Below are 72,089 nucleotides of genomic sequence, written 5' to 3' on the forward strand. Positions count from 1 at the left end.
CCGATAGTTCCTTGGGGTCTTCCTCTTCCCTCCCCCCAACTCCCACCCACCTCCGTCAATTCCTCAGCCCCAGGAGGAGGCCACCACCACTTTCCTCCTAGACCCGAAGGCCACTTCTAGAAGTGTGTGTGTGGCGGGTGGAGCGAGGTGTGGCAAATGTAGGAGCAAGTATCCAGGTTTTTCGGGCGGGTGGTGGGGCTTTTTCTCCTTTCACCCCGGTCAGAGGCTTAGGACACTTCCCCTCTGATCTCGGAGCCTTACTTCTCTCTTCCCTTCACATTAACCCTATTCATCAGCAGTGAGGTGCTGAAGGAAGGGTGACACCTCGCCCGAGCTTCTGGGTTTGGCCCCCAACATCTCCCTTCTCCCCCGCTGCCATCCTCCACTATTCATTTCTCCCTCCCCCACCAAAGATCCCTTCCAGATGGTCGGGTAGTAGCCGGGAAGGGAAGAGGAAAGAGTAGTCTAAGAGCTTTCCGACTTCCCCCAGATGGGAGAGCCGACCTCCCAGCTTTTCCTAAGCCTTGGGGGATTCCCTCAGCTAACACCTATTTTTCCTAGTCTTTCGGAAGAGATCTCATTCTAGGTGGCCTAGAGCTGGACCCTTGGGAAGAAGACTTTTTTTTGTCTTCCCCTTCCGAGTTCCCACCTCTTTTTCTGACCCCAACATGGCCAGGAGATCTGTTCTCTAGGGAGGAAAACTAGAAGATACTTATAGGAGATAATTCAGAAGAATGGGGGGTGCTTTGAACAGATTGGGGGTTGTGGTGGTAGTGTTAATGCATTTATTTGCTCCAAGCCTGGCTGCTGTAAGACTAGAACAAGAAAGTATCTATCAGCTGTCCAGCTCTGAAGCCTGCCAAGATGGGGAGCTCAGAGAATTTTATCTCCCCATTTCTCCCAACTGCCACAATTCTCCCTCACCCCACTCACTTTCTCTTCAGTTTTTCAAAAAAAAAGGTTAGTGAAGGTCAAATGGCCTTTCAGACTCACTCTCCCAAGGGCATCCCCCAAAGCTTCACTTGCAATTTGTGTGATATATATTCTTCTATACCATTTGTATCCAGCTTGTGTTAGAATCAGAGATGAGGGGTGTGTGTGTGTGTGTGTGTGTGTGTGTGTGTGTGTGGTCACAAGCAGCTAGGAGATTTTTTTTCCCCATAGAAATAGGCCTTAAAAATATCAACTTCCACCCATAACACTCTCCACTTTGAGTTTCTACTCCCCCTAAGAAGCTGGGAGTATTCTCCCATATATATATATATATTTTTTTTGCCTTTTCCTCCTCCTTCCTAATGGGGGTCTGATTTTTCATCCTTCCAATCTGTGAACAGTTACCCTTTGGCATGAATTTGAGTGCAAAGTGTGTGTGTGTGGGGGGGGAGAGTTAATACATAAAAATAAAACCGTCTCAGGGGAGGAGGATTTGGCTCCCTCATCTAGGCCCACACTTTCTCTGCCCCCTTTCCCTTCCCTGAGACAGGGATTTATTAATGAACCAGCGTCTGCCTAGTGGTATGTGAGCTGGGAGTGCAGGCAGGGAGTTAATGAGAGGTGTGTGACAGTCAGAGGATTTCACTCAGACCATTCAACCGAAACTATAAACCTCCCTTTATAATAAACTTTCCCACCACTAATCACTCTCCATTTTTTGATCAGGGACAATCCTTGAGCCCACCCCCATAGCTCTAGGAGTATTTTTCCTGCAAGCAGCCCTGGAAATCTATTCCTTATGGGGCCCCTGTGCATTGTTTATTTATTTTTTTGTCTTTAGCACATCTAAAATTTTACACTTCAATCCTTTTAATAACTGAGGATTTCATTACTTGTAGATTAATTAAAGTGATTTCTCCTCTCTTATTACTGAACCACTGACATTTTATCCAAAGAGAGGGAACAGAAATTGGGTATTTCAGTTTATTTCCTGACTTCTTTTCTTAGAAATAAACACAAGAAGCAAAGTACAACCACCACCATATCCCAGAATTGGGGGCGAAGGGCGAGCAAGGGAAATCCAGGACCTGGGATCTCGTTTCCTAAAGCGTGAAACTAACGTCTGCCTTAAAGGTTAAATGTTAATTCTTCAGTCAAAAAGCTAAGTGCTCTGTTCCTCCCGGCTCTCCTAAGGGCTTAGAACGCAGAAATTCCCGACTTTGTGTTACAGTTAAACTTGAAAGTCTCACAAAAGGACCTGCCTTTTCCGAGTAAAGTGTGTGCTTTCAACTGCATTGAAGAGCCGCTTTCTTTCTTTACAGGGGAAAAGCCATATTCGATCCCTTGTTGAAAATACAAAACAAAACAACCCCCAAAATATCTCCCAAACAGTCTCCATAAATAGCTGGGGAGTTTGGGCTTCCACTAGCCAGCTGAGCTGCTGGATATATATGTCAAAAGATATTTTCGCTCAATGCCCAGATCTGAAGGTAGTTTCGTTTTGTCTTGTCTCTTTCATGATTTTTACAACTATTTGCCCCTGCTTTGGTCAAGAACACCAGCGATCAAAGCCATCCTGATGTCTCCTCCACCCAGATCTGGATAAGCTGCTACTTTTAATTTTACAGTTGAAGTGAAGAATTATGGAAGGGGGGGGGGGGATGTCCTGACAACTTCAGTGGCAAGGGGACCAGTCCTCTCTCACCAGCCTACTTTACAGGAATTTCCAGTTATGTCTAGCAGTTTTTAAAACTTCGTTCTGTGTCTGTCAACAAGTGAAATGTTTACTTATTAATTGAAATTTCAGTGAAGCTTTCGCAACATTTGAGTAAACCCCTCTCTCCAACCACAGCAAATATTTCAACAAAACAAAGCAAAAATAAAAAAGCTAAAGTGACTAAAGGTGACTTGATGAGGAGTTTGTGTACGCTAGGATCGATAATCTTAGGCATGATATGCACGCAGCCCCCATCCTTCCCTAAAACGGCTGCATTTCCATCCGAAGGTGAAATTCAGCCTAACAGGGTTTCCCATAAATCAGCTGGCTGTTGTCGAATTGCACCTGATGCGGTTGTTTTGTTTGAAATTAAAAACAGCCAGAGCAGACTCTATGAAAAACAGAAGAAATCAGATGAAAGTTTGATTTTTGTTTTTAAAGTCGCCTCCTCCGAAGCAGGTGGGAATCACCGCCAGCCACGCTGTAGCTCCTTTGCCACTCCTAACCGCCTCTCCTTTCCCGAGGAGTTAATTAAATTAAGATGCTTTCCGCATACTCCGTGTTCTGTTACTCTTTGCTCTCACTCGCTGGCCCTGTTCCTGAGCGAGAAGAGTGATTTTCTTGTTCCTGTACGGGTGGCAGTTACTTAGTGGGGTTGGGGGTGGGGGGCGGGCGGGAAGAGAGCTAGCTAGCTGCCTGCGATCTTTCACATGGGGAAGTGCCAGGAGTCTTCTGTTCTCCGAGGAACAGGTAGGCAGACTCATCCTACCTCGGACTCCCTGCTCTGGCACTCCCCCCACCTCAAAACCTTCTTCTGGAAACCCACTTCACATCCTTAGCGGTAGCGCTTTATTGCTTATCCAGACACTTACAACACTTTGGATTTCTTTCCTTCTTTTCCCCCACCCCCACCACGGGCACTGCAGGCATCAAGCACATGGTTGTAGGTTTAACCAAGGTTTGGCTAACATCATTATTTCATCCTTAAAACATTCCCTTCCTGTAGTCAGAAAGAGTGGGAGAATACCCAGAATAGGATCAAAATCTCTACTCCGAGCTCTATTACGGGCTCTGGAACTGTTACGGGATTTAGGATTTCTAACCCTGGGGCAAAAAGCATTTAGGGATTTAAGAGAAAGAGAGGGAAACCGACAGAGGGAGGTACAGAACAAGAAAGAGAGAGAGATAGAGGAAGAGAGAAAAAGGAAGGAAGAAAGAAAATAAGGAAGAGGGAAAGAGGGTGGGAGACAAAAAGAGAGAAAGGAGAGAGCCAGAGAGCATCAGGGAGAGGGAAAGAGAAGAAGGAGGACAGAGAAGAAAAGGAAGAAGAAAAAAGAGGTAAGAGAAACGGAAAGAGGGAGAAAAAAAAAGAGGGAGAGAGAAAACAGAGAGGAAGGGAAACATTGAAGAGCGTAAGAGAACCTTTTATCTCTGCTCAAGTTACTGGCCAGTTTAAGAAACTACAATGCTGAGATCTTGGTTACCTCGTGGTTGAGTTAAAATGCCCAGAAACAAATTGCAAACACATTCCAAAGTGTGTATGAGTGTGCGTGTGTGCGTGTGTGTGTGTGTGTGTGTGTGTGTGTGTGGTGTGTGTTAGCTAGGGGATTGGGATGGGGGTGTCCTGGAGAGCAGAGCATGTAAGAAACACACCATCCGGTCACTGAGTATACCCTACAATTCAACTATTTTCACTTCTTTTCAAAGGGGTAACGCTCCTGGGACAATACAACGCGTGAAACAGTGGCACGCTGGACAGAGAATCGGTACTTTTGTCACCACCTCCGCCGACCCTCTGTAATCGAGACTGTATTTTATGAAGGCGGCGGCTGCAGCCTATTCCCAGGCTAGAGACTTACTTACCTCAGCAGAAAGGGTCTCCCGCAGAAAGGGCCTCCCCTCCTAATGCAAAGTTCTAGCCGCGAGCCGCGCGTTTCTTTGCGTTGTCATTAGATCCACACTGGACTGGCGGAGCAGTCCATCCGTCAGAAGCTCAGCAAAGTCTTTCCCAGCTGAGTCCCAGAAGCCTTGGACATGATATAGAGGAAGAAGAGCCGTTCATGGGATGGCGGGGCCAGGGGGATCCTAGTCTTTGGGTTTCCCGAAGCGAAATCGTTAAAAAAAAGGGGGGGGGAAGTGCTGGTTGGCTTTGGTCACTCGGAGGAGATCTTGCTTCACTCACGCTCCTCTTTGGAGCCTCTGAGCCTTCAACTCTAGCGAAGTTGGATGAAGTCTGAGCCTTCCCCTCCCAGGTCCATCACATTTCAGCAGTTAAGTGGCGTAGAACTCGCAGTCCCCGCCCGCTGTCCCACCCAGAGCTGCACACATTCGAATGTTCGCTGCCTGAGCGTTCCGCCCCGCCTACCCCCCGAACGTTCTGGGGTTGTCAAGTTCGGAGTCCGCCTCCAGCTCCTCCTCCTCCTCCCTTTTCTCGCTAATGGTCCGCTCTGTTTACTTGTGTTTGGATAGCAACTGCATCTTAAAGGCACAGGTCTTCTTGACGTTTTCCTTGTTACATTACCTAAGGTGACTCGGTTAAAAAAAATAAACACAACCTTCCTTCCTTCCTTCCCACCCCCCACCCTCCTCTTTTGTGCCACTGACTCCTTTGATTGTAAGAAATTCAGTAACTGCTTCCGTACCACGCCAATGACCCTACACAGCACTAAAAAGGGCACCGGGCAGTAGTTCCAATGTAGGGCTTAAGTCTGCTTTATTTTCAGTTCTTAGCACAATCAACAGAAGCCTTTCCTTTGTATGGCTGTGATATACAGATGGTGTAAACTACAGATTCTAGTCATTTAAATGATATATGATCAGACCTACCCACAATGACATTCTCGTCTTCCACTACTCCTCCCCCACCTCCCCAATTTAAAATACAACATTGTTCATTAGTGTTGCCAATTCTATAAATGGCCGCAGCTAAAGGTGTGTTCTGTTTTCGGCTACTGTTTCCCCCCAAACGTTACTTGCTTATGGATGTTTGGTACAGTGGTGATATTGTGGACAGTTCTATTATGTTTAGAACGTGGCATTAAATACTTTCTTTCCCACGTTTACAGCTGCACTTTCCACCTTCAGAGGGGATTTCTCAGTCACCAGAGTCACTTGGTCAAAGGTATGGGAATCTGCAGTCGCCTCACAAACTACAAACCACCCCACAGTAGTATCCCCATAATTTCGGAAGAAGCACTACTTAGAAAGTTTTATTTTGCAAACGCCTTCACCTCCCTACCGGGCCAAGCATGGATTTCATTTGCCCGCCGCAGTCGTCAGTAACTGAATCGAATTCAAGATGTAGTGATAAATTTGAAAAGTTTTTCCCCCCTCCCCAGAGGTTTTTTGGCTATTTTAGTGTAATTACTGGATATAATTTCGAAGGTTTTGATGCCGGATTTGATAACGAAGAAGCTAGTGACAATGTTTTTGTGCCAATCTTTCTGCACTGACAGCATCAGTGAGAAAATAATGGAGCAAAAGCATTCAGTCTGAAACGACCCCAATGAGGAGGAGTCGCTTTTTGGCTGATTCTATTCCTCCAGCTAAAGGTTGAATGGTTCCCCCAACCCACTTACCCCTAAAAAGTTGCTTTTAAATGAACTATGCAAAGCAACACTGAAAATAATCTGAACTGTGCTACTGGCCGTGGAAATGCAAGCAGGACAGGCAGGAGTAGAAGCTCGGAAAGGTCAAGGCTCTGGTAGAGGGTCAGGCAAAAGCTTTTTCTTTCTTTCTAGATTTGTATAAGATAAACCATCTCTCACTTTGGCCGAAGGGGAGAGAAGTTTTCGTTTCTTTTGGAAAGGTTAGCAGATCATTTTCCCTTTTCCATGTTATATTCGGAATGATAATAAATGATCTTGGAACAGAGAATAGAACTTTTGCTAATTCTGTATTTAGTGCTGCATATAAAAGACGTATTGAATTGCTACCATACATTTTTGATGAAGCAACTTGGGAGAGGAAGGATGCTTGTAGGCTGAGAGTTTTCGGGGGAAAAAATACTTCCAAATGTTGAGTAAAATAAGATGGTTTCTTTTTAGTGCTGGGAGGAGTGCTCGGAGATCACTATGCCCCACTTCATTTGCCTCCTTTTTACGGCAACTTCTTTCAGATGCTCTTCCTCCCAATCCCCACTGCTTCTGCCCAACGACTGACCCGCAATTATCCACCCTTAAGGATACGGCTAGATCATCTAGTAATTTTTCTCCGTAGTAGGGTAAATTTCTTCATCGTGTTATTTGAGATTTTTTTCCGGGGGTGTATGGGTGTAGGTGTTTGTCCTTTCGTGTGTTTTTCCCACTGTAGTGACAGGACTGAGAACCTTCTCAGGAGATGAGCCTTCTCTCCGCAAGCAAACAACACAGGATGCCTTATTTAACCGAATTGAACTTTGCCAGAAATTAAGCGCCCCCTCCCTCGCATCGTGCTCCTGCATCACTGATTGCTGAGGCCGGAAAGGTAGGAAGAAAAGGGTTCATCTGAACAAGTTTCGTGCTTTAGGGGAGGCGGGAGGCCGGGGGTCGTTTGTCCATCACCCCTCCCTCGGAGACTTTAGGAATCGAAGTGTGCAGGTGTTTGAGATCGGCTAGAGGGTGTGGGAAGAGCTGAGGAGCGTTCTGAACCAATAATTACTGTGCTGAGGTCTCTGCTCTTTCCCAGCCCTCGCTCTGCCTCGAATCTACACTACAGCCCAACCTCACAGTCTGAGTTGCTGCGGAAGAGGGATTTTGGGTGCTTGGTGGGGGGAGGGCACACAGACAAGCATGCTCACACACTCCAACATACCGACACAAATACACACATATACACACGCACCCAGCAGGCCAATTCCACCCAGTATCTCCCTCACCCCTCATACAAATTAAGGGATGTATGGTGCATGAGATTGTCAGCATGGTGCAGAAAAGCAAGTGGAACCTCTGGGTGGGTGGCAGGGAGCCCTGGGAGTGCAGAAAGAGGGAGGTCTGGCAGGGCTCAGAGACCCTTAATGGTCCTCTAGCTCAGGCAGCTGGGAACTGAACCCCTTCCTTCCCTCGTTTCCTTTTCACTACTCCTGGTCTTTGGGGAACATCGAAGTTCAATTCAGCCTACACTTCCGCCGAGGGGGTTTATCTGCTGTCCTCGCCAGCTTTAGGTTTTCGACACCAAGGACACTTCCAACGAAATTACGAACAGGGGAAAAAAAGGAAAGGACGGTTGCGGCTTTAAGCACTCAAAGCTCCATCAAGGTGAGGGAGGAAGGAAATGGGGAAAGGGGAAGAGGGGGGAGCGGCCTCGGTGGAAGGGACCATTTGCAGGCCCCCTTTCCCAGGGGCCCACCCAGGCTGCTGCTTCTGCAGGTCTAAGCACAGATCGGGTGTCAGGCTGCTGGGCCTCCCTCTCCCACCCCCATCTCACAGTGTAGAAATTGTTTTTTGTCTTGAAAATTACCATCCAAATAAATCATGAAAATTCCACCTGTCTCCAGGGATTCGGGGATTTCTCCCCCTCGCCTTTCAACCTTGGCCCTCTTGTCTCCAGTCCCTTTCCCACCCTAGCTCCAGCTTTGAGTTTTCTTGGAAACATCATGCTTGTGATCACGGCTTTACTTTTTAGCTCCTAGCTTGGCTGTGGGGGGCTACCCTTCACCCCTCTCTCCCCATTTGAGCTAACCCAGTTTGGGGAGACGTAGAGGACGAGGGAAAGGTGGGAGGATTTGATATACGGAGTGGAAGGCACCGAAGTGCGGGATGAGACTCCAGGATTTCAAATAGGGGAGCGCGGGGGATGAAGGTGGGAGGGAAAGAAAGAGCGTTCTGTCAGGGGATGGAGCGAGGGAGTAGACCCTAGGGTTAGGGAAAAGCGGAACGGTTCGACCCCAAGACTCAGCGGGCGGGCTGGCGGGTGGAAGAGCTGCAGCTCCCCCTGGAGGCCCAGACCCAGCACGGCATGCGGCTTGGCGCACATCCCTGGCTCTCCGCTCCAGGACGCGAAACCACCCGCAAACGAGCTTCTTTTGGTTTGGCGTTCGCGAGTTCGTGGAGTAGTGTACACAGGCGCTCCGTGTATGGTCGTATGCAGGGGTGGTGGAAAAGATGCATTTGTGAAGTGCGGGCGTTTTCATCACCTCCCTGCCCACTTACGCTTCTCCAACCCATTCCGGCTAGATAGGACTTGGGGGTAGCCCAAGGTGCACCTTTCCCTGTCAGTGTGTCCTGCTTTTCAAACTCTCTCTGCGGCCGGAGACCCTTGTCTACAAAACTCTGGGATAGCAGGTTTTTCCCTTCCTCCACTCTGGGGCTGATTTCCCGGGGGAAAGACGAGTCTCCTGCTAGGCTCTCTGGACGGACCTCAGGTGCCTTTGAACTGTTGGAACTCATTCGGCGCGGAGCTCGGGGAGCCAAGTGGTAGTCACAGTCCTGCGGAATGTGAGGGTCTCCGGCACCACCTGACACATGCGCAGCAGGACCCGAGGAGGTCAAGTTTTAACAGGACCAGCCCAGACCCTACGCGCCGCATTGCCCTTTCCCGCTCTCCACTCCATCTGAAGACTGACAGCAGCATTTAGGTAGTGGGGTTTGCACGCAATTGCGGCAGCCTGGGAGCCGACGAATCAGAGCTAGCATTCCGGCCTTATACCTATCCAGGATCTAGGGTACAGGGTAGATGGCGACACTAGCTTCGAGTAGGCGTGAGAGTACACCGACCACTGGCCGTCGAAAGACTACTCCCCTTCGGGCCTCAGGACCTCTTGGTGTTTTCCATCCCCTAGCTTAGGCCCCCATAGGAACAGAAACTAAAATACCCTTCCCTCCAAACTTCCGTCCAACCTCGGCCGTCTCAATCTTCCCTTATTCCTGTAGAGTAATTCGTTTTTACCTCTCTCAAGCCCAGATACTTCTCTTCCATGTTCAATTTTTCTGGGAGGGAGAAGGATGGTAAAAGGAATGTTTGGAACATTTCTTACCCCTTCCCTCAAGCTCATCTCTCTTTTCATCACCTCGGTTACTTCTTCCCCTCTTTCCTAATCCCCTTAACCCACCTTGTCTCTTTCCCACCTAGGAGGCTTCGCTGCAAGAATCATAGGGAGACCACTGTTACTGGGAAGTACTACTTGGGGAGTTGTTGGGGAAAGGGTTAAAGGTGGGAAGTCAAGACGTGGGCCCTATGTGGGCATTAGCTGCCACGAGAAAAGGGTCGTGAATAGTGGATTCCTTCGCCGGGTCGGGGGGTGGGGCTAACCCTATGAAAAGCAGGTTCCGCGAGCCAGGTTCAGATTTTCCGGAGGTAGCCCAAAGCGACCTAAAAGCAACCTCCAGACTAAGAGCTTCGGCCTTTGGGAGCTGCTGGAAATCGGTTGGAGCGAGCGTCCTGATCAGCACGCTCAGGGGCCTCCCTGTTTACTTGTCATAAAACTTCGGGAGGCTTAGCGGTCACCCAGGCCACTGCTTGTGTCCTCTTAGTTTGGGAGTAACCCTGTGACCTCGGCACTGCGGGTCAACAACTGCTGCAGCTGCCCGACAGCGAATGAACGAATGAACGGGCCCCAAGGGTAGAGAGAGGTGGCAAGTGCGCTGAGGGTGGGGTGCTGAGCTGAGGACAGGCCCCAAGAAGCTCCTCGGGCTTATTTCAACTGCTCAGTGCCCGGCAGCCCGTGTGAGAGTGTGGGGTGCGTGCATACATAGGCAGCAAGCCTCTGTCCTCAGATACACCCAGACACAAATCAATACACCAACACACATGTGCACAGTTTGTACACACGTGCCCCCACACAAGCCCTGAGGGAAACTTTCTGGCTCTCAGTCAAGTCCAGGAGGAGGAGAGCTGTCTCAGATGTTCACCAAGAGAGAAACAGCATCGATTTCTTGGTGACTTCCTTCTTTTTTCCTTTCTGAAGCCTGATTCCGTGAAGAGAGAAAGCCCCAGATAGGGACAAAAAGGAACGAAGACCTCAGGCTAAAACAATTGGGAAAAGAAATTAGGAACTCCACCTCCCCCACCCCCACCCCCATACACACACTCGGTGCCAGGTGTGGAGAGAGACTGTGAAGATCCTTTCCCTGTGTACATAATCACACACACACACACACACACACACACACACACACACACACACACTCTACTGATAATACTTTAAAGCAGTTGCACCAACCAAGGTCTCCCAAATGAGGGAGGAAATACTGGTGGTAAGAAAGTTTTTACTCATCACCCTGTGGGCAAGATTTTGGGCTAGGTGCTGGAGTGGGGTGGGGCGTGTTAAAAGAAAAAGATAAATAAGACATGATGTCTGCACTCGAAGGACTTTTACAGGGGAGATAAGACATGCACATTGATAGGACATGGATAAGACAAAGCAGAATGTGCTAAGAACCGTAGCAGGGGCACAAGTAAAGATCTTGGGTTATGAACGTCACCTCCTCATCCATTAGATTTATGAGGTTGTGTGTACCGCGCACACACACACACACACACATACACACACACCACCGCCACCACTACGACCTCCTACCTTATTTTTTCTCCCCCTACTCCTCCAAAGTGTAGTTGGATTTAGGTCTCCCAATTCCTGGTGAATCCCCTTAAAGCCCTCATTAGTCTCCTGACTTGCTCTTCCTTCCCTATGTGATCCTGGAAGCCTGCCTGGGTGTGAACATCCCCTTTCCCACTTCCACCTAAGCCCAAGTAATATAACTCGGTGTTCTCCAGAATGGACTTGGAGGCTCTCTCTTCCACACCTCCATTCTGCCCCTCTCCTCCTTCTGCTCCACCCCCCCCCTCCATTAACCCTTATTGCTCAACTCCTCTGGCAATGGGAGTGGGGGGGGGGGGGAAGATAGGGAGGAAGAAGGATACTCCCTCCGGGTAGAAGAGCGGTGGAAACCGCTTGCCTTTCCTCCCTCACTCTCTCCAGAGCCACGTCTGGAGAAACCTTTTGTCAGTTTGGAACAGCGGGATTTTGTTTTAAAATTATTTCAATTCTGGATTTGATTTAGCGAAATTCCCGTGTTAGGAACTGATACTTCCCCTCTCTCCTCCTCCCTGTCTCCCCTCTCTCCAGTCTCATTCGCTTCACCCCTAGTCTCCTGGGTGCATACGTGGCTGTGGGTGTCCTCAGCAGGGACTGACTGACCTGGCTAAGCCAACCTTGAAAATGGCAACCTTGGCTCTGCCCCTTCCAAGTCTCCAAGCCTAGTAAAGTAGTAGCTCACTAAGCTCGAGGACTTGGGGTCCGCTATGTTGTCGACCTTGATTGTGGAGACTGCTGCTGCACTAAGCGGCCCCGGTTGGAATCGTTGCCTTCCGGGCTCCAGGTGGCAAGTACACATCCCCCTTCTAGATCCCCCGGATTCTCTGAGCCGCAGCTCCCCTTAACCCTCCCCTGCCTTGAGGCTTCATTCGCGCCGCGTTTCCATCCTTCAAATTACTTCTGTTTCCTGGAAAATAAGCTTGAGACATTGTCTTCTGCTTAGACTTTAGCCCAGAGGCTAAAAGACTATCGGCATCTAATCGCTCCCACCAAGGGGATTTCAGCTTCCGTTTTACACGTGTTTTAGCTTTAAGACCTTAGACAGAACTGTAAGTTGGGAGTTGGGGGGCTTTGGGCAGAAGGTCTCTGGGGAGGGGGGCAGGGGAGTTGATGTGTTCGCAGTTCCTGTCGGATGTACGCACCTCAGGGTCATTGGGGCAGTTGAGCTAGCTGGAGGTGAGGAACGTGAAGCGTCTGCAATAGGCCGGCGGTTCTGCCGAATTCCACCTTAGTTCAGATTTGTAGGTAAAGTATTTCAGAGGAACTAAACCGAGCAATTGGGGTTCACGTGTTAACAGGGCCTTGCAGATAGTAGACCCTTAATAAATATTTGTTCTTGGTAAGACATATTTGACATTGGTAAGGAATGAAATGAGCATAACAACGACCACAATCACGTTAAAAGAAAACAGTAAAAGACGCCGGAACTCAGATCGATGAAATAATCAATCTTGACTACGGAACTCTGAGATTGAAACATAGTCTTCTGAGTGGAGAGGTGTTCTACCGGTGTAGAATGAGGCATATCAATCAATCAATAAACATTTATTAAGCACCTACTATGTGCCAGGCATATACTGTCAGACATAGCCAATGTATCATATCCTTTTGCTTAACTGTTATTTGTTGATTAGAAGTGAGGGTTTTTGGGAGTAGGAATCAGCAACTGGGAAGTGACAGCTATGGTTTGTTTTTTTTTAAACATCAACAGAACATTTTAAAATGTTTAATTTATCTGAAATTGAATTAATTCTATTTAGAATACCCTTAATATAAGGAAAACCACTGAAGGTGGGTGTTACATACTCACCTAAATTCTTCGGAAGACTCATTCATTCATTCTTCAGAAAACTTTTTTAAAAAATGCAAAATCCACCATTTGAGGTTTACAAAATGCTTTTCCTATGTTGTCTCCTTTGATCCTTATAACAACCCTGTGGTGGAGTTGCTGTTCTTATTCCCATTTTACACATGAAGAAACTGAGGATGAGATAGGTAAAGTGAATTGCCCTGGGCCACACAGCGAAGTGGCTAGGTATATATCTGAACTCAGCTCTTCCTGATTCCAAGCCCAACACCATATCCACTGTACCACCTATATGCCGATTTGTGCAGGGCACTGTGTGCTAGGCTGTAGAGGATATATAGTGTTTGGAAAATACTATCACTGCCTTCATAACACTGAAAATCTAGTAGTTGACTACTATCACCACCAATGGGCTTGGCAAGTCAGCCAAGCTGAAGTTTCGAGGTACCCTGAGGGAGTGACTGGAAGCAAGGGGTGCTAAGTAGATCAAACTAGCACTGTGACTTCCACCCTTTATACCTTGATGGAGATGGCCCAGGACCCTGAACCCAAAAGTCTTGGGAATAGCAGCGTCCCTTAGACCATGGGCCTTTCTTCCAGCCAGCACTGAGGGAACCAAATAGCTTCCAGTGCTGCTTCCAGCTTTTTTTTTTCCAGCTTTGCACAAAGGTGAAAACTTTATCTATTTTCAGAGGACCTGTTCTTACAGAGATGTTCAAAATATGCAACACTTGATAGACTCTAGTTCTTTGTGAACAATGATTATACTTCTGAACAGGTTGGCCAGGCTGGTGTAGTGGAAAAGGCATTGGATGAGGCTCAAGATGAGTGGGTTCTGCTCCTGACTACGACACTTGCTGTGTGTCTTTAGCCAAGCTGCTTCACTTTTCTAGGGCTCATTGTCTTCATCTATAAAAGGAGGAAGTTGGTCAGAATGATCAAGGTCCCTTCCAGTTCTGGCATTTTATTATCTGTGATGTAAATATTTGTCTTTCCAGTACAGCTAATTAATCTGATATAGTAGTATTCAAGATAGGCTGTGGATTATTTAAAAGACAGGCTCCAACTTTTGGAGTCACAGGTTTCAACAAGGGAAAATATGCCTCCCTGTTTACCTGTGAACATACTATAGAAGGGGAATGCTCTATCCCTGAACCTAATCCAAATAAGTGAGTCTCTAAAAATGTCATTCATTCACTCGTTTAACAAATATTTATTGATCACCTACTATGTATAAGTAAATCTTGTTGAGTCCAACTCTTCATGACCCTATTTTGGGGTTTTCTTGGCAAAACTACTGGAATAGCTCGCCATTTCCTTCTCCAGTCCATTTTACAGATGAGAAACTGAGGCAAACAGGGTTAAGTGATTTGCCCAGCGTCACATAACTATTAAGTGTCTGAGGCCAGAATTGAACTCAGAAAGGTAAGTCTTCCTGGTTCCAGGCCTAGTGCACCACCTAGCTGCCCATATAAGCAACTGTTAGTATTATTTTAATATCTTTCAAAGGATACTCTTTCTTTTGAAAGATGTTAAAACATCTGTACATATTTACTTTTTACTCTTGCAGGGGATACAGAATTCCCATTGATAAAAGAACTGGGCACAAGAAGACTCCAAGTTTGACCTAATGCCTTTAGTATAACAACAGATCAGAGCAGGAAGACTTGGGCTCAAAAGCCATTTCAGATGCTATGTGTGACTCTAGGCAAGTCATTTAACCTTTCTGAGCCTCAGATTCTTACCCTGTAAGAATCAAATCTAGATAATACATATATACTGCTTTGCAAACCTTAAAGCACGATATGAATGTGTTGTTGCAGTGCCCTCCCTTTTCTGCCTTGATTAATTACTTTATATTTATTTGTAATTACTTATTTGCATGTACATACAAATATATTATCTTCACCTATATAAGTTCTTTGAAGGTAGAAAATGTCTCATTTTTATTTTTGTTTCCCCAATGCCTAGTGTAGTGCCTGGTAGATAGTTGGTACTTAATAAATGCTTGTTGAATGAGAGCTATTAATAATAATAATAATCATGGTAAAGAAAACCTGAGCTTCTTTAAAATTACAAATGGATTTGCACCTATGGTAATTCTTTTTTTTTGGAGGGGGGAGGGCCAGGCAATTGGGGTTAAGTGACTTGCCCAAAGTCACACAGCAAGTACATGTCAAGTATCTGAGGCTGGATTTGAACTCAGGTCCTCCTGACTCCAGGACCAGTGCTCTATTCACTGTGCCATTTAGCTGCCTTTAATGGTAATTCTTTATGGAAGTCTCTAACATTTTTAAAGAATTTTTTTTTTTACTAGTAGAGGAGAGAAAATTGGTGTTTGAGCCAGTTCATTTATTAGAAAGTAAATGCAAGGATGGAGCTTACATTTTCACTTTTTGTTTGGAATGTACTATGATCATGACAACATTTTACACAAACGCTTCTCCTATCAAGTCAAGCAATAATTTGCATATGGAGTCTCACTGCCTAGAGACATGTAGTATTGGTGCCATCATGAGATTATCCTTCACTCAAGTCAGTTCTCATGTTTTGGCTGTAGGAAGCAGGGGAGAGGGACAGGGAAAGAGGGGGGAGGAAGAAAGAGAAGGAGGGAGGGAGGGAGGGAGGAAGGGAGGGAGGGAGAGAGAGAGAGAGAGAGAGAGAGAGAGAGAGAGAGAGGGAGGGAGGGAGGGAGGGAGAGAGAGAGAGAGAGAGAGAGAGAGAGAGAGAGAGAGAGAGAGAGAGAGAGAGAGAGAGAGAAGATACTTCTTGGAGTCAGGAAGAAAAGGCATTTCTCCTGGCATTCTGTCAGAGGGGAAAGAGCCAAGGGAGTGAATGGAAGATGATAGGATTTAACCAGTCTGAAATAAAGGCCCTTAAAGGACTTCCCAGTTTGGTTTATAGCAATCCCCTCTAGAATTTAAGGTCAGAGGATTAGACTCAGGGGCATGCTGGAGCCAGCTCCTCCCAGCTCCTCAGAATCCACAAATCCTAAGAATCAAGGCTTAATTTATTGTTTTGTTGATTCCTAGTCTTAAAAACAGGGATAAAGAAAAAGTTACTAATGCAGATTAAACTTAACAGCCTAACCTTTTTTTTTTTTTTTTTTTTGCGGGAGAGATCTGGTTGTTAAATATTCACCAGCATTTTCTTGAATAGCCTGCATCATTTCACAAAGAACCAATTAATTCTAAGGAGGCCTCATGGTCTATATTCTCACTGCACAGAGGTGACCCCTCTCTATTCTCCAATGTGACTGAACTGATTCTGGCTATGTCAGAAGATGGCTCAACTACTTTCAGCCATGTTCCCTATCTTATAGTTTTCAGTTCAGTCATTTTTCAGTCATGTCTGACTCTTCCTGATCCCATTTGGGGTTTTCTTGGCAGAAATACTGGAGTGAACTCAGGAAGATGAGTCTTCCTAACTCCAGTCTTGGCACTCTATCCATTGTGCCACCTGGCTGACCCATCTTATAGCTTATATATACACATAAACACACATATCCCTGAAAAGTGTCAGCTTGTCTGGTGGGTAAGAATACAACTATAAAGCAGTTTGGGAAAACTGCTAGGATAATAGAATGATAGACTCTGTTCCTTTCACTCCTTAGAAAAGTTTTAACAATACAGGACACCAGAGAAATCTCTGAATGTCCAATGGTGGGGGGTGACCAGAGATGCATAAGTAAGGGATACAGTGTCATGGCATCAATATATATCATGTCGCCATGAGCTGACTGTGTAGTTATGAAACTCTATTCCTCAATTCCTATTTTGTGGGACTCTTGGCGTCAGACGGAGTTGGTGGAAGAGGAAATTGGGCTCAGTGACAAACATTTAATTATGTGATGAGCCTCAGTTGCAACTTTAATAGACTAAATAACATCTATAAGTATTTATATGGGAAAAGACATAGTGCCCCCCTCACTTCTCACTAGGGTATTGCCTTAATAGTTAGATCTCTTCCCATACCAAATTGCCAAAAAATTATTTCGTAGAGCTAGAAAAAATAATAACAAAATTCATCTGGAAGAACAAAAGATTCAAAATATCAAGGAAATTAATGAAAAGATATGCAAGGGAAGGTGGTCTAGCCATAGCAGATCTTAAATTGTATTATAAAGCAGCAATCATCAAAACTACTTGGTACTGGCTAAGAAATAGAGGGGTAGATCAGTGGAATAGGTTAGGAACCAAGACACAGTAGTCAATGACTGTTTGATAAACCCAAAGACCCCAGTTTCTGGGATAAGAACTCACTATTTGACAAAAACTGCTGGGAAAACTAGAAAATAGTATGGCAGAAACTGGGCAAAGACTGTCTGACATCATATACCAAAATAAAGTCCAAATGCGTACATGATTTAGATATAAAGGCAGATACTATAAACAAATTAGGGGAACAAGGGGGAGAATGGAGGAAATTATAATCAAATAAGAGATAGAGAACATTATGAAATGCAAAATGGATAGCTTTGATTACATTAAATTGAAAAGTTTTTGCACAAACAAAGCCAATACAACAAAGATTAGGAGGGAGGCAGAAAACTGGGAAAGAATTTTTACAATCAATGTCTCTGATAAAGGCCTCATTTCTAAAATATATAGAGAACCGAATCAAATTTGTAAGAATACAAGTCATTCCCCAATTGATAAATGGTCAAAGGATATGAACAGGCAGTTTTCAGAGGAAGAAATTAAAACTGTCCACAGTCATATGAAAAAAAAAATGTTCTAAATCACTATTGATTAGAGAAATGCAAATCAAAACAACTCTGAAGTATCACATCCCACCTATGAGATTGGCTAACATGACAAAACAGGAAAATGATAAATGCTGAAGAAGATGTGGGAAAATTGGAACACTAATGCATTCTTTGTAGAGCTGGGAGTTGATCCACCATTCTGGAGAGCAAATTGGAATTATGCCCGAAGGGCTATAAAACTGTGCATACCCTTTGACCCAGCAACATCTGTATCCCAAAGAGATCATAAAAATGGGAAAAGGACCCACATGTACAAAAATATTTATAGCAGCTCTTTTTGTGGTGGCAAAGAATTGGAAATTGAGGGGATGTCCATCAGTTGGGGAATGGCTAAACAAATTGTTGTATATAAATGTAATGGAATATTATTGTGCTATAAAAAATGACAAGCAGGCAGACTTCAGAAAAACCTGTAAAGACTTATATGAACTGATGCTGAACAAAGTGAGCAGACCAGGAGAACAGTGTACACAGTAACAGCCACATTGTGTGATGACTAACTTTGATAGACTTATCTCTTTTTAACAATGCAAGGACCTAAGACAACTTCAAAACACTCATGATGGAAATTGCTGTCCACATCCAGAAAAAGAAATATGGATTCTGAATGCAGATTGAAGCATATTTGCTTTCTCTTTTTTTGTTTGTTTGTTTCTTCTTTCTAGCAGTTTCTCCCATTGGCTCTAATTCTTCTTTACAACATGAATAATGTGAAATTAGGTTTAATATGAATGTATATGTAGAGCCTACATAAAATCACATTCTCTCTTGGGGTGGGGGGAGGGGAAGAAATGTGGAGAAAATTTGGAACTTAAAATCTTATGGAAGTGAATGTTGAAAACTAAAAAATAAATTAATTTAATTAAAAAAAGACCTCTACTCTCCCCTCCCCTCCCTTCTCCTCCCCTCCTCTCCTCTTCTCTCCTCTCCTCTTCTCTCCTCTCCTCTCCTCTCTTCTCCTCTCCTCTCCTCTCCCCTCCTCTCCTCTCCTCTCCTACCCTCTCCTTTCCTCTACTCTTTTCTCTTCTCCTCTCCTCTTCTCCCCTCCCCTCCTCTCCTTTCCCATCCTCTCCCCTCTTCTCTCTTCTTCTTTCCTCCCCTCTCCCCTCACCTCCCCTTTTCTCTTCCCTCTTCTCCCCTGCTTTCCTCTCCTGTCTTTTTCTCTTCTCTGCTTCCCTTTCCCCTCTCTCCTCTTGTTTCTTTTTTTGGTGGGGGGAGGGAAGGAAGAGGGAAAAGATAAAGCATTGTTTCCACTGTCATCGTCTGCTGAAAAGTGGGGAACTTGTGTTGTGCATTGTACTCAATAAAAAAGAAAGCTTCTTTCCTCTCCCATTTTATGAGAATCAGGGAAAGGCCTACAATGATCCTGTAATGCATGGATGTTGTAACAGCCAATTACTCTCCCAAGTGTTTACTTTGGGTGTTACTCTCTCACAAAGATGATGAATGGTGTCCATATGTCAACTGCTCAGTTAATTTTCACGAGACGACTATGGCTGGTGGAGGAAGCTTCAGGGTGGGCAGTGTCTCTCCTCACAGGGGTTGGGCTCCTGCAGGTTTCAAGTGTCCCCACTGCACTTCTCAGTGGGAGTTAAATATCACACAGGGTGGCAGGATTGGGCTTGCAACTTGGAACCTGGCTGCTACTAAGAAAGGGAACTATTTTTAAAATAAAGGGATAATAAGCCCTTTGCTTCTGGGAAAAATGGGTTCTTCCAGGCACACAGTGGGAAATCCTTTTTTCCACCCTCTATTCTCATTCCTCATGAAGCTATCATCCTTAGTGGCTACTGTTTTTGCAGCTTCCTGACATAGTGTCTGAAAGAGGGTAAGGCAATGTCTGATTGTAAAGAGAGATGTGGAAGTGGGGATGTGGAGGGAAGTAGAAGAGGAAATTCTGGGCATGGTCAATTTCAATGACATATGAGGAGAGGGGGAAAGGAGGAGAAGAAAGAAGGCATGGTTCAATGATAAGAGCCCCTGGGGCTCAGGGGAAGGGAACAAGCATTTATTAAGTGTCTAGTATATGCCAGACACTGTGCTAAGCACTTCACAAATATGATCTTATTTGATCCTGGGAAGTAAGCACTATTATGATCCTCATTTTGCTATCGAGGAGACTGAGGCAGATGGAGTTTAAGTGACTTGTCCAGGGTCACACAGCTAGTAAATGTCTGAGACTGGATTTGAACTCAGGTCTTCTTTACTCCAGGTGCAGCGCTCTATCTACTTTACCACATAGCTGCCTACTCTTAGGTGTAAGGAGATACAGTTTCTAGCTCTCCATCTACTGGGTGACCTTGGTAAAGTCATTTTACCTTTATAAGCCCCCATTCCTATAACTGTAAACTAGGGATGATAATCCCTACCCTTCCTACCTGTTATTTAAGTGGTCTGTAGTTTTGCCAGGATGGGATGCTTCTCCCATTGGTCAATATATCAACTCCCCTAGGACTTACTGGCATGGTCTTTTTGGGTGAACTATGGCTGATCAATTCATCATACTGCAGTTAACTTGATGATGGGTCTTTTCAAAATTAACTAGGCCAGTTCCCCAGATAACAGAAATGTCAGTCCATTTCAGTGTGGTAGGATTGACCAGAGATGATGCTCTGCTATCACGGCCTTAGAGAGCCCATAGTTGCTTCCACATCACTGTAAATTGTCAGGGTGAAAAGTCCATGCAAGAACATTTAGATTTAGATCTCGAAGCAACCTTAGAGCACATCTAGTCCAACCTTCCCATGTGGTCAATGAGGAAACAGAGGCCCAGAGCAGGCACTTGTCCAAGGTCACATGACCACTAAATGGCAGAGCTGGGATTCTAGCCAGTGTCTTCTGACTCTAAATCCAGTTTTCGGGGGGTGGAGCCAAGATGGCAGTTGGAAAGCAGGGACTTGCATGAGCTCCCCCTCAGGTCCCTCCAAAAACCTATAAAAAATGGCCCTGAACAAATTCTAGAGCTACAGAACCCACAGAATAGCAGAGGAAAGCAGGGCTCCAGCCCAGAACAGCCTGGATGGTCATTGGGTAAGGTCTATCCCATGGAATTGGGAGTGGAGCAGAGCAGAGCCCAGCATGGGCTGCACCTGGACCAACCAGACCAGGAGCTGGGCTGAACAGGCCCTAGCACCCTGAATCAGTGAGCTGTGGCAGTTACCAGACTTCTCAACCCACAAACACCAAAGACAACAGAGAAGGTTAGTGGGAAAAGCTGTGGGGACAGAGTGAAAGGAGTTGGCTGTTTGGCCACTGCCCTGGGGGCAGTGGAGGTGGTGCAGCTCTGAGGACAGAACTACAGCTGCAGTTCTTTCTGGACCCAGGCCTACCTGGTGAGAGGACTTAAGTGGTGGATCAGAGTGGGAGTGCAAAGCCTGCATAAGATCTGAGCCTCAGTCTGGGTTGGCTGTTCTTGGGGGAGGAGAAGCGCTGGTGTGGCAGAGCTTGCTGTGTAGAAATAGCTCTGAAAACAACAGGGCAAACCCCTCAAGCTTGGGACAAAGTACTCTCTACAAGCAGTCGTACCCCTACAAAAAACTCAAGGGTCAAGTAGTTGACTGGGAACATGGCCAGGCAATGAAAATGGACTCAGATTCAGACTCAGACTTTGGAATCTTTCTTTGGTGACAAAGAACATCAAAACACAACAAAACAGAAGAAGTCAGCAAAGTCAAAGAGCCTACATCAAAATCCTCCAAGAAAAACATGAACTGGTCTCAGGCCATGGAAGAGCTCAAAAAGGATTTGGAAAAGCAAGTTAGAGAAATAGAGGAAAAATTGGGAAGAGAAATGAAAGTGATGCAAGAAAACCATGAAAAACAAGTCAATGACTTGCTAAAGGAGACCCCAAAAAATACTGAAAAATATACTGAAGAAAACAACACCTTAAAAATAGACTAACTCAAATGGCAAAAGAGCTCCAAAAAGCCAATGAGGAGAAGAATGCTTTGACAGGCAGGATCAGCCAAATGGAAAAGGAGGTCCAAAAGAACACTGAAGAAAATACTACCTTAAAAATTAGATTGGAGGAAGTGGAAGCTAGTGACTTGATGAGAAATCAAGATATTGTGAAACAGAACAAAAGGAATGAAAAAGTGGAAGACAATGTGAAATATCTCATTGGAAAAACCACTGACCTGGAAAATAGATCCAGGAGAGATCATTTAAAAATTATTGAACTACCTGAAAGTCATGATCAAAAAAAGAGCCTAGATATCATCTTTCAAAAAATTGTCAAGGAGAACTGCCCTGATATTCTAGAGCCAGAGGGTAAAATAGAAATTGAAAGAATCCACCAATTGCCTCCTGAAAAAGATCCCAAAAAGAAAACTCCTAGGAATATTGTCGCCAAATTCCAGAACTCCCAGATCAAGGAGAAAATACTGCAAGCAGCCAGAAAGAAACAATTTGAGTATTGTGGAAACACAATCAGGATAATACAAGATTTAACAGCTTCTACATTAAGGGATTGAAGGCCTTGGAATATGATATTCCAGAGGTCAATGGAGCTAGGATTAAAACCAAGAATCACTTACCCAGCAAAACTGAGTATCATGCTCCAAGGCAAAATATGGATTTTCAATAAAATAGAGGACTTTTAAGCTTTCTCAGTGAAAAGACCAGAGCTGAATAGAAAATCTGACTTTCAAACACAAGAATCAAGAGAAGCATGGAAAAGGTAAACAAGAAAGAGAAATCATAAGGGACTTACTAAAGTGGAACTGTTTTGTTTACATTCCTACATGGAAAGATGATATGTATAATTCATGAGACTTCAGTATTAGGGTAGCTGATGGGAATATGTATATAGACAGAGGGCACAGGGTGGGTTGAATATGAAGGCATGATATCTAAAAAAAAATAAAATTAAGGGATGAGAGAGGAATATATTGAGAGAGGGAGAAAGGGAGAGATAGAATGGGGTAAATTATCTCACGTAAAAGTGGCAAGGAAAAGCAGTTCTGTTGGGAGGGAAGAGAGGGCAGGTGAGGGGGAATGAGTGAATCTTGCTCTCATCTGATTTGACCTGAGGAGGGAATAACATACACACTCAATTGGGTATCTTACCCCACAGGAAAGAAGGAGGAAGGGGATAAAAAAGGGGGGATGATAGAAGGGAGGTCAGATAAGGTGAGGAGGTAATCAAAAACAAACACTTTTGAAAAGGGACAGGATCAAGGGAGAAAACTGAATAAAAGGGGACAGGATAGAATGAAGGGAAATATAGTTAGTCTTTTACAACATGAGTATTGTGGAAGGGTTTCGCATAATGATACACGTGTGGCCTATGTTGAATTGCTTGCCTTCTTAGGGAGGGTGAGTGGGGAGGGAAAAGGGGAGAGAATTTGGAACTCAAAGTTTTAAAAGCAGATGTTTAAAAAAAAGTTTTTACATGCAGCTAGGAAGTAAGATATACAGGCAATGGGGCATAAAAATCTATCTTGCCCTATAAGAAAGTAAGAGGAAAGGGAATGGGGGGGGAGTGGGGTGACAGAAGGGAGGGCTGCCTGGGGAACGGGGCAATCAGAATATATGCCATCTTGGAGTGGGGGGAGGGTAGAAATGGAGAGAAAATTTGTAACTCAAACTCTTGTGAAAATTAATGCTGAAAACTAAAATATTAAATAAATAACAAAAACAAAAAAAGGAAAAAAAATAAATCCATTCTTCTTTCTTGCTGTCTCCTTGCTATGGCCCCATTCCCCCTCCTTCCATCTCTGATGCCCCTGGAAACTTGGACTCTACTTCTGGCTCTCTTCACTCTGATAGGTGAGGTTTTAGCCTCATCTAGTTTGGGCTCTATCCTCCATGTAACTTCCTGCCACCTCTTTACCACCACTTTTCGTGGGTACCTTTCCTCCCCCACTCCCCAGCCCCCCATTTTCCAGCATCTCTTTATTTGTTGTCTTCCTCCATTGTAAGTCAGGGACTCCACTCTGAAGTCAGGGACTGTCTGGGTTGTTTGTATTTGTATCCCTAGCACATAGCACAATGTGTGGCACTTAATAAGTGCTTAATAAATGTTCTATCTAGCTGTTGGTCTGTCTATCTATCTTACATCCATATATCTATGTAGCTGTCTTTCTATTTTTCTCCACCTACCTCGAGGCCACAGGTTCCCCACCCCTGCTCTAGCTCCTTCCAGTGGGCTGCTGGGTGGCTCAGTGGATAGAGCCCAGGCCTGAAGTCAGGAAGACCCGAGTTCAAATCCTGCATCAGACACTCACTAACTATATGATCCTGGGCAAGTCCTTCCAATGGAGTGGGAGGTGAGAGTGAAACTGTGTTGAAAAGTATAAAACTGTTTCCATTTTGTCTTTCCAGGTTGATTGCACATTACTTTCTGTAGTCACTCTATACTCTGGCCAAACTGGCCTGATTGCTTATTTGGGAGGGTGGGAAGGGAGGGTAAAGGCTGTTATTTTTGGAGTCAGAGGTCAAGAATTCAAAAGGTAATAGCTACTTCCTACCTGTATGACTTTGGGGAAGTCACAATTTTTCTGGGCCTCAGTTTCTCCAACTGAGGAGGTTGGATATGATGGCCTATCAGATCCCTTCTGAGCCTCACGGATGACCCTATCAGCTCTGTACACAAAATACCAATCTCCCACCTCTTTGCCTTTGCAGACATTCCTGGCATGTTCTTCCTTTTCACCTCCCACACTTGCAACTCTTAGCTCCTCTCAAATGCCACTTTCATCAGAAGGTCTTTCCTAATTCTCCTAAGTATTAGTGTTCTCCACAAGTTGCTGTGTATTTATTTTGCAAATATCTTGCATTTGCTTCCACATATCTTCCCATATGTTGGGTCCACCCAATGGAATGTAAGCTATTTGAAAGGACCGAGACTGTCTCACTCTGGTATTTGCATACCCAGCACTGGGCTTGGTGCCAATCATCAAGTGGGTGTTTCATAAATGCTTGTCAGTTGATTGGTTAATGAATTTCACATGAAATCATTAGTAAATCCACTGTGCTGGGGTTTATGCAATCCAGTCCCTATGCTCCAGGGGGAGCTTAATTCATTGCCTCTATTCAGTTAAAGACACTTTTCTCTTACCTGTCTGTCAAGTTGAAGCAAGGTACAGCTTCATGCCATGTAATATAACTATGGCAAAACTGTTGGTTGGCAGCCACGACAGTAGAGAAACTAAACTTCCCAGCCCGGATTAAAAAAATAGGATTCTTTCACAGAAACAGTGTCACAGAGGTTTGGGGGAGAACACAAGGCAGATCCAACATATGACTGCAAAGATTAACAACAACAACCGCACCACCACTACCACCGTTTATATACCATGTACTCTGCAGCAGGCATTGTGTTAAATGCTTTACAAATATTTCCTCATCAATATTTCCTCAATAACCCTGAGAGGTAGGTGCTATTATTAGCCCCATTTTACAGGTGAGGAAACTGTGACAAACAGAGATTAAGTGACTTGCCCAAGGTCTCGAAGCCAGGAAGCATGTGAGCCTGAATTTGAAGTCAGGGCTTCTTGATTCCAGGTCCGGCTCTCTAGCCACTGCACCACCATGACCAGAAGCCAAAGGACAGTCTTCAAACATCCATAGCATGGAAAGGACTGCCATTTTTTTCTGTCAAAATTGCCAGCAGTCAAGGCCTTTCAGGACTGAAAAAGTCTAGAAAAGAGTCCAGGAAGACTGAGGGGAGAATTGTTCCTTGCCCCCTGTCAATACACAAGGAGGGGATGTGGTAGAAAATGGACTTGGCTGAAAGCAAGGAGACTTGGATTTGAATCCTAGTTCTGACATTTATTAGCTATGTGAGCTTAGGCAAGACACTTAACCTCTTTGAGACTTGGTTTCCTTCTCTGTAACATGGGGGTGATAATAATATTTGTACTGTAAAACTCATTATTTTAGAAAAGTTCCTTGAAAACCTTAATATACTATGTGATATGAACTATATGATCCAATGACACTGGTGTACTGGCCATTCCTGAAGCACAGTTCTCCACCACCCTTTTCCACGCATTTGATTTCCCATGCCTGGGATACTCTCTCTCCCTACCTTTGCTTCATAGCTTCTCTGGTTCCTTCAAGACTCAACTCAAAGTCCATCTTCTGCAGGAGCCCTTTCCTAGTCCCTCCAGCTGCTAGTGTCTTCTCTTTTCAGATTGTTCCCCTTCTACTCTCTAGACATCTTATATATACCTACTTATTTTCATGTTGTTCCCTCTCTAGGAGGGGAACATTCTTCTCCCACTCTTTTAGGACAGAAACTATGGGCTTTGGCCTTTCTTTGTATCCTCAGTCCTTAGAACACTGCCTGATATGCAGAAAATATTTCCTAAATGTTCGTTTACTAAATCCCATAGGAGTGATAACTAGGTATAAAGAAAAGAGCATTACATTTTGGAGAGGACCTCAGTCTGGATCCTGGTTCTGTCACTTAACAGTTGTGTAGCCTTGGTTAAGTCACCTAACTGAGCCACAGTTTCTTCATCTATATAATGAAGAGGTTGGCATAGATCAGAGGTTGTCAAACACCATTCCCCAGCATATGAATTTACTCAAATTCTCACTAGAACTGCTGGTAACTGTATGGAATCTATACTTGCAACTGTATCTTGGAATCTTTGAATTCTTCTTGTAGTTTACTGACATTTCTCACAGCAAAGACAAAAAAATTGAGTACCACTGGCCTCAATGATCTTGAAGGTGTTCTGCAGCTCTAAATCCATGATCCTAGAAGAGTCTGGCATCATGTCTTTCTCAGAATGCAAAAACCCACCTTCCTACCTTGTTTATCCACTGTCCTCACCAAGGCCATGTCCTCTTGGAGGAGTCCATTGTGGTAATATTCAGCTGAGAAGTGATAACTTATGGGGAGAGTGATTCTCTCCTTTGCATAGACCTGAATGACAAGGACACAGACTGTGTACATTCATACCAACCCAGTCTGGTTCTGCTGCCTATGAGATCAAGGGCTCATGGTTCCTCTTAGAAGTTTGTTTCCTAAAGGGGCTCTTGTATATTCGCTCATGTAACTTAATTCCTTTGGCTCTCCATCCTGCAAAAAATGAAAAGACCATATAGTCCAAACAATTAAAAGAAAACAAACCACATACTATCCAAGCCTTCTCTCCAAATAGTAAATGTGCAGAGCTCTTACAGATTTCACATACATCTGTAAGTTATGATTTGTTTATACCAGCTCTTATGATACTTTTAAAAAATCAGGTATTGTTTTTCAATATGTGTACAATATAATTTCCTTTTATCAACCCTGCCCCCTCCATGGTCCTTCTTCTCAGAGTGCAATTACATGTGTAAATATGAATGTATTCAATCTATGCACATTAGCTAAGTTTTGCAGCAAAAACGCTCACACTAGGCCAAATGAAATAACATATAAAGCACAATTGAAGTGCTAGCGATTTTTTTAAATGAATGAACCTGCTTCTTCCCAATGTGCCAAAACTTAGGCTCCCCACATGTGAAATCATAAAGCAAATTTAAAGGCAGTCTAGCCTAGCCCTTTTGTTGTAAAGGAGGGGAAATTGAAGTCTAGGGAAGTTAAAACACTGCAATCTAATTAATGGCAGAGCTGAGATTAGAACCTGTCTCTTAACTTTTTGCCCAACATTCTTTCAGCTACAGCGTACTGCCTGATACAATCCTATTAGTCCCAGATTGCTGCTTCAGGATGAAAGTACTGATCTAGTGGAAAAAAAAATTATATCTTAGATCTGAATGGGACCTTCAATGGGGAAGCTGAGTCCTGTGTCCTCTACCCAATGATTCCAATAAATTCCAAGAAGTCTCTAGAGTAGTAGGCCTGGAGTCAGGAAGACTTGCTTTCAAATCTGGCCTAAAATACTTACTAAAGGTGTGACCCCTGGGAAAGTTACTTAACCTCTGTCTGCCTCAATTATCTCAACTGTAAAATGGGGCACTTCTTTCCCAGGACTGTTGTGAAGATCAAATGAGATATTTATAAAGTGCTTAGCACAGTATCTCGCACATCGTTGTTCAGTCGTTTTCAGTTGTGTCTGACTCTTCCTGACTCCATTTGGGATTTTCTTGGCAAAGATACTGGACTGGTTTGCCATTTCCTTCTCCAGCTTATTTTACAGATGCAGAAACTGAGGAACACAGGGTTAAGTGACTTACCCAGGATCACATAGCTAGTAAGTGTCTAAGGTTAGCTTTGAAATCAGGAAGATGAGCCTGATTCCAGGCCCGGCACTCTATACTCTATATCCACTGCACCACCTATGTGTTCTGTCTGGAACATAGTAGGTACTTGAAAAATGCTTGTTCCCTTCCTTTCCCCTCTTTACAAAAACCAGAATCATGGCACTAGGATAACAGTTATTCATTTCTAACTTAGCAAAGAATTGATCGCTGGTTTCTCTTCTCATTTGTGATTTAAAAATTTTTTAATTTTAAAATTCAATTTTACTTTATTTTCAGCTCTTAATTCTGTTTGCGAATTTTAGATGGAACATCAGACAAAAAAGGCACTGAACTTCTACATTCAAGGTCCAATAAGCTCCTCAGAATGGGATAAGACTTTGAAGGGGAAGAGATTTCAAGATGAAATTTCCAGGGGGTTGGAATTAAGAGGAGTTCTTAACTAATAACACGTAAATCTGAATTAGAGTAGGTTTTTTACCTGAAACCCATCAAACACTTACTATGACCAATACCCAAGAGTTCCTGAAATATTGTTCATCACTGAAGTTGTGGATGTCAATCAATGATCAATCAATTTGTCAATAAGCATTTATTATGTGTTTACTATGTGTCACACACCATGTTAAGTACTGGAGATACAAAAACAAAAGTCCCTTAAGGAATTTGCATTCCATTGGGACCTTCACTTTCCCTCTATGACCATCTTCTATCATGCTTACTGTCTTCAACTTATTCTCTCTTTGTTCTTTTCATTACTTTTCCCCCAATAAAGCCAAATGCAATCTAAGATGCTAGGGGCAGTGTGATGTACCAGAGCAGTCTTGGAGTGGTATCTGTGCTCTGTGGTATTCACCACAACTGCTGCCATGTCTATCAACTCATTTGCTTTTGTGTTTCTCTCATAATTTCTTGGTCAATCAACAAATGTTTTTTATGTACCTACTATGTGGCAGGTACTGTGATTGGTGCTGGGGATACAAACAGAATAAATGAAACAATTCCTACTTACAAGGAATTTGCATTCTCATATTTCTCTTCTTTTCTACCAGAATGTGAAGAGGACTTTTGCTGCCTCGTTTTCTCCTGGGAGTGGGGAAAAGAATGGGAGATGATGAAATTTGGTTAGTAAAAAAATTACACCCTGAAGGCTTGATAAGAACACCTAAAGAGCTAATAACTTTTTAAAAATTTAATTTAATTTTTTCAATCAATAAGAATCAACCTTTTCTCCCTCCCTTTCCAATCTGTGACCCCCTCATTGAGAAAGAATGAAAAACAAAACCTCTGTTACAAACATGTATAGTCAATCAAAACAAATTTTCACACTGGTCAAACCAAAAGAAAAATTTCATTCTATGCTCTGAGTCTCTCATTTTTCTATAAGGACTTGGGGTGCATCTTTCATCAATAGTCCTCTGGAATCCTGGCTGATCACTATGATAAGCAGAAATCCTACGTCTTTCAAAGTTGTTTGACTTTACACTGTAGTTGTTTTGTATACATTGTTCTTTTGGTCCTCCTCATTTCACTCTGGATCAACTCATACAAGTCTTCCTAAGTTTCTCAGAAACCATCTCTTTATCAGTAGTGTTCCATCACAATTATATACCATAACTTTTGTAGCCATTCTCCAAATTGATGGGTACCCTTTCAGTTCCAATCCTCTATCACCTCAAAAAGAACTGTAAGTATTTTTGCATTCCCAAAGTTTGTTTTTTGCTTCGGATTGAACCCTTCCTTAATCTACCCTCCATTTAATTTACCCTTAGCCCTTCTCTCCTTTCCTTCCTATTTCCCTGTTGAGTAAAATATATTTCTGTACCCAACCCTGTCTCTCTGTGTGTATTTTTTCCAGATGGGAATGGGGTTCAAATGTCTCCTACTCCCCCTACTCCTTCCTCCTTGTCTGTATAGACTTCTACTTGCACACTCCAATTATATGAGATAACTTTCCTTTACCTTCTTTTCCCTTTCTCCCCCAGCATATTCCTTTCCCCCTTCCTTTCCATTCATCTTTTAAGATCATCAAGAAATAACAGAACCACTCCAAAAACTTCTGTCTCCTTCTGTGATCCCTAATGATAATAGCATTTGAGGAGACATATGGATTATCTCCCCACACTAGGATATGAATAGTTCATCCTTGTCTAATCTCTTAAGATTATTCATTCATGTTTACCTTCCTTGATTTCTGTATTTGCATTTCGGGCTTTCTACATAGCTCTGGTCTTTTCACCGGGAATGCCTGGATGTCCTTTTTCATTAAAAGTCCATTTTTCCCCTGTAGGATTATTCTCAATTTTGCTGGATAAGTTATTTTTTGTTGCAAGTCTATATCGTTTGCGTTCTGGAATACAATTCCACGCTCTCCACAACTTTATAGTGGTGGCTGCTAATTCTTGTGCAATCCTGACTGGGACATCCTGGTACTTTAATTCTTCCTTCCTTCCTTCCTTCCTTCCTTCCTTCCTTCCTTCCTTCCTTCCTTCCTTCCTTCCTTCCTTCCTTCCTTCCTTCCTTCCTTCCTTCCTTTCTTCTTTCTTTCTTTCCTTTTTTTTTTGAACTGAAAGCTCTGGATTTTGGTTATAATGTTTCTGGGAGTTTTCATTTGCGGATTTCTTTCAGGAGGGGACTGGTGGATTCTTTCTATTTCTATTTTGTCCACTGGTTATGAGGTCTGTTCAGTTGTTTTTAATAATTTCTTGAAATATGATGTCTAGGCTCTTTTTAAAAAAAGTTCTGCTGCTTCAGAGTGACAGAATTGTAGGCTTTCTTTTGGTTTGAGATTCTTGCCTTAGTTATTCCTCTACAAGCTTCAAACTGGGCTAGAAGTTGGAACTGAGACCCTGTTCTACTTGGAGCACTGAGCCACATGGCTATTGCTTGCTTCTCAATTTGCTCCTATCTCAGTACATGCTTAGGGCTTGAGAATATGCCTTATACTGGAATACTACTCCTGAGCACAGGCTGCCTCCTCAGTCAGCCTTGGATCTGTGATCTACACCTGAGTGGTGAGCAACAAAGCTGCCAATTATTCTCAAGCTTTGCATGAGGTCATGGTGCCATATGGCCCCCATCATGGGTCCAGGACCTCCTCTTGCTGGGGTGCTAGTCCTGGATCCTCTTTCAGTCTCTGGACTCTAGAATGTTCTGTGCTGTACTTACCAAACCCTATCCCCAGGGTCCACAGACCTCTCTATCATCACCTTATGAAGACTTGGGCAGGAAAAATGATTTACTGTGACTTTTTCTTGGATTTCTCAATCAGAATTCAGTTTGGTGTGTTTTATGTATCTGTTTGGAGGAATTTTTTTTCATCAGAAGGTCATGGAGAGAGTTCAATATACTTTCTCCTGCCACTCCAGCATCTTGGCTCTGCATCCTAAGAAGTAACTCTTCAGTTGCCCTTGTTACACCTTCATAAGAGCAGTGACATCACTGTTGACTCCTCTGAGAAATTTCTACAGAGTTCCCACTGAGGACTGAAGAACTAGGCATACCTTTGTTTGTAGCTGAACACTGTCCTTCATACCTACTGGTTGTTACCCTGTACATGTCATTTAACCCCATTCAGCCTCAGTTTTCTCGTGTATAAAATGGAAACAATAATAAGACCTACCTCAAAGGATCGGTGTGAATATCAAATTAGATAATATAGAGTCTCCAACAAGGATTAGTACATTTTAAAGCCATGCTGCTGTAAGACTTTTGGGAGTATGCAGTATGGCTTTAAACTGCACTAACACTTTTGGGACATCTTGAATGTGGAAAGGACTTTGCAAACCTTAAAGTGCCATAGAAAAGCTACCACTATTATTACTTAGATAACTTGCATTTCCCCTTGTTTTATTAGTAAGATATCTGCCCAAAAGGGGAGAAATTGCATGTGCTTCTCCAGTATTGCACAATTTGCCCTCCCATAAAGGACAGTAGACACTATGAGCCATGTGCTTGCACCCTTGCTTTCTGTTATTTCCTAGCCTACTATTGTACTATTCATTTGGCTATCTATGGTTTCGTCCAAGCATTTCTTCCAGCCTCCTCTCTTCTGCCAGATTCAGAGAAGATTTCCAGACAAAATCCTGCCCAGGAAACTTGCTGGCCAGTAGATCCTCTCTCCGATCCTTTCGATGCTCTCCCCAAGGACAAGGAGGGACCTCTCTGGAACCAAATGGGCTCATCTCAGGCTTTGGCTCAGCTTTCTATGAGCATCCCTTCTCTCTCTGTAGCAAGTCAGGTTCAAAGGGAAAGGCTGGGAGGCAATCAGGGATCTAATCAACAACAGAAGCATGGATCAAGCAGAAGCCCAGTGGGAGCCAGATGTAGGTTAGGAATCTGATCTGTGTGTTGAGGAAGAAACTACAGATATGGGCCCATCAGTTCTATTCCCCTTGGGCTAGACTTGTTCCTCCAGGCGCTATCTGGCCATATTCTCCCTAGCATGAATTTCAAATTCCACTTGGGCAGTCTGGCTTTTTCATTCCCTGGCAGTGGGTGAGTATGGAGGTCACTGTCTCAGACACTTAAGCTTTAAAGTTAATCCCCAAGTAAACAGGGCACATCCACACCCCTTCGGTTATGGTTTTTCTGGCTTTTTGTGCTCAAAAGACCATCCATTGATCAGTTCATGTGGGCCAACCCTTCTTCCTGGAAGTTCTAGAAACGTGGGCATTTGGTTTGTCCTTTTTTAAGGGAAAATTTTGTAAAGTCAGAAACAACTGAATCCACATAAAGGCCTTAACCCCACAGTTCCATCTAAATCTCTAAGAAGACAGAGGATCATTGTTCCACTTGTAATCACATAAGTAATGGTTTCCTTCTGAACCGGAGTGATAAAGGGCTGTAATCTTTTCAATTCAGATGTGCCACAGAAATGCTAGGATTACTTAGTGCACTATGATATTTAGTAACTTACCCCTGCACTGAGCTAGGAAAGTAAATATCGGAATTGTACAAATTATAATTACAACTAGGGGAAAAAAGGTGAAGTCGCGGCCCAAGGCATGGAGTTCAGTGCTTTGGGAGCCCAAATAGAACTTCTAGCTGTGGCCTCACAGTATGCTGTCAAGGGGCTGCAAAGGGCAGGTTGGTCCAAGGTGGGGTGGTAGAGAAGGAGCCACATGGTAGTTTCCTTGTTCTTCATCCAGAGAGATAAATAGGTATGATGCCAGGAGTAAGGAAAGCTTAGGGGCATCTGAAAACATGACCAAGGACCCTGAGATAAATTATGTATCAGCTCAGTAGAGTGCTTGACATATTCAGTGAGTACTTTTTTTAAAAAAAAGTTTTATTTTAAATTTATGGAATAAAAGAAGCATTTTCATAACATAGCATAATAAAAAGATGATTGCATGTGAAACTGCAAATCTACTATGTACAACTTGCTATTCCTTTTAAATATGCAACAAAGTTATCATGTAAATTTCTTTCTTTTTTCCCTCTCCCCCACCCCAGAGATGGCCACCATTAGACACAAATAGGTATATAGGTATATATATGTAAAATTATGATATATATGTATACATATGTACACTTTTATTTATCTTTCTCTGGATGTAGATAGTGTCTTTCTTCATATGTCCTTTATAGTTATTTTGTGTATTTATAATACTTCAAATAGCTTAGTCTCTCAAAGTCATTCTTAAAACAATATTGGTGTTACAGCAAGTACTTTTAAATAGCTAGCATTTCTATAAAAATTTAAGTTATACAAAGGGCTTCATATATGTTATCTTATTTGATTCTCACAGCAACCCTGTGAAGTAGGCACTATTATTATCCCTATTTTACACTTGAAAAAAGCTGAGGCTGGGGAGTAGAGCCAAGATGGTTGGGAGAAAGCAGGGATTCACTTGAGCTGTCCCCCAAAGCCCTCCAAAGACCTTTAAATAATTCCCTAAAACAAACCTTGAAGTGGCAGAACACACAAAATGATGGGATGAAACAATTTTCCAGCCCGAGACAACTTAAAAGTTTGGCAGGAAAGGTCTGCCACACCAGGGTGAGAGTGGAGCCTGATCTAATGCAGGCTGTGCATGTGCAGACCAAGCCCCAGCAAACCAGGAGCAGGCATTGGGAATGAATGAATCAGCAGCTACAGTGGTTGCAGCTGGAGCTCTCAGCCCACAGATGGTAAGGGGGTTGAGTAACTGGTTGGAAGGAGTTACAGGGGTCTCTTTGCTGGCACCGGGGGAATGACTCTGTTGCTTTGCCCATACTCAGATCTGGGTACCAGTCCTGGATGGCAGTCCCAGGGCAAAGGGGAGCAATAGCACACCAGAGCTTGTGGCTGCAGTGGAGCAGGGACCTTCCTCACAGTTCTAGGGCAGAAAAGAGTGCTTGTGGTCAGTCACAAACCACAGTACAGGCCAGGAGAGGAGTAAACACCTCTCCTTAGTTCAGACCACCTTGGAAAAACTGAAAGTTTACAAGTCCCTAGAAGTATCTCTGGAAACAGTTGCACAAAAAACCCTGAAGTTTAGGATAGTATGCCCTCCACCCAGGAAGCAGAATCCCACTTTAGCAAAGAATTAAAAGTCAACAAACAGGCTGGGGAAATGAGCAAACAACGAAAAATTCCTACCATAGAAAGTTACTATGCTGACAAGGAAGATCAAAACACACACTAAGAAGAAACAGCAAAGTCAAAATTCCTACATCTAAAGCCTCCAAGAGAAATATGAATTGGTCTCAGGCCATGGAAGAGCTCAAAAAAGATTTAAAATCAAGTAAGAGAGGTAGAGGAAAAATTGGGAAGAGAAATGAGAGTGATGCAAGAAAATCACAAAAAGAGACAACAGCTTGGTAAAGGAGGCACAGAAAACACTGAAGAAAATAACACCTTAAAAACAAACAGGCCAATGACAAAAGAGGTACAAAAATCCAATGAGGAGAATGCCTTGAAAAGCATAGTTGGCCAAATGGGAAAAGACATACAAATTCACTGAAGAAAAGAACTCATTAAAAATAGAACTCAGCCAAGTAGAAAAGGAGGTATGAAAGCTCACTGAAGAAAACAATTCCTTAAAAATTAGAATTGAACAAGTGGGAAGCTAATGTCTTTAAAAGCTATCAAGAAACAAGAAACAAAACCCACAAGAATGAAAAAATAGAAGACAATGTGAAATATTTATTAGAAAAACACCTAACCTGGAAAACAGATCCAGGAGAGATATTTTAAAAATTATTGAACTTCCTGAAAGACATGATAAAATAAAAAGAGCCTAGACAACATCTTGCAAGAAATTGTCATGGAAAACTGCCCTGATATTCTAGAACCAGAGGATAAAATAGAAATAGGAAGAATCCACCAATCACCTTCTGAAAGAGATCCCAAAATGAAAACTCCTAGGAATATTATAGCCAAATTCCAACCTCCCAGATCAAGGAGAAAATATTGCAAGCAGTCCGAAAGAAACAATTCAAGTACATGGAGCACAGTCAGGATAACACAAAGTTCAGCGACTTCTACATTAAAGGATCAGAGGGCTTGGAATCTGATATTCTGAAGGTCAAAGGAGCTAGGATTACAACCAAGAATCACCTACCCAGCAAAACTGCATATAATCCTTCATGGGAAAAAGTGGATATTCAATGAAATAGAGGACTTTCAAGCATTCTTGATAAAAATACCAGAGCTGAATGGAAAATTTGACTTCCAAATATAAGACTCAAGAGAAGCATAAAAAGGTAAACATGAAAAGGAAATCATAAGTGACTTAATAAGGTTAAAATGTTTTACATTCCTACATGGAAAGATGTACTTGTCATTCATAAGAACATTCTCATTATTAGGGCAGTTAGAAGGAATATATATAGACAGAGGGCACAGGCGTAAATTGAATATGATGAGATGATATCTTTAAAAATAAAATTAAGGGATGAGAAAGAGGAATGCACTGGGAAAAAGGGAAAGGGAGAGGTTGAATGGGGATAAATTATCTGACATAAGAGGCCTGAAACAGCTATTACAGTGGAGGGGAAGATGAGGGAAGTGGTGGGGAATTCTTGAACCTTACTCTCATTGGAATTGGCTCAAAGAGGGAATAACATATGTGCTTAATTGGGTATAGAACTCTATCTTACCCTACAAGACAGTAGGAGGGGAAGGGGGTAAGAGAAGAGGGAGTGCTTATCAAAGGGAGGGTGGATTGGGGGAGGCAATAGTCAGAAGCAAAACACTTTTGAGGAAGGACAGGGTGAAAGGAGAAAGAGAATAGAATAAACAGGGGGAAATAGGATAGAGGGAAATACAGCTAGCAATCATAACTGTGAAAAAATTTTTGAAGCAAGTTTCTCCGATAAAGGCCACATCTCTCAAATATATGGAGAAATGCATCAAATTTGTAAAAACAAGAGCCATTCCTCAGTTGACAAATGATTAAAAAATATGAACAGGTAGTCAAAGCTATCTATAGCCATATGAAAAAAAAGCTCTAAAACACTATTGATTGGAGAAATGCAAATTAAAACAATGCTGAGAAAGAACTGATGGAATCTAAATACAGATTGACCATACTTTTTTAAACTTTCTTTTTTTCCTTGTGTTTTTATTTTGATCTATATTTTCTTTTATAACATTACCAAAATGAAAATGTTTTGCATGATTACACATGTATAACCTGTGTCAAATTGCTTGCCTTCTCAAGGAGGGGGGTGGGGAGGGAGGGAGAGAATTTGGAACTCAATTTTAAAAATGAATGTTGGAAATTGTTTTTATGTGTAATTGGGGAAAAATTAAATTAAATTTAAAAATTTCAAGATAAAATAAAAAAACATTTATTAAGCAAAAGAAAAAAAGAAAAAAACTGAGGCTGAGTCACATTGCTAATTAAGTATCTGAGGCAGGATTTACAGTCAAGTCTTTCTGAGTCCAAGTATAGCACTGTTTCCTATACCACTTTTTGTTGGTGTTGTTGTTCAGTCATTTCTGACTCTTCATGACCTCTTTTTGGAATTTTCTTGGCAAGATGCTGGAGTGGTTTGCTATTTCCATCTCCAACTCATTTTATAGATAAGGAAATGAGGCAAACAGAGTTAAGTGACTTGCCTAGGGTCACACAGCTTGTAAATGTCTGAGGCTGGATTTGAACTCAGGTCTTCCTGACTCCAGGCCTGGTGCTCTATCCACTGAGCACCTCAAATCAAAATCATTCTTGGAAAGAAGTGAAAATATGCTGTTACAGTTTTTTATGTTACTCAATGCTTAAGTAAATACTTGTTGTGTTGTTTATTAGGATTAGTTATCAGAAACATAATTAGAATATTTATAATGGACATTAGGGACCATTTAATCCAGGGGTTCTTAACTTTCTTTTTTGCTTCATGGATACCTGTGTTGCTCTGGGGAAGCCTATATCTCATTATCTCATTCTCAGGAGAATATTTTAACTTGAATAAATAAAAAATAAATCAGATTACAAAGAAATCACTTATACTGAAATATAATCTATTATATATATGTATATATATTTTAGAAGTTTGTGTTGTCCAGCTCTCTCATATTATATATGAGAAAATGAGGACCAGAGAGATTTAAGTGACCTGTCCAAGGTCACATAGGTAGTCTGTAGCACAGCTCTGATTCAAACACTGTTCTCCACTAAGCAATGCCGTCTCTTATAGAATTTTGGAGCTATAAAGGAACTTAGAACTCATCACATCACATGTTATAGATGAAGAAGCTGGGCTTCCAAAAGGGGGAGAGATTTGCCTAAAGTTACATAGATGGTTAATGGCAGAACTGTCACTAGAACCTAGTTTCCTGACTCCCAGTATATTTACCATCACAATCACAAACTCAACACCAAACTAGGCATAGTAAAAGAGTGCGGTTCAATTTAATTAAATTTGTGGGGCCACTACCATGTGCTAGGTATTAAGGATACAATAAGTCCCTCCCCTCAAGGAATTTTATATAAGTGATTCACAACCTTAAAATCCTATATAAATACTAGTCTTTGTTATTATCACCACCATCATCAGTATTTGCATTCTGCCAAGGGCTGTTGAAGACTGAAACAATAGCCAGCTCACAGGTTGCTGTTAGCTCCCTGTGTAGGCAAAAGCACTTTGAGCAGCATAAAGCTTATATAGATCCCAGACATTATTCTTATTATTTCAATACTTCAAGGATCTTTGATTTCATTGCTATGGCTACTCCCTTCACAAATGCAGGTTGTGACACCATTGTTGTTGTCGTTCAGCAGTGTCCAACTCTTCGTAATCCCATTTGGAGATTTCTTGGCAGAGATACTGGAGTGGTTTGCCATTTCCTTCTTCAACTCATTTTACAGGCGAGGAGACTGAGGCAAACAGGGTAAGTGACTGCCCAGGGCAACATAACCAGTCAGTGCCTAAGGCCAGATTTGAACTCAGGAAGATGAGTCTGCCTAAGTTCTGGCCCTGAACTCTAACCACTGTACCACCTAGCACATCTACCTAATCTTAAGATGTGGTCATAAGTTAAGATGTGGTCACGAGTTACTTCAGAAAAATTATTCTCCAGTGACCAACCTGGTGACAAATTTAGCTAGACTTGTCCTAGTGTAGCTACAACAGACATATCACCAGGCTAAAGTCTTATTAGCTTCTTAAAAATTACAAAAATAGTTCAAAGGAATAAATTGGGAATGACAGAAACAAGTACTGAGGTAGGATGGAAGAAAGATGGATTTGTAAGCGAAGCCAGTACCACTCGCTGAGCCTAAGGATAGGCACGAAGAGACAGAGATAAATAAGACAGCCGCACGATAACCCCCCACCACCACCATCACCCCAATCAGGACAGGGTTGCGTGGAGAAAGCAGTGCTTCAGAAAAGATGAAATCAACACTGGTTTGGAGGAAGGTGATGGCTTTTGACTAGATCACAGCCAGCTATTCCACAGTATCCCAGAATCTCAGGGTTGTAAGGGACTCAGAGGCTATCTAGTCCCACCCCTACCTAAACTTGAATTTCTCCTGTAACACCTGATAACAGCCTTTGCATGAAAACCACTGTTGTTCAGTCATGTCTGACTCTTTGTGACTCCATTTGGGATTTTCTTGGCAAAGACAGTTTGCAATTTCCTTCTCCAGCTCATTTTACAGATGAGGAAACCAAGGCAAAGAAGGTTAAGTGACTTGCACTAGGGTCACACAGCTAGTAAGTGGTCTGAGACCAGAGTTGAGTACAGGAAGATGAGTCTTCCTGATTCCCAGCCCAGTACTCTATCCAGTCTGCCCCTAGGTGCCCCATAAAGACCACTAGTGAGGGCAACTTTCTCAGTCAATCCATTCTATTATTGGATCGTTCTTTTAGGAAATTTTTTTCTTACTGATTCTTTCTTTTTTTCTCTCTCTTGATAGAAAATACCATGAACTTCCTTCTCAGTGCATTTGAAGCATGGAAGTGCCGTTCATTAAAGAGATAGGAGCAGCAGCAGGAGTAGTGAGGAAGAAGATCTATATAGTAGAAGCTCTTCCTCTGCCTCTGTGTTAAAACTATCCTTTTCTTCTTCCTCCTATCATTGTGGAAGTATATCCATTTTGTCAGGCTTGTTAATAGTTCATTAATAATTTAATAAGAAAGAAGAAATGAAGAAATAAAAAAATAAAGTTTAATGGTCCACAAGAAGAGGAAAGAAAAGACACTACTTTCCCTTTAAAGAGTTGAGGGACTATGGGTGTGGAACATAGTTAGACTCAGTTGATATTTTGATTAGTTTTGCTAAATTATTTCCCTCTCCACCCCCATCTCCCTTCCTAGATCATTCTTGGTTACAAGGGATTGCTCTCTGATCAGGGGCAGAGAATGAATGGAGAGAGAGATATTTGGGAAGAAAGGTGACATAAAAACAAAAGATATCAATAAAAATTTTAAGATGCTAGAAAAGAAAGTTTACTGGCCCATAAGGCAATTTAATCTGCTACCTTGCTCCACAACCCCAGCAAAGAACTACTGCTCAGAATAACAATGATTCAGGGTTAATTCTAAGGTAGTAGACAACAAACTTTTATCCCTTGTATTCCAAGGCTAAGAAATCCTTATGGCAACAGTGGCAGACCTAAGGTGTGGACGTTATTGAAGGACTTAAGAGGGAGGAAGAAGAATGTAGAAGGAGGATGGGAAATCAAGAAAGAGGAGAGAAAGGGAAAGTGTACACCCTTTGGAGACTCCCTGTGGAGAAAATAGAACCCAGTGCCAAAAGGTGACCCACTGAAGGACCCCCATGCCATACCTTGCTTGTCCTGCCTTAGGGCAAGACCCAAGTCCAAGTGAAATGCTCTTTCACCTACAATTGTGTTCCCAGCCTCTGGATATCCTTCAAGAGAGCTCTGGTGGCTGTTCTATAGACCCCTCTCTGACCCCCTCAATTACTTATGATTTTGGTGGAGATAGATCACTAGATAGATAGAAAGATAGATTGATAGACCAAGAGAGAGACGGGAGGAGAAAGAAAGAGAGAGAGAGAAAGAGAGAGAATAAATTTATAGGTAGGCCAACAGAGAAAGATAGATAGATGCTAGATTTATAGGTGGACTGACAAAGATAGAGAGAAAGATCGATGATAGAGTGTCAGAGACAAAATGATAGAAAGACAGACCAACAGAGAAAATAGAAAGATGGGGGAAAGGTAGACGGACAGATGGATCACCAGGCAGTGAGCTAAGCAATGGGGGTATTGGTACAAGTAAGCAAGATAGTGTTTGCCCTCAAGGAGCTTACCTTCTAAAGGTGGAGAATACACATAAAGGGAAAGAGGAAAGGTGTAGGGTTACATTATTTTATTTATTAATTATTTAGTCTTAGTCTTATGTATTATTCATTATATATTTATTATAATTTTAAAGTAATTCAGCAGTTCATCCAAAACGGGTGCTTATTTCAATTTGAACAAGACTATCATCTTCCTTGACTAAAACTGATGGGCTAAATTGTATTGAAAAAGTAAATACTGCTTCTATTACCTGCTTTTTAAGAAGCTGTTTCACTTTTATTGAAAGTCTTTGAGGAGAGCTGAGGTGATGACCTGCCCAGTAAGGCAGAAGAGGTTATTTTTTGGGGTTATGATTCTTGGCAAGATAAGGCAAAAAGTCACCTATCAGAGCTTAGAATCTCAGGGTCAGAGTTCAAGGTTCCAGTGGAAGGGGAATAAGAAGAATAAACATAGAATCAATGTATCAATAAATATTTTTAATCCCTTACTATGTGCCAGGCACTGTGCTAGGCACTAGAGATACAAAGACAAAAAAAACCAAATTCTTGCCTTCAAGGAGGTTAGACTCAATCAGGTGATGCAACATGCACATACATAAATTAGAGGAAGCTAAAATTGTGCCAAAGAAATGGGAAAAAGAGTAAGTAACTCTGCTCCTTTTCTAGGAGAGGGTGCTATTCCTATAGGGGTTTTTGTGGGAGGAGGGTGTTGAGACAATAGGTCTGTAGATAACCCAAATTAAAACATAGTGTAATGTCCATACTTGGGTAGAAGGGATACTGAATTGTCCCCAAATCAAGACCTGTATGCTAACAGACATCTGCCACAACAGGCTAATAAATTGCTTTTCTTGTCAGCAAGTAGGTATTCATTTTGCATTTAATGATTCACCTCTCCACCTCTCTCCACCCCCTCCTTCCCCCCCAGGAACTTCTAGAGGAGAGATAAAAGCAGCTGCAAATGTGATCTAGGAATAAACAGCAAGCTTGGGCTCATGCAGCAGCCCGAGTTCCAGCTGCTCTCCACTTAGCTCTTATCAGCATTCTTTGTAATCAAGCACATTCTGAAGTCAAAGGCATCCTTCCAACAGCTCTCATCCTTATGCATGTCTCTTGAAATATTGCAGAAGTTCTGCTTTGTATCAAAATAGTAGTCACGGTCACCAAAGCTATTCATTTCCTTCTCATCCCCCTTTCTTTCTCCAGGCCCCTCTTTGGCCTCTAGCTTCCCTGTACTGGTTCCCAAGATGACAAATCCCGATAACCGTGACATTGGGCCAGGACAGAGCCTGCCACAGCAAAGCTGAGCCAAGGTTAGCCGTTGATTTATGTGGTGCATTCTCTCCTAGGCGCACACAGGCCTTTGCGAGCCCCTTACCTTTCAACCTTGCCTCCTCCAAAGTAGTTGAATTTCCATCTTATTGTTGCAGCTGCAGTTTCCTTGAAATCAGGCTGGAGTTTTCCAGCCGGGGTAACTCCATCTTCTCGAGTTGATTCAAAGATTAAACACTCAGAGCACTTTGGAGATTGCATTCTCAGCAAGTAGTGAGCACCGCACAGCCCAAAGATCCGTCATTGAGCCAACAACAATACAAACTGAAGATGCAGAGATTATACTGAAAAAACTTTGAAAAGCAGAGATTTTCGGAACGATTCAGCTTTTCAGCAGGCGAACTGTGCTGGTTATTTCCTACTCTGCAATGGCTACAAATTTAAAGAGGAGGATGCATGAGAGCCAGCATGGTGTAGTGGACAGAGAACTGGCCTCAGAGCCAGAAAGACCTGGGTTTGAGTTTCCCTACTAACACTTACTGGCTATGTGACCCTGGTGAGTTATGGAGTCTTTCAGGCAATTCTATAAGGAGGAGTGTTAAAAAGAAAAAGTGCTCATCCGCTTTGGTAGAAGGAGGTTCCTTATCCAGGAGTTCCCTATCAATTGATAAGTATTTACTATGTACCTATACCAATAAAATCACAGGCCCATACCCTATCCTTTTTTCTTAGCATCTGGGTTCCTCTATGGACCTGAGTTCAAATTCTGGTTCTGCCACTTACTAGCTGTGAGATGTTGGGTAAGTCATTAAACTTCCTTGTGCCTTCATTTCCTCACCCATAAAATGATGCTATTAGATTTCTAGACCTGAGACTATGCTTCTTTGATCATTATATGTGGCAGTGGATGGAGCATGAGCTGTTGTTACTAGACTACCTTACAGGAGTAAACTACCTTTTATATAAATTACTAGTGTCTTGATGAAGATGAAGGTCTTTTCTAGGCCCAAGATACTCTAAGTTAGGATTCTTTCTCACACGCTCTGATTTCATCATTCTTTATCAGAATGAAAAACAGCCAGCATGACTGAGAATCTCCCCCACCCCAAATAAGAATATTTTTTGCCTGAGGAAGAACGTAGAGTCTGTCTCATTCCAGACAGACATTTTCTGGAATTTTCTCTTGGTAGATTACAAAATTCCAGAAATGGGTACTAAAACTGATGGGCTAAATTGTATTGAAAAATGTAAAGCATGTCTTTGAGACCTTTCGATGTCATCTGATTGAGTCCAATTTTCTTCTGGTTGAATGGAAAAAGTCTTCATTTTCTGTAGCTATATTTCCACTAGCAGCAGGGTAAGAGAGACCCAGATTCAATAATCAATCAATAAACTAGTATTTATTATCTACTATGTTTCAGGCAATGTGATAGATGCTGAGGGTACAAATACCAAAGTGAAACAGATCTGTCCTCAAGTAGCTTACTTTGGTGGAGAGGGAAGCAGGTTGGATAAAATATGGTTAAGAGATTTGTATGTACAGGTTATGGGACAGCTAGGGTCCTGCCCTTAGAAGCAGGAAGCTCTGAATTCACAACCTTCCTCAGGTGCTTAAGAGCCAGGCAATTCACTGTCTTAATCTTTCTAAGCTTTAGTTTCAGCATTGGTGAAATGAGGATAATATGCTGTGAGAATCAAGTACGGGTGTGTGTGTGTGTGTGGTGTGTGTGTGGTGTGTGTATGTGTGTGTGTGTAGTGAGTACTCTCTTATCTTCTTCCTCAGAACCAGGCCTGCTATATTATCTCATCTGGGTTCCAGGGTACCTTGAGGGGTTTCAGTGGGTTTTCTTGCTACTGCCATTATTTAAGCCCCCATTGGATGTGTCCTCTCCATTGCTAGAGCCAGTGACTAACACCTCCAGTTCCATTTAACCACTAAACACAGACGGACTTTTACAAAGTAATGTTTATTTCAAAGAATAATAGCAAGAATAAATATGCAAACATTTCCCCCAGTATCTCCAGGAGTATATCCACCACCTTCATCTCTGGGGGTGTAGATTAAAAACTTAGCTCAGTTCCGGTATAGTATTTGGTTCCACCAAATTCATGTCCATATTTGTTATAAGTGCTAGATGAGTCCTCATTCAGCTTTTTCCAGCATGAGTCCAGAAGGTTACTCTTGAAGATTGATTTAATAGGGCATCGATCCTGGGCTGGCTGTAACATCTGGTCTAGATTCTGACTCCAAAATTCCTATGGTTCTCTCTCTTGACCTTTGAAACTTTCTTCGTCTAGAAATGAAAATGATGGACAAAAAAGCCAAGAAGTCCCTGTTTCTTGGGAGCCATATGGCCTCAGAGAAGGAAGATTCTAAGGCCCTTGTCTTTACTACATGGTCTCTCACTGAATGTCATGAGAGAAAAAGTCCTCGACCTCCCCCAATTGAATGGAACAAAGAGGAGGCCAAAGAGAAGTCAGACTTTTTTGAAGATGATGGTAGTTTTGGCTTTACATCCAATTGACAAAGTCTGCCCCGCAACCATACGTTTAGCCAACTGGAACCAGTTATACAATATCTGCCCATGCTCTGCATTCTCTCCAAGGCACTTCTACTACATGTCAATACAAGCATCCCAGAAAGAAGGTCCCTAAGGAATAGAAAGGAAGGAAACAAGCATTTATTAAGAGCCTACTATGTGCCAAGTACTGTGCTAAGTAAGCACTTCACAAATACATCTTCTAAGTGGAGAGATTGCTAATGGAGCCCAAGCACACACCAGATCCCCATTATATATGTATGTATATGAGTATATATGTATGTATATGAGTATATATGAAGTGCTTTGCAAACCTTCAGGCTTTTTATGTTATTGTTATTACTATACTAAATAAATGCAGTGAAATCCTAAAAATGGGAGAATTGGGAAAGGCTTCCTGAAGGAGGTTGTCTTTGGGTTGAAAGTTGAAGGAAGCCAGAGGATCCAAGAGGTGAAAGTGATGAGGGAGGGCATTGCAGCCATCAGTAGAGCATATGTAAACTTACAGAGGTAGTCAAGGAAAGGTCATGTACGTGGGACAACAAATATCTCAGTTTGGCTGGAACCTAGAGTTTGTGAGGGGGGAGAGCATATAATAAGCTAAAAAAGACAGGCAAAAGCCAGATTGATAAGAGCTATAAATGCCAGCAGAGGAGGAGTTTGTATTATTCTCACACATTTTAGGTTTGTATAGCTTTTGTTAATTGTTCTAAGATGTCACAGGGGGAAGGGGTCTCTCTGATTTTGCCTATATCTTTAAGTCAGGGAAATGAATGGGTATCCTGTCCATGTTTTGGGGAGCTGTCCCAGAATATCATACAGTTTTTTTAATAGGCAGGTTTCAGTTGGATATAAGAAAGCATGTGTTAAAAATTAAAGGTGTCCATAAATGGAATGTGCTTCAGGTACATGGTACATTTTCCATCACGTGAGACCTTCAGACATGGGCTGGGTGACCAGTTCTCACAGATGCTGGAGAGGAAGTTCATGTTTCAGAGAGGAGATGGACGAGATAACTTTGAGACACTACTCACCTCTGAGATTCTATAACATAAGTTCACAGGTCTATAGAGTCCCTTAATATGTAGCAGGTGGTTGGGGGAACCACAGGAAAGAAAAATTGAGTTTGGTAAGTTAGAGTTAAATCCAGCTGCCTATGGTACAGATTTCTATATTACCTTTCACAAGCTCTTTGTATGTATGAATGAATGAATAAAAAAGCATTTGTTAAGCACTTACCGTATGCCAAGCACTAGGGAATATATATATAGAAAAAAAAATGAGCTAGTCTCTGCTTTCATTCTAACCGTGGGAGTCCTCTCATTAATGAGAATTAAAATGCAAGGCAAATGGCAAGGAAAAAAAGGTTGTAAGGCTTCCTCATCAGTCCGGACAACAGTGCCATAGTCCTAGAGAACATATAGGAAGGATAGATGGTAAGGCCTGTTGGTCCTTCCTTTCACCAGAAGGATCGCTGATTCCCAGGTCATCCAAGCGGTGACAACCACCATGTCACTCTTCCCCCCTTTGGCCTTATGGAGTCTGGGGGTCCTAAAGGAGAGAGTTGACTCTCCCCAAGGGAGAATTGAAAGGAAGGCAGAGGGGAAGGCAACTTCGAGATCAATTAATCCAACTTTCTCATATTAAAGACTGAAAAAACTGAGGCCCAGAGAAGTTGAGTGGTCCAAAGTCATCCAGTCAGTTGGTAACAGGACATTGATTCAGAACTCAGGTCCTTAGATTGAATAGTTCAGTGTCATTTTTTTCTATGGTGATCAGTACTTACCAATTCATTCCATTCTATTCCTAATATAGTAATTAAAAGGAGCTGAAACAAATTTCCAAGCAGTGAGAAATGGTCTCTATAAAACATAGAGTCTGACTTATAAGTCAGAAAACATGAGTCACACGGTATATTTAGCTTGCATTTAGGAAGACTTTGATGTAATACAATTTTAGCTGCCTGAAGTAGTTGTTTGGTTGTTTCAGTTGTGTCCTATTCTTCATGACCCCATTTGGTATTTTCCTGGCAATGATACTGGAGTTATTTGTCATTTTTCCTTTAGCTTATTACACAGAAGAGAAAACTGAGGCAGATAGAGGTTAAGTGACTTGTCCAAGGTCACACAACTAGTAAGTGTTTGAGGCCAATTTCGAACTCAGAACTTCCTAACTACAGACTCATTGCTCTATCCATGGTGCCACCAAACTGCAAACAGGCAAAGCACCGAATTTGGAGCCAAGACCAGGAATTCAAATCCTGACTACTACTTACTATGTAACTTACTCAGCTTACTTACGTAATCTCTGGGCAAGTCACTTAACTTTCTCAATCTTCTCATATGTAAAATAAGGGGTTAGATTTGTCAATTATTTTCCTAAGTATGAGGAAAGTCTGAGCTTCCAAAGAGCCCTGGACCCTGGCAAAGGAAGAACTGAGGAAGAGGGGTTAATGTAGAATAGCCCTGTGTTTGGAATTTACTACTAATTTACTACAACTTACTAATGAGTCAATTTGGAATTTAGAGAGACATAGGTTCAAAGCCCACCTCACTGAGCCTTTTCTCATCTGTAAAATGAGGGAAATAATACTTAGAATACCCTCATTGGGTTGTAATGAAGATCAAATGATATAATGTAGCCAAAGAGTTTGGCAAACCTGAAAGCCTCTATAAATGTCAGTTATTATTATTATTATTATTATTATTGTTATTATTATTATTATTAAAGAGGATGTGAGGGGTCTGTAAGGCACATCCCAACTTTGCCCCAGGCTGGTCCTATGTGCATTAAGTACCATGTTGATCCTCTTCCCCATGTAGGTGCAGTCTTTAAACCGCAGCTGTGGTCAATGGAAGCAATGTACCAGAGGAATAGAAGCAGTTCATGTTTATGAACAAGGGAAACCACCAGATTTTGTTCACAAAATTAATAAAGAGTCAGGTTTCTCAGTCACCATAAAGTACTGAGCTAATTGAATCACTAAGCCTTAGAGGAAAAGTAGAGAATAGGCTCACTGAAAGGGTCAGGCTATCTCTGCAAAGCTTCCAGGGACAGGAGGCTATTTGTTCTCCTCCATGTCACGTTGTCATCTGAGATGGGCCAACCTATTCTCAGATCTCCAAAACCTGGACTCTCTCCAGTGCTTGAGGATTTTAGGGGCTTAAGTCAGTGTGTTAACTCTTCTCAAGGTTTTTCAAATAATCTTCCTGAGAACCTGTGGGTGTAGGATTATTGGGCTTCTGTGGAACTCTCTTTATTGGGGAAGGGTTGCATCTTAATACATTTCACATATACCCCTAAAACCTTTTAAGTGGAGTTAGACTTTAGGATTTTGGGGAAAGTTACAGACCTTCCTCAACTTACTGATGAGTCAATTCACCAAAGTTCATTTGTAAGTTGGTTGTTTGGAACTGGGAATGCATTTCCCCCCATGGAAACAGAGCTGTAAATAGTAGTTAGGTTCCTAAGCTAGTCCGTGAAGACCTTTTGATAATAGTAATAATAATAATAATAGTTATAACTGACATTGATGTAGTGCTCCAAGATTTGAAAAATCTTTACATATATTAATTCATTAGCATTTCACAACAACCCTGTGAAGTAGGTGTTATTACCCTCATTTTAATAATGTAACTAAAAATTTTATTGCTATACTAATATTAATATATTGGGGTGACACAAGGACATTCTCAAGGTTTCTCTTAATAACTTTGGAATTGATTGTGTGACATGGGAGACACTGGCACAGGACTGCCTAGCATGATGTGCCCTCATAAAAGAAGGCGCTGTGCTCTATGGGCAAAGCAGAATTGAAGTAGCTCAAAAGAAATACGAGATGTAGGGCAGAGCCAAGATGGTGGAGTAAAACCAGGGAGTTGCTAGAACTCTCTCCAACGTCTTCCAAATACCTGTAAAAATGACTCTAAACAAATTCTAGAGCAGCAGAACCCACAAAATGACAGAGTGAAACAAATTTCCAGTCCAAGATAACCTGGAAGGTCGACAGGAAAGGTCTGTTGCACCAGTCTGAGAGAAGAGTGCAGTCTAGTGTGGACTGTACTGGCAGAGACTGGGCCCTAGCAAACCCAGAGCAGGCCCCAGGGGACTGAATTACTGGCAGACGTGGTGGTTTCCAGACTTCTCAACCCACAAATGCCAAAGATAATTTAGAAGGTCAATAGGAAAGGTCTGTCAGACCTGGGTGAGAGAGGAGCACAGTCTGACCCCATCTCTAGGGTTGTGGCAACTGCAGTAGTGGTGCTTCTGGAGCTTTTGGTCCACAGACAGTGGGGGGATGGAGCAGCATATCAGAGGGGGATTGCAGGGATCTCTTTGCTGGTTCTGAGGCAGGATTCTCTTGCTTTGCCCATGCTTGGATCTGGGTCACTGTCCTGGGTGGTGGTCCTAGGGTGAGGAGGAGCACTAGCATGGCAGAGCTTCTGGCTGTGGTGGAGAGGGAATCCTCCTCACAGTTCCAAGGGAGAAAAGAGTGCTTGTGGTCACTCACAGACCAGAGCACAGACCAGGAGAGGAATAAACACCTCTCCTTTGATCACCTTGGAAGAACTAAAAATTTACAAGTCCCTAGAAATATCTCTGAAAATAGCTGCACAAAAAAACCTGAAGCTTGGTACAGTACACCTTCTACACTGGAAGCAGAGTCCTACCTTAACAAAGAGCTAAAAAGTCAAGTAATTGGCTGGGAAAATGAGCAAACAGCAGGGAGAAAACTCAGATCATAGAATCTTATTTTGGTGCCAAGGAAGAAAACATATAACCAGAAGAAGACAACAAAGTCAAAGCTTCTACATCCAAAGCCTCTAAGAAAATATGAATTGTTGCAGGCTGTGGAAGAGCTCAAAAGGATTTTGAAAATCAAGTAAGAGAAGTAGAGGAAAAATTGGGTAGAGAAATGATAGTGATATAAGAAAATCATGAAAAACAAGCCAACAGCTTGCTAAAGGAGACCTAAAAAAAATGCCGAAGAAAATAACACCTTAAAAAATAGACTAACCCAATTGGTGAAAGAGGTCCAAAAAGCCAATGAGGAGAATACCTTAAAAAGCAGAATTGGCCAAATGGAGAAGGAGGTCCAAAAGCTCACTGAAGAAAATAATTCCTTAAAAATTAGAATGGAGCAAATGGAAGCTAACGACTTTATGAGAAATCAAGAAATTATAAAACAAAACCAAAAGAATGAAAAAATAGGAGACAATGTGAAATATCTCATTGGAAAAGTAACTGCCTAGAAAATAGATCCAGGAGAGATAATTTAAGAATTATTGGACTTCTTGAAAACCATGATCAAAAAAAGAGCCTACACATCATCTTTCAAGAAATTATCAAGGAAAACTCCCCGGACATTTTAGAACCAAAGGGAAATTGAAAGAATCCTCTGATCATGTCCAGAAAGAAATCCAAAAAGAAAAACTCCTAGGAATAGTGTAGCCAAATTCCAGAGGACCCAGGTCAAGGAGAAAATACTGCAAGCAGCCAGAAAGAAACAATTCAAGTATTGTAGAAAATCAATCAGGATAACACAAGGTTTAGCAGCTTCTACATTAAAGGATCAGAGGGGCTGGAACATGATATTCTGGAGGTCAAAGGAGCTAGGATTAAAACCAAGAATCACCCACCCAGCCAAACTGAGTATAATTCTTCATGGGAAAAAGTGGATATTCAATGAAATAGAAGACTTTCAAGCATCTTGATGAAAAGACCAGAGCTGAATAGAAAATTTGACTTTCAAATACAAGAATCAAGAAAGCAGGAAAAGATAAACGGTAAGGAAACAGGAAATCATAAGGGACTTATTAAAGTTGAACTGCTTACATTCCTACATGGAAAGGTGATATTTGTAACTCATGAGACCTTTCTCAGTATTAAGGTAGTTGGAGGGAATACACACACACACACACACACACACACACACACACACACACACACACAGAGGGCATCGAGTGAGTTGAATATGAAAAGATGATAGGATGATTTCCAAGAAATAAAATTAAGGGGTGAGAGAAGAATATACTGGGAGAAGGAGAAAGGGAGAGGTAGAATGGGCTAAATTATCTCACATAAAAGATGCAAGAAAAACCTTTTACAATAGTGGGGAAGAGGGGGGAGGTAAGAGGGAATGGGTGAAACTTACTCTTGTCAGATTTGGCTTAAGGAGAGAATAACATACACACTCAATTGGATATGAAAATCTATCTTACCCTACAAGAAAGTAGGGGAGAAGGGAATAAGAGAGGCAAGATGATAGAAGGGAGGGCAAATGGGAGGAGGGGGTAATCAGAAACAAACACTTTTGAGAAGGTACAGGGTCAAAGGAGAGAATAGAATAAATGGGGGTGGAATAGGATGAAGGGAAATATAGTTAGACTTTCATAATATTACTGTTATGGAAGTGTTTTGCGTGACTACACATGTATAACATATATTGAATTGCTGGTCTTCTCAATGAGGGTGGGTGGGGAGGGAAGAAGGGAGAGAATGTGGAACTCAAAGTTTTAAAACCGAATGTTAAAAATTGTTTTTACATACAACTGGGAAATAAGATATATAGACAATGGTGTATAGAAATCTGTCTTGCCCTACAGGAAAATAGAAGGGAAGGAGATAAGAGAAGGGGGAGAAGTGATAGAAGGGAGGGTAGATTGGGAGAAGGGGTAATCAGAATGCATGCCATCTTGGGGTGGGGTAAGGGGAGAGATGGGGAGGAAATTTGGAACTCAAAATCTTGTGGAAGTGAATGTTGAGAACTAAAAATAAATTAATCAATTTCTTTTTTCTGAAAAAAAAATCCTACATGCCCAAATTTAGAGAATCCACCCCAAATGTTCATGTGGACTATTTGTGCCTGACCTGTGGTAGAACATTCCAAGCTTGTATTGGTCTGATCAGCCACAGTCAGATGCATTGCAACTTGACTCTAACATAGTGATTTCATTTTGGTCCTCTTTGAGAATGAAGGACAACAACCAAAAACCAACCAATATGTTGAGACAGCTAGGTGGCACAGTGGACAGAGCACTGGGCTTAGAATCAGGAAGACTCATCTTCATGAGTTCAAATCTAGCCTCAGTCACTTACTAGCTATGTGATCCTGGGTAAGTCACTTAACCCTGTTTGCCTCAGTTTGTTCATCTATAAAATGAACTGAAGAAAGAGATGGCAAGCCACTCCAGTATTTTTGCCAAGAAAATCCCAAATGGGGTCACAAAAAGTCAGACACAACTGAAATGAATCAACAACAAAATATTAATATGTTAGTAAAGCAATAGCCTGCCTTTCTCTAGTCTCTCCCCACTCCAATCTATCTTCCATTCAGCCACTAAAGTGATTTTCCCAAAGCTCATTTCCAATCATGTCATTTCCATCTACTCAATAAACTCCAGTGGCTCCCTATTGCCTCCAAGAGAAAATACAAAATGCTCTGTTTGGCATTCAAAGTTCTTCATAATTTGACCCCCTTCTTATACCTTACTCTTCAACATGTAGGGACGTTTTCTCCTGGCTGTTACTTAAACAAGCCATTCCCTCTCTCAGTTCAGGGCATTCTCTCTGGCTGTACCTCATGCCTGGAACACAACCTCTTCTACATTTTGACTACTGAATTCCTGGCCTCCCTAAAGTCCCAACTAAAATCCTATCTTCTGTAGGAAGCCTTCCCCAACCTCTCTTAATTCCAGTGCTTTCCCTCTTTTAATTGTTTCCTATATACCTTCTATATATCTCGCTTTGCATTCATTTGTTTGTGTGTTGTCTCCCCCATTAGACTGTAAGCTCCTTGTGGGCAGGGACTACATTGTGCCTCTTTTTGTGTTCCCAGTGCTTAGCGCAGTGCCTGGCACATATTAATAAATGTTGATTGATTGATTGAGGACATGACTTCAACAGCTGAGGAAGATGAAACAAGGGGACATCAGGAAAGCTGTGGCCAAATATATTTTCCTGCCTTCCCCAATTGTCTTGTTAATCTGTTCCTCTCTGTCAAAAGCTCTGAGAGAGGGAAGAATTATACAGGACACCTGCTACATTAGCATCACAAAATGGATGGACTTCAGAAACCAACAAGTTCAATTGGTATAATATCCAAGCTGTACAATTCTCCAGCTTTTGCTCGAAGACCAGAACTAAAGATTACCACTATTTAATTTTTAAAATTATTTTATTTTTCTCAATTACATGTAAAAACAAAATTTAATATATATGTGTATATATATATATATATATACACATACATACTTAATTTTGAGTTTCAAATTCCCTCCTTCCCACTTCCCAACACCCCCTCCCTGAGAAGGCAAGCAATTTGATATAGAATACACATGGGCAGTCAGGCAAAACATATTTCCATATTAGCCATATTGCAAAGGAGAACACAGACCAAAAAAATACCCAAGAAAAATAAAGTTAAAATATGCTTCAATTTGCATTCAGACTTCATCAGTTCTTTCTCTGGAGGTAGATAGGATTTTTCATCATAAATCCTTCAGAATTGTCTTGGATGATTGTACTACTGAGAATAGCTAAGTCATTCACAGTTGATCATCCTTACAATATTGCTGGTACTATGAACAGTGTTCTCCTGATTCTGCTCACTTCACTTCGTACCAGTTCACATAAGTCTCCTCAGGTTTTTCTGAAAGCATCCTGATCATAGTTTCTTATACCGTAACAGTATTCCACCACAATAATATACCCCAACTTGTTCAGCTACTATTTCCTGAATAGGCTTGTTCTATTAGCATGACTAATAATAGTAGATCTGGGAATCAAAGCTCCTGAGCACTGAGCCCTTGTGATTTCTGAGGGAGTTGGGGAGTGGGTGCTCAATGGCTCTAGCAATAGGGGAGGAGGCAAAGAAGTAGGGAGACAGCTAGCTGGCACAGTGAATAGAGTTCTGGGCCTGGGATCAAGAAGATCTGAGTTTAAAATTGGCCTCAAACACTAGCTGTGTGACCCTGGAAAAGTCAATTAACCCTGTTTGCCTCAGTTTCTTCATCTGTAAAGTAAGCTGGGGAAGGAAATGGCAAACCACTCCAGTGTCTTTGCCAAGAAAATCCCAAGTGGGGTCAGACAAGACTAGATTAACTAACTAATCAACTAAAACACCAACAACAAAGAAGCAGGGAGGGAATAGGGTAAGAACTCACATTGAACTTCCAGCAATAAAAAAGATGGCTCCAAGGAAAGTAGAGGTCTACTTAGGTGAATGGAAAGGAAGCTCTCTCAGGGTAAAAGGGTGGGACACTCTCTCTCTCTCTCTCTCTCTCTCTCTCTCTCTCGCTCTCTTTTAACGTCTTTTTCTCTTCCTCCTCTTCTCTCTCTCTCTCTCCCTCTGTCTCTCTGTCTCTCTGTCTCTCTCTGTCTCTGTCTCTCTGTCTCTCTCTCTCTCTGTCTCTCTCTCTCTCTCTCTGTCTCTCTCTGTCTCTCTCTCTCTCTCTGTCTCTCTCTTTCTCTGTGTCTTTCTCTCTCTCTCTCCCTCCAACACACACACACACACACACACACACACACACACACGCACACACACACACACATTTTAGGAATGATGCCTCCTACTCTCTGTTTCTATGGATATATAGATAGGTCTTTGTCTACACAGAGATATATTTATAGACATCTGTCTAGATATGATTATTATATATCCATAGATATACTTATGTATCTATTATAGAGATAGTATTATCTCTTATGTAGAGATTTTACATAGAAATATTGGATATAACTATATAGAGTAGGTAGTGGTTTTCCACCCCCAACCCAGTTATTCTAATCACAGAAAGTAAACGGCAGATAACAGCAGTAATTCAGTGCTAATGTGTTACTGGATTATACAGTCTACCCTGTTATCCCTTCAAAAAGTGTGGGAAAGTTTCTTGGGTTGAATTTCATGAGGGGCTTGGCATTGGTATTAGGGTTGAAGTATGATAGTTCTTATTTCCCTGATAGAGAAAACATTTTCTTAATTTAAAAATTTTTTTCTACAAATTTTTCTGCTTAAACAAGCTTTCACTTTTTCCTAAAAAAAAAGTAAAGATTTCATGACCTCAAAAAGTTTGAAAGCCCCTGATCTGGCACATTACTTGGGCAGTCCACTAAATGGTACGCTGGTGCCTGGAAAGAATTAGTGTTTAAGAATTCTACAGTGTAGCTCACTTCAACAATTGCAAAAAAGAGAAAGAAATCCTTTCTCTATTGAATGGAAAAGACTCCATTAAGAAACATGGATTGTTTCTAGTTGGGCTAGATAGTTGGGCTCAAAGGGCCTAAGAGTATAAAATCAGAACATCAATTACAGTTAACATTAATTTTTTTTTTTTGCTTTTTGGCAGGGTAATTGGGGTTAAGTGACTTGCCCAAGGTCACACAGCTAGTACATGTGTCATGTGTATGAGGCTGGATTTGAACTCAGGTCCTTCTGACTCCAGGGCCGGTATTCTACTCACTGTACCACCTAGCTGCCCCATTATAATTATTTTTATTATTATAGGATATGGTTTATAGATTACATATGAATGAATAAAATTTAATCAGAAGCAGGATGTCAAGTTTTAAGCTATTAATACCTGTATAGTAGAAAAAGTACTAGACAGGGAATTAGGTCCTCAGTTGTAAGACTTGATTGTCTTGGCTCATTAATTCTTTTTTAGGCTTCTGACATTGAAAGGAGTAAGCACCTTCACATAGTACCTGGCATACAGTAATTGCTTAATAAATGCACGTTGCCTGATTGACATTCACTTATAAAATCCCCCAAATATTTATTTCTTGGGGACTCAAAATTATATGATATGCATATCTACATATTCATATGTATGTATATGTGTATGTGTAAAATATATATATTCCTCAAACCCTAAAAAGGGGATTCGATGTATAATCTCCCTTAAGTTCTAAATATTAGAGACTTGAGAATATATGCTAATATAGTCTCAAAGATTATATATATGTATATGAACATGCATATATGCATGGAAGTGGATCCATGATTTTCATCGGTTTAGGCAGGACTATGCTTGTAAATGTTTAACAACTGGTTCTGAGGGAAGGGTATTCTCATAGCACACTTTGAAGTTTAATCAAAAATTATTAACATTTTCTCCATCACTTTCTAGTCTAGACAACCAAAAAAACAACATATCAAGCCTGATTTATAGTACTGATGATTTTAACCTAATCCTGGATATTAAGTACAGCTAATGAGGAAACTAAATACACCAATGCAGTTCAGGAATTATATGTAACAAGCATTCTAGCCTAATTCTCCCATAGTGCAACCTGCTATGTTTCTCCTTCAGGGTTCTAGGGGCACTCCTGTGGGATTGGGATGTTTCTTCTCTAATGCTCTTGGAGCCTGAGGAAAGAATCAGGATTCATAGTAGCAGCTGAGGCAATAGAGACTGGTGAAACACAGCAGAGAACTATTAACAGGAGTTCATGCATAACCCGGCTCCTTTCTAAGGCATGCAGTGAGTGGTAGTAGATTTTCTGGGAAGTCAAACAGTGGACAAGTGTCTTTCTCCTCCCTGTCTACCTCCCCTCCATTCTTCCATACGGAGATTCAACCTGATACTTTTTTACACCGACCTTTTACTGTCGAAATGGTATTTTTAAGCCTGATTCATCCGTAGATAAAATAGTTCCCCATTGCTCCCCCTTCCCCTTTGCTGAGTATGTCTTTAATTTGGTGTGTGTGAGGGGTGGGGTGGGAGGGAGAGGCTAATGGGTTGATATTTCATAGAATAAAAAAGCTAGAACCCTTTTATTTTGGCCTGGCAGACGAGAGAATGCCCGGGAACTAATTCAATTATATCTTTTATAACCCTTCAAATTCCCTAGGAGAAGAGAGGTTTCCATTAAAATATGAGACCATTCACTCCTCCTATGACCAAAGAAACCCAAATTTCCATTATCATTGTAGCTGAGGGGAGAGAGATCACTAGGAGAGCTGGTGCTGCAGGATGGGTCCTAAGACTAAACTATCTTCAGAAATTAAGTCCTGGTGAGGAAACCCCTCCACTACAGCAGACAGGCAGTTGTATTCTTAAATCTTAAAGGATCTCTTAGGGCAAATAAGAGGTTAAGTAATTTGTTCAAGGTCACAATTATTCATCAAATGTAGGACTGAACCCCGTTCCTCCTGACTATTTGTACATCATTTCTCTTGTTTTTGGGAAACTATCAACACAAAGTTAGGCTTACAGTAAAACAACAGGTATTGTCCATGTACAGTTGGAAAAGATACTGTTTTTAGAATGCTATATAGTGTGTGCTCTTGAGTCCATACTATTGGTATCACTCGTTGGTCCTCAGCTGGAATTACTTACTGTGCAGTCAACTCCAATTTGCCTATTTTAGGGGCACAGTCAGCTTTAGATTAGTCAAGCCTCAAGCCCAGGTGGTACAGAAGCCAGTGACCACTAGCTGAATTTCCTCACTGGGCTATTATGGGGTTCAGTTCTCACAGTTTTCCTGAACATCTTGAAAACACACAATTGGTCTTTTCAAATATATGCTTTACCCGTTTGTTGTATTTTATCCCAGTTTTTTTGGGGGAAGGTGAGAAAGGTGAGAAAGAGAGTCAGCCACAACCAAGACCATGTTGCTACTACTAATTCTTAAGGTTCTAGAGATAACCTAAGTGTGAAGGTATATACTCCAACTACTAGCAGCTGTAGCTCCTGAGCCCCCAGTGGTGTGTCTCCCATTCACAAAGATTAGTCCCAATGACACCATTAACTCTAAAGTCTAAAACATTTACCAGGAAGGCAAAAGTAAGAATAATAATAACAATGTTTATTCAATAGAAGGAAAAAATGTAATAATCAAAATGTAAGATTGTTCACCTGTAAACCTGAGTCACACTTTCCCATTCATGCAGGCTAATGAGAAAGAGTGGGTATAATCTAACAGAACTCTGACAGTAAAGCAGATGAGTAGAGAAATTCACAGTTTTGAACTGTAGGCCATGATGTCCTTGGTTATTTCAGAGAACAGTTGGCATCATGAATCACCTATTAGGCAGGACCACTCCCTTTCTGGATCTGCCTGTTTTCCTACTTCTCTACTTCTCTTAGGCTGCTGAAGTAGGATTAAGCTCTTTTAGTAAAGCAGCTTCATTATATTATAAAGCAGTATCCCCAAGCCAAGGTCTGTGGCTTCCAGGTCTGTTCCCTCGGCTGGAGGCTGAACCAAAGTTAAGCTTTAGTGACAAGTAGTTCCTTTAAGCTGGAGAACTACAAAGCTTCCCCTTCCTCAAGCTGTAGGTGGTGCCAAAGAGCAATATAGACAAGCCTAGCCAGCTCTTCACACAGCAGGAGGATTTTGCTTGCTCCAATGAGCTCTCAGCAGGTATCAAAAGAATTCCAGATTAGCTTCAAGACTGATTCTTCCTTAGTCAGCTCTCAAGCTGTAGATGGCAACAAAGATTAATACAGAAAAGCCCAATCAGCCCTTCACATAGTAGGTAGGATTCTGCTTTCTCCAATCAGCTCCCAGCAACAACAAGGCTCTCTTCAGATCAACTCCCAGTTGATTTGAACTACAAAGCCAGTCTGGTTTTAGTAACCTCTCTCATAGCTGAAGCAGCCAGAAGCAGTGATTCTTTTCTTCTGCCTCATTCTGGTTCTTTCAAGCAGCAGGGGATGATCTCTATTCTCCTTTTGTCTCCCTCAGTTTCAGGTGGCCTCTTCTCTTCAGGTCACTTCTGATCTGTTTTCAGGCTTCTGATATCTAAACTCAGAGGATCCTCATAAGTTGTGACCCATTTCTAAATCAGGGTGGGAAACCCATATCCACATTTCTACCATGTATAAGACAAATGGTTATTATAAATAATCCCATAATAGTTCTTTGATTTATAATTTCTCAGTTATAACCTTCAAACTCCTAAAAATAGTCATATTAAAAGAGTAGTACTTCTCTTCTGAGTACATGTTTTCACTCAGATTCTCACAAGCAGTCTGTGTCTCTCCTCAAGCACTGATATTGGCAAGACTGTTTTCTTCTCAAGCTTTTTCTTAAGTCTCAAGCAAGACTATTATTTTTTTTCCTCAAGAGCCCTATATGCTGAGTTTCTCCTTCATTTCTCTGTCCTTTTCAATCTGGCTTCAGAACCCATTACTTAGCTGAAATTCTCCAAGGTAGTTACTACTGATCTCTTAACTAATATAGCCAATGTTCTTTTCTCAGTTCTAATTCTAATCGACCTTTCTATAGATTTAGACACTACTGACCACCACTTTCACCTGGATATTCTCTCTTCCCTTGGCTTTTGTAACACTACTCCCTTTTATTTTTCTTCTAATTAATCTGTTAGTGTTCATTTTCCTTTGAAGGATCATCATCCTTTTGGCCTCTAAGATGAGCAGCACTCCTCTCCGCAGGTCTCTGGCTTGGGCTCTCTTCTTTTTTCTCTCTCACTTGGTAACCATATTTGATGCCCAAATCTATCTATCTATCCCAATCCATCCCCACTGAACCAGTTTCTTATTTCTATTTATCTACCTAACATCTACATCTGGATGTCTCATGTCCCATCAGTATTTAAACTGCAACATGTCCAAAACAGAATTTGATAAATTGCATTTCAAAAGGTACAAGTTTGAATCCTTGGAGTCATTTGAATCTTGATTCTCTTGCCCACAACATACAATTAGTTGCCAAATCTTGCTGATTCTGCCTTTGCTGACCTCTTACAGCTTTCACCTCCTTTCCACTCTCACAACTTCTGCCCTAGTTCTGGCCCTCTTCACCTCTCACTCAGATTATTTTAATAGCCTCCTGATTAGTCTCTCTACATTGAGGCTTTCCCCTCTCCTATTTATATTCCACACAGCTAGCAAACTGATGTTCACAAAACACAAGTCTGACAAAATTATTCCCTCAATTCAAAAATTTTTGGAAGTTCAATATTACCTCTATAAGATATAATACAAAATCCTGAGCCTGGTATTTAAGACCCTCCAAAATCTGGCTCCTACCTAACTTTTCTGTTATTTCATTTTACCCCATGTTCCACTGTAATTGATTGGTTCCATGGACTCTACATTCTATCTTTTATTTCCACATCTTTACACATTCTCTCCTTACCTCTGCCTTCCATGAGAATGAAGTTCAGATGCTGCCTCCTACATGAGATCTTTCCTAATCCTTCAGTCATTTGTGCTTTTTCCTTCCTAAAATTGTTTTGCGTTACTTCGTGTGTGTTTTATATTTACGTATAACTGAGGTCTAAGCCTCGGTTTCCTCATCTATAAAAGTGAGGGTTAGATTAGATGGTTTTTAATGTTGCTTTAAATGGTACAGACTCCAAACAGAACCTGAGCTTTTGGAGGGCAGGGGCTGTATTGTGTTTATATTTGTAAACCCAGCACTTAATACAGTGTCAGTACTTAGTAAATATTTGGTTGAATTGCTTTGAACCCCAGGCCCTGGCCCCTCAAGTTCACCTGTTAGAAGAGATCTTCAGAAAAGAAAGTTAAAGGATTTCATTCAGCACACCAAGGCAACTAGCAGTTGGAGTGCGGCCTACGCAATTCAAACCATGCACTGTTTTTATAGATAGGAGTAAACAACTTCCATGTAAGGGCAAAAGCATTTTGCTTTTTGTTGTTGTTCAGTCATTTTTAGTCATGTTTGATTCTTTGTGACCTCATTTGGGGTTTTCTTGGCAGAGATACTGGAGTGGTTTGCTATTTCCTTCTCCAACTCATTTTACAGATGAGGAATTGAGGGAAACAGAGTTAAATGACTTGCCCAGGGTCACACAACTAGTATCTGAGGTCAGATTTGAACTCATGAAGATGAGTCTTCCTGACACCAGGCCTGGCACTCTATCTGCTGTACCACCTAGCTGCCCACTTAGTTCCAGATATTCCCTTCTTCTTCTGCATCACATTCTTCTCCCCTACATAGGTTCTCCTGACATAGGTTGGTATTCTCCTCTGCCACTTCATATAGTTTTTCTTCCTTTTCTTCCTTTCTTACCTCCTTGAGGTACTTTTTCCTGACTCCAGGTCTGGCGCTCTACCCACTGCATCACTTAGCTGCCAAAAATATTTTGATTGGTACACCTAATCATGAGAAGATGGGGTTAGTGCCTCCTCAACTCCTCCCCCATTACAGCATTATAGGGAGATAAACTTAGCACTTATTAGTTTAGCACAATTAGTGCACGTGTGAAAGTCCTCTCCTGCAGGCTGACTGCGCTGGACTCAAAAGTCAATCAAGGTTAAAACATAGGGTCACTCAGACTGATTCTGCAATCAGTGACCGACTTTATACACACCTCCTTCTTCAAGGCTGGAGGGGTGGGGTGACGTTCTTGCAAAGAGATTACTTTGGGAAAGTTTAATAGAGTTAAAGGCAGCTGTGTTTATTCAGTGCAAACCAGCCAACTAAACTAAAAAGGAGAAGTATTCTTTGTGCATAGTAGGTGCTTAATAAATGTTTGTTGAAGTGCATTTTACAAACGTATCTTGCTGATCAAATTCCTTTATATGATTCACTCTTGTTGGGAGCTAGGTGGTATAGTGGACAGAGAGCTGGGCCCAAAGTCAGGAAGACCTGAGCTCAAATCTGGCCTCAGATACTTACTAGCTGTATGACCTTGGGCAAGTCACTTAACACTGTTTGCCTCAGTTTCCTTATTTGCAAATGAGCTGGAGAAGGAAATGGCAAACCACGCCAGTATTTTTGCCAAGAAAACCCAAATGAGGTCATGAAGAGTCAGACATGACTGAACAATAATAACAAAATTCCCTCTTGTCACTTCAGTTCATAGGAATGCAGGATTTAGAGCAGGAAGAGACCTTAGAGATCATTTAGTTCAGCCCCTTTATTTTAGAGTTGATAAAATTAAGGCCAGAAGAAATTAAGTGGCTTGCTTGCCTAAGATCATGAAGGTTATAGGTGGCAGAACTAATATTACTTGGATAACATTTTTCAACTTATTCTGCTAATATTTTTTCCTCAAGAACTCCAGTTTCATTTTTTATCTTTTGCTTCATTTCTTCCAGCAACCTTTGGAATCCTTGTGGCTGAGCCATTGTTTTCTCTGAGGCTCTATTTGTACTTGTCATGGATTTACTCTCTTACTTAAGTATCTCTTAATTTATAGTATTTCTTCATTTTATTCAGTTTTCTTTGTTTACTCATATCTGCATCCTTACTTCTCTAATTAATATTTTGTTTCCAGGCCAGACTCCACCAATTCCATACTCTTAGATGGAGTAGACAAGCCCTCTATGGTCCTGTCTTCTCTGTGGACAACTTAGGGGCTGGTCTTGGCCCCATACCTGTCTCTTTTCTCCTTGCATAATCTGCAATTGGGAGTTAATTCCTTCCCTTGCTATGGTCTTGACAGGCCCCAGTAGGTTGTCAGAAATCATGCTAGTTTAATTTCTCCTAGAAGGCCCTCAGCATGTACACCTGATTGCTAAGTTGGCTCTATCTCTTCCTGTGGTTTCCACCAGTGCACTGGCACCAGGACTCTTGGAGTGCCCCAAATGCTCTCCAGAAACAATAGAAGTGTTGATTTAATTACAATTCCCAGAACAAGAAAGGGGAGGGGCAAGAATAAGCATGTGTGGTGGTAGGTCAGAAAATGGCCAGAGTAATGGTATAGTTTATCTAGAATGCCCTCCCTTCATGTCTTCAACTGTTTAATTCCTACTCATCCTTTTAAGACCATTTCATATGGCACCGTCTTTTGGAAATCTTTCTCTTCTGACTTCACATTGTTGGTTTGTAACCCTATAATGCATTTGCCAAATAATATTTTGCATAATGGAATGGTGGGATTTAGAACTGGAAGAAACCTTAGATAGGGTCCCATTTAACCCCTTAATTTTACCAATGAGGCAACTGAAGCCAGAGAAGGGATGTGACTTGTCCAAATTTACCCAGGTAGTGTGTGTGTCTTTTATATGTGCCCTTATGTGTATTATATGTATGTGTATTATGCCCTTACTAGATTACAAGCTATATGAGGGCAGAAACTGTGTCTTATAGAAACTGACATTTTCCAGTGCTTAGCACAGTGCTCTGTACCCAATAAGAACTTAATAAATAAAATCATGTCAGACATCTGATAAAATACATATTCTGCTAATGAGGTGAAATTGTAAATGCTCTAAGTCCCTGGGAAGGTGTGAGGCAGCCAGCACCTGTCCTTATTCTACACACAGTGTCTCGTTCTTGCTCTCCTTGGGTTTGATGCCCTGCTGCTGGTTGCCTGGCAGCTACGTAGATCATGGATCCTCAAGCTCTCCAGTCTTGCCTAATGGTAACATGGATCTGTCAAAAGCTGGAAAATCACTCTGGGGAGCTGGAGGTCACTGAAAAGCTGTCAGTGGGCTCAGCAGCACTCCCAAACAACGCCCCGGATGCTTGTGGCAACATAAAAGGCGAACCTTCTAGCTGTGAGTAATGTTCTATTGGCAGACGTTGAAAGCACCCCAAACCCCCAGTGACTGCCTGTGACAGCAGTCAAGGCCAGGTGCTGTCTGACAGGAGGGCAGTGTTGATGCTAAAGGCCAGGGATGTTATTTTGAGGTTTGACTGTTTATGTCTCATTACTACTTATTTCCATGAGTTTAAAGGACTAATTCTATCAACCACATCCCACCCCCCCACCATGGACGTCAATCTAAAGGCAGAGGAAAGCTTTTTTCTTCTTTGTCAATTTTTGTTCCACAAGGTTTGTTTCTTTCTGGGAATACAAAAGTTTACATGGAACTCTCTTAAATGATGTTGGCTTCATTCTGTGAAGTTGCTCTGAAGTATTTCATCTTGCCAAGAGCAGAGCTGGCTCTGGACAAAATCGTTAAGCAGAAGACGTTTACTTTTAGTGCCCTTCCCCTGCTCTTGGCTTTGGCCCCCAACTAAAGAACCTAGTGCCTTCCCTCATGTTTCTTTCTGGTGCCAACTGCCTCCCTCCCCAGCCATCTCCTCTGTGGACTTGGCAGCAATGGCACATTGAATCTGGAGGCAGGAGACCAGGCTCTGCTCCTTATTACTTGTGCGACCTCAGGCAAGTCAGTTCATGTGTCTGGTCCTCAGTTTCTTCCTCTGTTAAATGAGAAAAGTTGGATGAGATATCATTTTAATGTTCTACCCAGCCCTCCTTTCCCTGGCTGGTGTCCCATGTCTTAGATGTTCCTTTTCACTGTTTCATGGCTAATGGGAAGTTGATACCAAAAATAATTAAGAAAATAACAAGAAAGGACCTAGCTGTCCTTTTCTTTAATTTAAGTCATCTGGCCCCCATGAACAATGTCCTGGCAATACTAGAAGAACCTGCTGATGCGATGCATTATGAGCAATTTTGGGAAGAATGTGGAAAATGGGAGAGTTATTATGGGTAATTGTATTAGGGGTAATTAAGGGTAAATGTGCTGATTTTCAAGGAAGGGAAGCAAAAGTGTCTACAGATTGTAGATCAGAGAGCTTGATTTTAAATCCTAACAAAAGGTGAGCTGTTACTAAGGGATATTAGTGAAGATTTAGGAAAGTAAGCAGTGATTATAAAGAGTTAACCTGGCTTCATCAGGAACAGATAACACCAGGGTAATATTATTTCCTTTTTGGACACTTGATTAAACTGGTAGATCAGGGGAATGCTAAAAAATACACTTAGCTAAGCATTTAACAAAGTTAGGGGCAAGTAGGTGGTGCAGTGGATAGAGCACTGGGCCTGGAGTCAAAAAGATCTGAGTTCAAATCCAGCCTCAGACACTTACTAGCTGTGTAACTCTAGGTAAGTCACTTAACCCTTATTTGCCTCAGTTCATCTTCTGTAAAAAAGGGGATAATGATAGCGTCTACCTACTAGGGTTGTCGCAAGGATAAAATGAGAAAATATGTGTACGGCACTCAGCTTAACAGTGCCTGGCACGTAGTAAGAACTATGTAAATGTTTTAAAAAACACACCAAAATTTCTTTGGCTAGTCTTGTGGAAAAGATAGAGCATGTGGGCTAGACATCAGTACAAATATATGGATTCAGAACTGGTTTTATTGGCTGGACCCAAAGAATTGTCATGAATAGTTTTATTTTCAACTTTGAAGGGTATTTAAAGGATCATAGATTGGAGCTCAAAGTATTTTAGAAATCATACAGTCCAACTGAGGAAACTGAAGACTGGACAGGTTAAACGACTTGTCCAGGGTCACACAATAAATGCCAGAGGTGGAATTCAAAACCAGATCCTTTGATCTGTGGAATTCAAAATCACACTGCCTCCTCTAGAGTACGCTAGGAATCTGTGTCTATCGCTGGGCTGCTTAATATTTTTATATGAAAATTTGAATAAAGGTACACATAGCATGCTTATCAAATTTGTAATAACATGAAGGTGGGATGGAGAGCTAACACAATGAATAACATGGTCAGGATTTGAAAAGATCTCAGGAGCTTAGAGATTTGGGCCAGATCTAATGACATGAAATTTCATAGATGTAGATGGAGAATCTCAAACCTGGGCTAAAAATCAATCAATTTCTCAAGCACAAGACAGGAAGAGATGGGGCTAAACAGAAATTCTTCTAAAATGATTTGGGATTTTGCTGGACTGCAGTCTTAACAGGTGTTAACAATACGATATAGCAGACAATAAAAGCTTAAGGTAGTGATAGGCTGCATTGCAAAGCATAGTGTCTAGGACTATGGAGGTCAATTCCAACATGCTCTGTCCTGGTTAGATCATACTTGGAGTAATGTGTTCATTCCTGGGTGCCACTCTAGGAAGAACATTTGTAAATGAATATTCAGAGTCGGGTCACCAGAATGGTGAAAAGCCTTAAGTTCATGACAGATGAGGATTAGCAGAAGGATGTGGGGATGTTTAGCTTGTAGAAGACTCAGGGGAGCCATGATAATTGTCTTCAAATATTGGAAGGGCTGATGTGCAGAAAAGGGATTAGATTTGCTCTGCTTAGCCTCAGAGGGCAGAACTAGGAGTAATGGGTAGAGGTTGCCAAGAGACAAAGTTAGGGGTGACATCAGGAAAAACTTAATAATTAGAGCTGTCCAATAGGCTCCCTCTTTGAGGAGGAGAGTTATTCCTCCTTAAAGATCCTCAAGAAGAAGTTGGATGAACACTTGTCATTTGTGTCATTGATAGAATTCTCCTTCAGATACAGTTGTATTACAGAACCTCTGGGATCCCTTCTAACTCCAAGATGCTGCTATTCTGTGATTGAAGTTCTTGTCACTGACTGCCTCTGTGTGTGTGTGTGTGTGTGTGTGTGCGTGTGTGTGCGCCCGCAAATGTGCATAAACACATTTGTGTGTATACAGATATAGCCAGATAGACATATGGATATGTAAATGTATATGTACATGAATATTTATACACACATGTTATATATACATATATGTGTAGAGGGGTATGTGTGTGTGTGTGCGTGTGTGTGTGTGTGTGATTGGGTGTCATGGGCTTTTGGAGGGGCATAACCATCTTTTACAACATTAGTTCTAAGCCACGAAACATCCAGAGAGCATCTATCAATTTGCGAACAAATTTTGGTGACACAACCAATGTAACTAACCATGACAGCAATAGTCATGGTAGGATTAAGAAGGGGACTATGGTTGGAAAGGACTGTGACAGAAATTCAAGCAACTCAGCAAACACACATGCCCATATAGGGCATGTTGTTCAAAAAAGCTTTAAGTTAAGGATTTCATAATCAAATGTTAAGGTGACATTTAATATTGAGATATCGATCAGTCAGTCATCAAGCATTCATTAAATGCACACTCTATGCCAGGCACTGCACTGGAATGCAAATACAAGATTGAGACCATTCCCTCTCTCAAAGGACTTATATTCTACTGGAGAAATTTGTGGGAGTTGTAGCCAGGTAAGGGAGCCTTGATTTAAGTACTGACAGGAAATTGTGAATACAGACATAAGGCAATAGATCACGATTCCCTTTCCAGTCAGTATGATAGTCTGGAAGGGAAAAAGAAAGGGAACAAGCAACTAGTAAACACCTAGTATATGCTAGGCACTGTGCTAAGCACTTTACAATTACCAATTCATTTGATCCTCACAACAACTCTGTGATATAGGTGCTATTATCATCCCCATTTTATAGTTGAGGAAACTGAGGGTGATGTCCTGGTAGATGACTAGATGGGCAGAACCAATGCGAAGGGCGGGCTAGAAAACCTCCTACAGATTAAACATGAATATGGAGACCATGACAAATGCAGAAACTAAAGGAAGAAAAGATTACAATGACGAATAAGGGGCTTTCTGAAGAAAGACTTTGTTGGAACTTAGTTTATTTTCACTTCTATAATATTTTAGTTGTGTAGTATAACCCACCCATGGAAATGACTCATTATTCCACCCCAAAAGTGGTTTTTTTGATGGATGGTTTTTGAAGGAATTGCTATTTTCCACTTTCCTTTCATGTCACCTGCTGATACATTTATTCCCTAAACAGCCTGTGAGATACAACTGGAAATGTTAACTCTATTTATATTTCAATGGTCCCCACCTTGTGGGTGGGAGATCTTAGGGGCTGCACATAATTATTGCAAGAGGACTTCATGTCCATATGAGTACCAGTCATCTGTTCACTAAGTGGTTCATTATAAAAAATAAGCAAACATTCTTTTTGTAGATTGAATAAAAGGTTTGTTATTATTATCAATGAAGAAATAACACAAAAATATTTTTTTCTTTCATGGGATCATAGATAGAGAACTGGAAAGAAGCTTGAAGCTAAATGTTCAACCCCATCGTTTTTTATACACGAGGAAATTAAGGCCCATGTAGGTCAACTGACTTGCCCATAAGTCTGACAGGATCACACAGATAGTAAGCATCAGAATGAGATCTAAACCGATACGTTCTTACTCCAGGGCCAGCTATGTCATGTTTCAGATGATGTAGATGTTAGGATTAACACAATACAAATTTACTTAAAAGCGTTTTGAAAGTCATAGTAGGTTTTTGTCTTCACATATTTTCTTCCTCTACTTGACTTCAGAAGGCAGAATTAGGAGTGGTGGGTAGAAGTTGTGGACGCAGACTTAGGTATGATATTGGGAAAAACTTCCTAGCAATTAACTCTATTCCAAAATGCAATGGACTCCCTATGGAGGTGACAGACAGATTCCTTTTCATTGGAGGTCTTTGAGCAGATACTGGATGAACACTGGTCAGGAATACTGTAAAGAGGATTCTTGTTCAAGAATGTATTGAATTAGATGGTCTCTGAGGTCCCTTCCAATTCTGAGGAAATTGTGTGTTTAATCAATAGATACTAATTTTGTGGGTATGTGGGTGTGTGTGTGCGCATGCACACACACACACACACAAAATCCATGACAGTTGTGGAAGTTAGAAAGGATGCTCATACTTTAAAAGGTTAGAAAGTACTATCATATTTGATTTCATTTTTCCACCCAAGAAGTTTCAATATTTTGACAAAAAAAAAGAACCTCTTGATGACATATCAAAATTTGGCAAGGAAGATGGACCTTGTGATAAAGGTTCGTGATGCCCCTTGCTCAATACTGAATGATTCTTTAAAAGCTTGGTATAGTAGAGCTGTTACTGTACTCAGTTAACCAGATTGGAGGTTTTCCATCTTTGCTGTCCATACATGATCGGGGATCCCATGGTCTATCCCTAGACACTTGTGGCACTAGTCTTAAGAAGAGACATACACTAAATTTAAGGGAACAGAATAATGCTCTACAATGGTTTCTCTTTCTTGGCACTGTAAATAAACAAGGTTTTTTGACAAGATGACTTCCACGGTCCCTTACAGTTCCTAATCTATGCTCCTATGATTGTACATAGCCAGTGATGATGCTTTCTATAATCCTCTAAGAGCTGTCAGTCTCTGAAGATGTGTGGTTCACATTCCCCAGCAGATAGAGGGTCAAACAATATGGAGAAACAGTTTTCAAAAGAAGAGTTTCTTTATCCATAACATTTGAAAAAATGCCCTAAATGGTTAATAATCATAGACATTCAAATTTTTTAAGTGGATGGCAAATATAGAAAAATTCAATATTGTTAGGGATGTTGGAAAACAGGAGTGCTAATCCATTGCCAGTGGAGCTATAACTTGGTCTGATCATTTTGGAAAAAAATATATTGGGGATTACGCAAGAAAAGTTACAAAATTGTTCATACCTTTTGACCCAGTTTTCTCACTGCTATATTTATAACCTAAGAAGTCAGGGTGAAAGTCCAACTGACAGCAGGGAAAGACTTATTTTTATGAAAATTTTCACAGCCTCATTACTTCATAGCAGGAAAATATTGAAGATAACTTGTGTGTCCCAATGATTGGAGAATGGCTGAACAAATCATAGTAAGTGAATTCAATGGGATATTACTGCTCAGTAAGGGGAAAGTAGGAAGAATTCAAAGAAATATGGGAAGACTTATATGAAGTGATGTGAAGTGAAGAGAGCAGAAGCAAAAGAAAAATGTGTCCCAAATATGACCACATACGTGAAGATATCAACCAGTGGTAAAACAAAAAAAGATATCTGAAGTTAAAAACAATGGACTCCATTGGAGTTTATGTATTTACATTACAGCGCATACTGATTCCTTCCTTAAGCAAAATGAATAGCAAACTACAGGAGCATAATGAAACACATACAATCAATCATGATCACTCTTTGAGGCTGCTTTGCTGAACTGTTTTGAAGTGATTGCATTTTGCGGGGAGGTTGATTGTGAATTTTTTTGGGGGGGTAGGTACCATACACCAAAATATAGCATCAATTTTTTTTGAAAGGTGTGTGCTTCAGTCCCTAGGGCTGCCTAGTGATTGTCAGGGACTCAGTATTGGGGCAGATTAGAAGGCAGGAAGTTAAAGTCAGAAAGGCTAAGTAAGTCAGATAGATAGGAGAGGGTGGTAATCTCCATAAAAATGACCCCTGTACCACATCTTGCTTTGAATCTTTTTCAAGTCATCCATGCTGTGCTAGTGAGCCAAAAATCAAGTTTAAAATTCAATCTGAAGTCAACAGATAACAACTCCCTCAAAAGCATAATACTCCACACAAATATCACAATTTCCTATTTCATTGGTTAGACCAGCAAAAGATGCTTTCCAAAATTACTTTTTATTGACTTTGTATAATATTTGTGTTTACTCATCCACTGTGTTCAGTGTTGAGAACAAGGTAGTCTCTTGATTATCTATTTGTATTTCTAGTTTATCACACGGACAAAGCTCTTAAAAGTTTGCAAAACATTTCCTTCATAATATCCCCTGACACAGGTAGCATGAGAATTGTCTCCATTTTTCAGATGCAGAAACTGAGGCTTGATGTGGTGATGAGACTTGCCCAAGTTGGTAGAGGTGGCACAGTCTGAGTTGTAACTCGGGACTGCTGACTGAATCCAGTGTCCTTTGTACCACAATACACCTACTGTGTGTAAGGCCATGAAGTGGGTGCTTAGAAATGGGAACATTTAGGTAGGACTTTGAAAATGAGTTTCAACGTTGAATTATTTGTTTGCTAGCAAGGTCATATTATTGCTGCTGGTTTGGATGCATGAGCACACCATACTAGATGCCTTAGGATTCTCTCTCAGTATTTGAAAAAATATTTTCTGCTATTGGCAAGTGTGTTTTCTATCTTGTGACACTCAAAGTCAGAAAAGGTCACTTGCAGTAGAAATTCAAGTAGAGCTGACTAACTGCACAGACTAGAAGGTACTAGCATTTAGCACAGTGACTGGCACATAGTAGGTGCCACGTAAATGCTTATTCCCCCTCCTTTCCCTTCCCTTTGGAAGGCTTTGGAATCGCACTTGTCCTGATAAAACAAATGCCTAACATTTAAATCCCTCCACATTCTGGCTCCAACCTACCTTTACAGCTTTATTTCACATCACTCTTTTATGACCCCATGTCTAGCCAGACTGGACTACAAGCTGCTCCCATCTGACGTGCCCTTCCCCACCTCCGTACATTTGAGAGAGCTATCAGCACCATGTCTGCAACATGCCCTCTCTCCACCTTTGTCTCTTAGAGTCCTTATCCCTCTTCAAGGCTCAACTCAGGCACCACCTCTTATTAATGCTCTCTCCTCCCTCAGATTACCACATATTTCCATATCTGTTCATACCTTCCCCAAGTAGGATGTAAATTCTTTGATGACAAGAAGTATTTTATTTTGTTTTTATATCCCTTGCACATAGCATAGTGCCTAGTGCACAGTAGTTGCTTAATAGATACTTGTCGAATTGTTGGAATGAATTAGATTATGAAATGACTTTTCAATTTTTAATTTAATTCATTGTGGAATTCTTTTAACTAAAGACTTGTCTTTATGCATTTAAAATAATTCCGCCTACAATAATTTGATCTCTGCACAAATTCCAGGAACACATCTATTGTACAAAGTACACAGCCTTACCCTGTCTAAAGCCATAGTACTAGCTGGTTTGGCTCTAGCACAATTGACCTGTATTCAAGACCTACGTTTAGAAACCTATTCTTGAGAAGAGATAAGAACAGTTAGAAAGGATTTAAAAGAACAGGTATGAGTAGCTTGTGCCAATACCAAATGCCAATACCAAAGGGCAATGGTCAATGGAGCAATCTGAGGAATGATTGAATAGGAATAATTCAAGCCCCAATAGTGTGTGTGTGTGTGTGTGATAAAAGTAGAGTTAATTTTTTAAAAAATTCTCTGTACAAATCTCCCCATTTTCTACTTCACCATCTAGGACACCAAAAGATGTTCTCCCATTGCCCAAAATGACTTTGGACTTTGTATGTATTTTGTACTTTCTTATCTGGGTACTAGAGCTCCTTGGACTTAGACTTTTCTCTTTGTGTTTCAGTGCTTGGCACATATGAAAGGATAGGATATAATATAGTAACACAATGTAACAACACCATAACACAACATTGTATACTATAATAAAATGAGATAACATAACAACATACTATAATTTAATATGTGTATAATAAATGCTTTCTCATTAATCGATCAATTAACTAATTGATTCATGCCTGCGGTTTCTCCTCAGGAGAATGCAAACCCTTTGAGGGAAGGGAGAGTTTCATTTTGTTTTTGTGTCCCCACCACTCATCCTAGTACCTGGCCCATAATAGATGTTTAATAAATATTTGTTACATTGGAGCCAGAGGCAGACAGTGGGTGGGCAATAAAACAGAATAGAACAAGACAGAAGCAAACATGACATCATAGATTGTCAGAGCTGGGAGGCAACCTAGAGATCATTTCCAGAGGTGGGGAACCTTCAGCCCTCGAGGCTACTAAATGTGGTCTTCTAGGTCCTTGCTTGCGGTCTTTTGACTAAGTCTTAAGTTTTACAGAACAAATCCTTTTATTAAGGGGATTTGCTCTGTAAAGTTTGAATTCAGTCAAAGGGCTGCACTTGAGGACCTAGAAGGTCACAAATGTCCTCGAAACCTCAGGTTCCCCACCCCTGAACTGAGCCTCTCCTTTACAGGTTAGGAAACTGAGGCCAAGAGAGGGAAATGCTTTGTCCAAGGTCACCTGCTTAGGCCTCCTGATCTCTTGTTATTGATCACACTGGATTAGAGAATGAAGGCCAAAGATGTGTTCTGTTGTCTTTGGTGGAATTCTCTCTAATCTTAAAGCAGAGACTTTGGTTGGAACCTTCGGGGGGGGG

This window comes from Trichosurus vulpecula, chromosome 1 (assembly GCF_011100635.1).
Source record: "Trichosurus vulpecula isolate mTriVul1 chromosome 1, mTriVul1.pri, whole genome shotgun sequence".
Classification (NCBI taxonomy): domain Eukaryota; kingdom Metazoa; phylum Chordata; class Mammalia; order Diprotodontia; family Phalangeridae; genus Trichosurus; species Trichosurus vulpecula.